This window comes from Zosterops lateralis (assembly GCF_965231275.1).
Source record: "Zosterops lateralis genome assembly, chromosome: 3".
NCBI lineage: Eukaryota > Metazoa > Chordata > Aves > Passeriformes > Zosteropidae > Zosterops > Zosterops lateralis.
This window is the reverse complement of record NC_139764.1, coordinates 90,383,243-90,451,742: the sequence shown is the minus strand read 5'-3', so window position 1 is coordinate 90,451,742 and position 68,500 is coordinate 90,383,243. Positions and strand designations below refer to the sequence as shown.

The following is a 68,500-nucleotide window of genomic DNA, read 5'->3' as shown; positions in this document are numbered from 1 at the left end:
TTCTTGGCAGCACAAACATCTATGAAAGCAGAGGTGTGAACAGGGATGTGTGCCATCACTGAGGATGCTGGGCACTGTGATAAAGCCTGGGCAGCTCATCCATTAGCCCTGCAAAAGCCAGGAATGGGAACTAGGCCAACACAGAGCTGCAGTCATGGTGACACAACCACATGCCTGTTTGCAGAGCGGGTCTCAGCACAAGGGTGGGCACTGGCAGCACCACAGGGGTTACACCACATGCATGGCAGAGGCACCATGTGCATGACAGAGGCAGTGTCTCCAGGGGCCACAATGAGCTCAGCTGAAGTAAACAGAGACTTCATATTCCTTTTTTAATAGTAGAATGAATTTGAAGTTTTATTAATAAAGATCCTCTCCAAATTAAATGACATCCCAGAAAGGAATGAGTCCTCCTGAACCCTACAAGTTTGGAGTAATTTTGGGATCAAATTATGCCATAAAATAATTGAATAAGGGTCTGCCAGGCTGCAGGTTCTCATCCCTCTCTTCTTTCTCAGCTCAGGTCAAATCTTTCCACATGCAGTTATAAGTTTCCCTTATTCCTTAGTTGCCTGTCCTAAATTAAGCCTAGTTTGCAGAAGAATTTAGGACTTGCAGATGTTGGAGAAGGCAACACATAAAGAGAATGCACACATCACTAAGTCTGGTACAATGTACTTCTTGGATTGAATAATCAAGAAATACTTCCAGGCCCTGGTTTTCTGTTTGTAATATGATGGCAGTGCTCTTCCTTGTGTTTTGGAGCTGTTCAACAGTTTATTTTGTGAAGTTTTGGTGCTTTTTTTATAATATTTACGATGACAGTATCAGAAAGAAATGTGTGATTCCATCTTCATAACTAGGTTTATTTACCAAGGAGTCAGTAATGGATGAGAAGACCATCTGAGTCAAGTGTTCTTAAATGAGCTCAGAATAACATGCAGAGGTGCCAAAATGAGATCCTTCGCATCCTTTTCCCACACACCACTTCCCAGTTGCCTCCATGCTTTGCTGTGCTTCAGTCTCCTCTTCATCCCCTGATTTCCACCTCAGTGTTCATACACTTCAGGTTCCCCCAGCTCACTGCCAGGATTCTTTTTGTCTGTTCCAAGTCTACTTTTCCAAATTATCTCCTTCTCTTGCATGTTTCACTTCTTGTGAATGCAGTTCGACTGATGTCCTTCTTGTAGACTGGAAACAAACAGGTTTCTGTACTTTCAAGTGTCTGGATTTAAAGCTGCTTTGGCCTGAAGCACTTAGGAATTGCAAGTTCTAGGGAAGTCTCACTCCAGCCCCTGGAGCATGTCCCATGCTCATGAACTCACCAGAGAACAAAGCCTGCAATCTCTAGCTGGCCTCTGGCAAGCACATGTGAACTGCAGCTGGCTTGATTTTTATCCAAAGCTCTATGAATTGGCCAAATTTTCACTGAGAGTATAAAAAGCCCATCTCAACAGTAAGGTTAAATTTTGTCCAGTTCCAAGTCCCTCTTGCAATAAGAAAAAAAAGCACCACTGCTTTTCAAGGATTTCCAGAGTATTGAGTGCAGAAAGTGGGTTTTTGTCTCCAATCTGACCATGATTAGATCAAGAAAAAAAGGTGCTCTCAGAAACATGAATTGTTTTGGCTGAAACTTTGAAGAAAACCCAGCCTTCAACACACACCTGGCAAGCAAAGTGTGGCTTAAATATTTGCTAACTGGGCAAAAGTAATAATAATAAATAAATACAAATTATAAATAAAGGCAGGATTGAGAAGGCAAGACGCATTGGGCAGTCCAAAACTTAGGTTGCACTATCAGCCATGTATGTAAGCTTGCATCTTTCCCTCCCTCAGCCTCCAACTCTGAGAAAATTTGGACTCAAGGATTGATGTGGGATTGGTTGTGGTTTGGATCAATCTTTGTTTTTAACTGGATGTCTTGAGTGAATCCATTTTATGGCTGCACATATCTCAGATTTGCTTTCCATGTAATGAAGTTTGGCTACTTGAGCCAAACCCAGTAATATGCCTAGGAAGTTTGGCTGTACAAAAGAGGTAATGAAGGTTTAACTAAACCAAAGGACTGGAGCAGAGAGTGGCTAAGTTATGCAGAATATCCAAGTGTATTGTTTCCTTGTGTAAGCAAATACTGTGCTTTGTTCACTGAGTATCAGTTTCTAACACTGTTCCTGAGTGTACCTTCATCGTCCAGCACCAATGTGTCTCAAGTGCTTGGAATCAGTCCTGCCACCCAGGTGGGGTCAGTGTTGCTATAACCAAACTGGCTGGCCGATATTTCTAACTTCTGCCTGAAAGAATTGTGACAATTTGATTATAAAATGCATTAGAAACGTGAGACTTTAAGGCTGAAAGAAAGAATGCAGGCTTTAATTGAAAAGAGAAGCAATTCCTGTCATGAAGAGGACCCTACAGCACACAGCTCTTCAGTCATACACTATGCCAGAACTACATATTAGCAATAGCCACATACCTTGGATGTCCAGGCTCGTGGGATTCACTTTTGGGAGTTTCAGCATCCTCATTAGCCCTGCAGACAAGCTGGCCTGCCAGGGCAGCTGGAGTTTGCATCTTCGTGCTGTGCAAGTTGGTTGTGAGAGGCAGAGCTGTAAGACCCCAGGACTCTGCCAAGGCTCATATCCTTTTCTGTTCTGGATCCAAGAGTTCCTCTTACACCACCTGCCTCCTCAGTGACTCTGTTGAGTTTGCACAGGAACAGAGCCAAAGGAGCAGCTTCGGACAAACAGCAGAGATCTTGGTCAAGAGGCAAGTATGAGCCAAGAGGCTTGTGTTTGTTAAGATGTAATTTGTTCACAACAGCAACAGCTCAGCCAGCATCTTGGATTAAACCCCAGAATTTGGGCCCAGCTGACACATGCAGTGTGGATGCTGTCTTACACATCGTCTGACACGAGCCTCCCCTTGTTCATATCCACTCCCAAGGCACTCTGCTACCACAGTCCTGTGAGGCTCTGTCCTCTGTGGATTTTGCCTTTTTCATTTCTGCTGTCATCACTGACTAAACTTCAGTCCTCAGCGCTGGGGTACCAGCTACTTTTTTCCCTGAAAATGAACTCAAACTCACCTGTCCTCTCAGCAAGCCACAGTCACCAATGGGTGACACTCCATCCCTGCAAGTTCAGTCTCTGTTGGAGGCAGGAGCCTGGGGCTGAATGCCCCGTCTTAGCCTACTTTCCATGCCCAGTAGTCCTGCAGTGACATGGGCTAGCTCAGCATTTTGAAACATTTCACACCTAGTTCCTGTCCTGGGAGAAGTTCTCACATTGAGCTACAGAGGAGGAGCAGAGAGCTGTGACAGTGTGTCAGCCAGGGGCCAGAGCTGTAAGGGGTAGTTATTATCCAGCAGCACCCACGTGCTGATGCCAAGCGCGCTCCGGGACTGGCCGTGCCCCTCCTGGCACCTGCCCGGGCGCTCTGGGCAGCACACGCCTCTCGTGCCCACAGCAAGCGCACCAGCACACAGGGAATGGGTGGGTGTTCGGGCATAAGGACTGGTACCTTTTCTTTCCTTTATCTAGTGTTTTCCCACATCAAGCCATAAATGCAGAGAGGGCACGTGCTGGTTTTCATTGCAGAGAAGTCAATCCCAGATCTTTCTGTGTGGTTTAGAATAAAGCTTCAAACCCGAGCTGCCCGGCACGCACGGCTTTTGTGACAGCGGCTACTCCAAGACAGCCAAGGCATGTTAAGAAGGCACTTTGTGTAGGACATGTTCCCTCAGGAGTCCTGTGCCAGAGCGCTGGGGAGCCCGGGCTGTGACGGACTCTTTCCACCTGCCCTTTGCAGATAATCCCGCTTTGCCCAAACAAGCCCCAGGCGCAGCCAGCGCTGGGAGCCGCCGTCCCTCCTTCCTTCCCTGTGCGGTGTGGGAAACCCGGCTGGAAGCGGCCCCTGGAGCGGGGCCCCGGCTCCCGCGGCAGGGAGACTTGGCAGCGCAGGGAATAGGGGGCAATAGGGAGGGCAAATCCGAAGGTGTAGGTAACTGTAACACCAAAAGGTAAAGAAGGCAGGAAGGGAGACAATTAAGCACTAATGAGAACAGAGTGTGCTGCCGGTATTTGCGGGTGCCCGTGGAGATGGGGGAACGGCTCGGGCACGGCGGGAAGGGAAGGGAAGGGAAGGGAAGGGAAGGGAAGGGAAGGGAAGGGAAGGGAAGGGAAGGGAAGGGAAGGGAAGGGAAGGGAAGGGAAGGGAAGGGAAGGGAAGGGAAGGGAAGGGAAGGGAAGGGAAGGGAAGGGAAGGGAAGGAGCACGGCCAGCCCGGGAGGAAAGGGCAGCTCGAAGGCAGGTCCAGCTCAGCGCTTGCATTTACCACCATCTCGTGGCGAATCAGCAGATCCCAGCGCCGGGCCGTTCTCAGCATCGACAGCAAAGGGAAGGGGCAGAGAGCTGATCCCCGCTGCCCCCGTGAGCCCCGGCGCAGAGGAGAGGCCGGAGCTCCTGAACGGGACAGACCAAGGGGGAAGGAAAGCGGCAGCGGGTTCATTCCCAGGCGAGATGCCCGGGACAGATCATTCCCAGGTGATGTGCAATACATGCCCAGACCAGGACAGGCCGGAAAAGGTCTGTCAGACAGACCTGAGCTCGTCTGCACTCACCAGACCCACGGAACCTGAGTGAGAGACCTGCCCCCCAAGGAGCCCTGAGTCCTGAGGGGCGCTGTCAGAGGACATGATACTTCTCCTCCAACACTAACATAAATACTATTTGAAGGGAGGAAGAAAAGATCGTGCCTGCTCCTTTTCTGTGGGATGGTCAAATAAACAAAACCGGTGACAGTAGCAAAACAGGTTCACAGAAGAAACCGAGAAAATTAGCTTAGAAAACAGAATTTCATGGGAGGGCAGAAAAGGAAGAGGACTGCCAAAATGATGGAAAAGATTTATGATTTCCTACTGAAAATATGTGAAGCAGTTTGGAGCTTCAGTTTAGCTGCTTTTAGAAACCAGTGCCAGTAACAAGCCTTAATGCACCACGCTTTATGTAGGAAACTCACTTAATGCACCATGGACTAATTTCTACATTTGAGATTCTCTCTGGCCTGATAATGAATCAGAAGAGGTCTCAGGAGGGGTGTGGTGTGGGGTCAGCAAGCTGCAATCTAAGCCAGATCGAAGGAGGCTGAGGACTAAGGCAAGGCAAACCCAGCAAAGCCCAGTGAGTCCCCTCAGAAAACAAAGTATCCAAGCAAACACTGGGTGTTTCACATGTGCTTTACCCCTGCGCAGTCTGGTTAGCTGGGCCTCAGGTTCAATGTACTGACTAACCAGAACATTCTGAGTTGGAAAGGAAGCTGGAAAGGATTCACAAAAATCATTCAATCCAGCTCTTAAGAGAATGGCCCACACAGGAACTGAACCCACAACCTTGTCATTATTACCACCATACTCTGATCAAATGAGCCAATCTCACAGAACAAAATACTTCCCCCCCTCCTACTTTTCTGCAAAAACCAGAGAGAGGAGAGATCCCTGTGATTTGACTTCCATCTCCTCCAGAAAAAAAAAGGGTGCTCTTGTCTCATTTTTGAGGAATCCCTACTGTGGACTGTTCTGCCTTTGGATCCCATGCCAAGCCCTCTGCATTCCTTTGCTCAATTCTTGGCTGTCCCAGCTAGAAAAAGGGTGTCTGATTTAAATCTGTGGGTGGTGATAGAAGGTCCCCAAGCTATAGCTGTGCAGACAAGGCATTTGGCATCACACTTGTCTCAAATAACTTGAGACATCCATGATATACTCAACTAGAGCAGATCTGAACTCCCTTATAGCAGACAGAGGAGTCCAGACCCTTTTACTTCTCTATACTATCACTTGGGAAACAAATGCATGTCCAGAGTTTCCTTTACCTGAACAATTTTAGACATTGATTCCAGGACAAGATGAAACAGAGCCTTGCCTGATTCATTATATTGACTTTATGTCTGCAGGCTGTAAGGAGAGCCCAGCCTGGTTCATTATATTGACTATATGTCTGCAGGCTGTAAGGAGAGCCCAGCCTGACCAGCTCAGGCACAGACACACCCGTGCTGGAGGTTGACTGCCTTGAGCCAGGTGGATGCCCCAGTACCTGCAGCCCAGGGGGAAGAGCTGCAGGCAGTGTAGCCACCCCTGGGCAGAGGGATCACCTCCTACCCTCCTCTGCCCCCGGCCTGGGGCACAGAAGTTGACGTGGGGTGCCAGCCTCTCAGGGATTGTTAAAAACTGAGCTGCCAAAGCAATGTGTATAGTTTGGCTTGTGTGTCTTGAGATCCTCTCACAGGGTATCCCATCCCCTTCCTTTTGGGGGTGGGCCTCAGGAGACATCTGCCCTCTTCTCAGGTCTGCTTTCTCTGCCTCCTTGTTTTCTTGATATCCAGCTGAAATGGAGCTACTTGTTTTATCCTGTGGACACCAACAGAAGCAGAGTTATATTTAGCAATGTTCCCATACAAAAGATCAGTCTTGTTAGGCAATGTTGGATGTACTGCATCTAGTGAACTACATGGCTAAGTGCCATACTCTGATCCAGAAATTTCTATTGCTCAAACAAACAGGAAGCCCAGAAAATGCAATTATGTTCCTTAGAAAAATCTAAGCCATGGGTAGATCTATTTCTAACTTACTTCTAAAATACATTTCAAGGTAGTCAGTGTGCACTTAGAGGATGATCAAGAAACAAACCTTGAAGCTTACCACCATTATTCACACTGAAAGTTGGCACAGTGAGATGGCTGGGGCTGTGGGCTCTGCACAGGGTTCAGCTGTGACACATCCCCATTGGGTTCAGAGTAAATTGCTCCTATCTGGTTTTCAACAAACTTGCATTAAAGTCACTGGACTGTTACAAGTTTTATTTCTCCTCTCAGGCAAGATCACTTGCTCTGTGGTGCTAATGATCTCTTAAGCGTTCCTCTTGTTTAACTCTCCATGCGGAGTGATGTATGATGAAAGCAGGGCTGTATTTATTACATTAGTGTTTCTCAAATTCCTGTAATGAAATACTTACAGCAGAGCCAGAATGTCCCAGGCATCCTGGTGTGTATTCAACAATACACCATATGCAGCTGAGAGTTTTTCTGTCTGTGCAGCCCACAGTCAATGAGCACCAAAGAACAAAAAATGGAGGAATTGGTCTAGTCTCACATTAGAGGACTGGGCTCTGCAAGAGCAGAGCTTTGCAGAGCTGCCTGGGGCCTGCCTTTTTGAGTGAACTGTGGAAGGACAGACAAACCAGCATCGCCTCTCTCAAAACAGGCCATCATTCTAACTTTTGTCCTTGCTAACATACCCACTGCAACTTACAACTTCCCTCACCTACACTATGTACCATCAAGCACATGCTTTTACTGCTCACAGAGAACATAACTCATATTGCCAACAGCTTGGTTTATATTTAGTTGTTATTAAAAGCTGGGGGAATCAAATAAAAGACACTATTGGCTCTGAGAAGCTCTGCTCTGCAGGCAGTCAGATGAGATGACCTTGAGAGCTCTCCCATTTCTGGTTGCTGCAGTAATCACTGCTGCTGGGAAAATGAGCCTGAACAGGATGAATTCAGCACACAATTTCATTACATTTTTCTGTGCTTGTGGGTTTTTTTATGGAAAAGCACTCCACATTCTCAGCTTTCAACTTTATTTCTCTGTTCAGTTGTCCTAACTGTTTTTATCATCCTTATTTCATGCTGTCTTCCCTCTTTTTTTCCCTTCCTTGTGCTTGCAGAACACTGCTCTTTTAGCCTGACACATGGTGTATCTTTTTGTGTGTTGTTTTTCTGTATGCTTGCTGCTTCTGTTACTTTATCCTGGCCCTTCCTTCTGTCTTTTACTGCGCTTCACTTTGAGGTACTCTTTTCTCCCACCATTTTTTGCCTTTTGTTGTTGTTGTTGTTTTTATTTTAGTATCCTGGTTTACAGGCTGTTTCTTGGACTGGATTTTTATTTTTGCATGCAAAATGTGTTGCATTTCTTTAATCTCTACTACAATCTCACCAGCACTTATACTACATTGACTCCACTGATTTCAGGCAAACTGGAATGGCTAAGAGGATAATCCAGTTTGGAAGAGATCAAAAAAACAGATAGTACAAAGTAGTAAAATGAGGAAGAGAAAGCTTATAATAATCTTTAAGGTAGATGTTCCTGGCTTGCAAAGGGAAAACTCTGCCTGGATCTGCTAGACCCAGGAGCAGCCATGCTGGCATGACTGCAGTGTGCAGCTGGGCATGTCATAAACTCACTTGAGCTTTCCAGAGACAAGACGGGGTCAGGTCACATGCACCACTTCCCAGCATTCTTATGGAAGAGCAATGTATTTGTACACTAGACACAGTCCCACGTTACAGGTGAATTTTGGCCTACAGCTGTCTGGAGAAACTCACATTATACAACTTGCATTTGATCACCTTTTTCCCTTGTAACTTGATTTCCCTTTTTCTCTGTCAGTGATGGAGAGCTCTTTTCTTCTATATTTGTCTCTGGGCTATGAAACACAAAGAACATCTCTCCCTTTGTTAAAATAATCTGATATAATTTGTTAAGGACAGAGAAGTAATGGGATTAGGAGACTACTTTTATTTATGAAAACAGGGCCATCAGCCCAGTCTCCAGTGTGAGACAGTTTCACAGCTCAGCAGCACTTCCCATTGCCATAGTTTATTCCTTGGCTTGTACTTGACTCAGCAGCACAGTGGCTTAATTGCTAGACTGTGCAAGAAAAAAATGTGAGACCAAAATTAAATTAACAGCAATGAGTCTCTGAGCCAGGCTGTCATGTTATGTCAGTCACCTTCCTGATGACAGAGTTTGCAGAGCTGGTAATGCTGCCAGCAGTGTGAAAGCAAGCTGGGTGATGCTTCTATTCCAGTCTATTGGTATGCATTCTTAAAAGGTTGTGTTTAATTCAGGCTAATACAGCCATGATATTTTACTATCTCAAACATGCTTATCCTATATAAGTCTTGTTAGATGCATTCATAGCCCCCTGAATGACATAGATGTTATTCCAAGCCCCTTCAAAGTCCCCAGAATGTCAGGATAAGCATATCCCCTAACTATTCTGTGGCTCCAGTCAAAGAACGATTTTCTAGTGTTCAAGTACTCTCTCCAACATAATGGTTTAAAAATCAAAATAAAATCAAAAGGACAATATAAATTAGGAGGAAGGCCCTGTAAGACTAACTTTGCAAAGCTGACCTGCTGAATAGCCTGTGGTGGTCCAGCCCAGCCCAGTGGATGCTGGCCATCCCATGGGTTTCCATCAGCCTCTGATCACTGCAAATAAACAGCACGGCCCTCCCCAGTGGTGACAGAAACGATCAGGGATCACACTCTATACTTCACATTGCTGCTAACACAAAATCACAACAGCTGTCAACACCGAAATTGCTGTAAAGCTGAAAAGTGGACAAAGCTGTGGAAGTGGATACAATGTAGAAGTATATTAAATCATGGTTTTTTTAATTGCATGGTATTACAGATGTCTCAAAATAGCTGCACTAAAAGTTGTCTTGACAACATTCTCGGTGAAAATGCAGCACTTTTGTTCCTTTTACCTAGAGCAGATTATCATGGGGGTATGAATAGACCATCCCTTAAACAGAATTGCCAGCTTCTTTACTAAAACAAATTTCTTCTTTTCACTTTACAATAGATATACTTTTCATAGCAGGCATGTTTAAGACTTAATTTTCCTAATGAACACAGACAGCAGCCTGCCTTTCCCATGCTGCTCTCCATGCTGGAGATGCAGTAGTGACTTACCTTTTGCATTCTAAAATTATCAGGATTGTATGTGCTGACAAACCTGGAATTTTGTTTCCAGCTTTTCACCTGTCCCCATGCATGCCCCCATAATTTCCCATTGTTCCATCAGTTTACATAATTCCTCATGCCACAGCCCATAGATCCCTGCATCTTCCTCCTGCTGCTCAGGAGCAAGATGGTCACTGCGGGCTGTCCCTGGCTAAGTGCATCAGGGAAGGTAATGTTTTCTCTTGTCTGCCTTTTCTCAAAGGAAAAATTGACCAAGGTTTGCAGAGAGGCTTCATTTAGGCACCAAATATGCTCAAGTGTTTAAAAACCAGGTTTGGTACTTGGTGACACCTTTCAAAATTCTACCTCCATGACTCTCAACAGGGTGATGCCTTGGGAAGGCTGACCTGGAACAGAGACTGGACAGAGCTAGAAAATAAAGTAGATATTTATTAAAAGGCCTTAAAGGATACACCTTGGTCACTACAAGAGCCTGGCCAGGGCTACACCCGAGATGGATTTAAAATGGTCATAAAATGGATGCCTGGTCACGAGGTCTTACACTTTTATAAGTTTGGGTCCATTTGCATACTGGGATTTAATTGCCCAGTTACAGCTTCAGGTTATGAATTCCCATCCTTCTTGTTTACTTTCTTCAGTCCTCTGTTTATGCTTTTGGGCCTGAAAACTTGTACCTGTTGTCATTGGTCTTCAGCAGGAAAAGAATTTATTTTGTCTACCTACTCTGAGAAGAGAGCTTACTAACACTTAATATGAGACTCAGAACCACATCCCTAGGCAGCACAGAATCTGAAAAACATGAAAGCTAAAACTTAAGGTATCAGGGCAGTTAAGTTTCATAATTCCTCTTGCCTCTCATGGAACTCAGGGCTACATAATCACAGTAAGGTTGAGATGGGACCCAGAAAATTGTCCACTCCTAGTCCAGGATCATCTAACAGGGTCACTTACAGCAGGTTTCCCAGCACCCTGTCCAGTTGGGTTTTTAAAATCTCCAAGGCTGGTTCATGGGGTGCTAGGGTTTATTGTATCACTTTGTGTGCTTGCTGACCCCCTGTATGCAGGCCAGCACTGACAGACCTTTTTTCTCTCTACTCTGCTACTGTGGAAAGAGATAAGGTATGGAATTCCAGCTGCTGAAGCAAGGGAGGCAGGTTGGGGTATGTTAGGAATTCCAGAGTAGCAGGTAGGAGACTATCATCCTGGATGGAGAGGGGGTTTCTAATAAGACAGGGATACGTGGGGTTTATGTACTAATGCAGTGGGATAAGATTATATTAAAGAAAAGGTGAGGTTGGAAGTGTGTCTTCTTTAGTGTTTTTGTGCAGCCTATCCAAGGTATATTTGGAGAAAAGACAATTTCTCTCTTCCCCTTGTCCTTGGACTCTGAAGTCCATGCATGCCAGAATGACAGGGTCCCTGGTTTAGGACTCTTTCTGTGTTGACTCACTTCTCCTTCCTGGAATCTGTTTTCTTCTAAGCTTTGTGTTTTCAGATGTTTCAGCTGGAACAATGTTTATCAGGTTTGTATCACACAGGAAGCCTGATGGTACATCAGCCTTTCAACTGCCGCCTGTTTGATCAGGTGCACAGAGGTAGTAGGGAGAATTCAAATTACTCTCTATCTGTATAATAGCTATCTCCCAGCTCCAGAGCTAGAAAAGAAAGATGTTGTTTCCCATCTTTGCTTCTAAAAGCCATGGTTTTCAAACAGTCTTTTGATCTGACTTTCACTGACTGTCAAGGCAACCAGTTCCTGGCTTGCATGCACTCACTCTCTCTTGCCTACTCGGGTCATTAAACTTGAGGGCCTTGTTCACTATTCTTGTTCATTTCAAGCTGGGAAACTACTGCTGCCAGGTAGGTTTGTAATGCTACTGTGCCATCTTTGTAAAGTTTCATGGCTGCTTTCCAAAGTAGCATGTAAATCCATAGAGAGCTGTGCCACTAACATTCATTTCTTAGTCAATGAATTGCACTAAGAAAACCAATTCTCAGTCATTTCAATGTGACATAAAGTATGCCTCAAGAAAGCCAAAGCATTGAGGGTGAGTGCAAAGGACAGTAAAGAAGAGTGGACAGATAAATAGTGTGGCCTTGATAATTTTAAAACTTCATGAATGTGAGAAGTCTGTATCTGATTAAAGAAATCCATTCCTCACATCTTTTCTCTCCTTTGCTCTGCTTAAGGGAAGGGAGAAAATTCATCCCTGCTGTAAGCCAACCAAAGTCATTCTGATCTCTCTGGTTTTAATGCTTACTGCTGTGCTTTTTGTATTTATATGAAGAAATAGCATAAAGAAAAGAGAGAGAAAAATTAGCTGAAGTTACAATAACAAGTGAGATATCAAGCAAAGATTAAAGCATGAAACAAAATATTAGAACACAGCATGGAGTCAAACACACAGAAATTCAGCATTATATCTTTATATCTCCTCTCCCCTCTCTGTCTGTACATTGTCTTATTAGACCGTTATCAGCTTTCTATCTCACAAACGCCTGGTACATTTTATATCTTAAAAATTGAAAATGCAGAAGGACAAAATTTCACTTTTAAATAAGGATATATTTTATATAGGATACGCAAATTCCAAATCACCTTAATGTGTTTGTGTCAAATATAGAAGGAGTTTCTCAAGGAAACTTCTCTTTGGTGTTTGGTGCTGGCTGCCAACTCCATGCCAAGGAAGGCCATGAGAATCCACACTGGAAGGGAAGAGGACCCTCACTTTCTGTTCTCACTCTTTGAGTCAAATGTGATGCTGCTCAAGTTTGTAAAGTCTGTATATATACCTCTTTATATATATGTCTGTTTCTAGGTACATATATCTGTATATAGGTAATGTCTTGAAATAATTACAGCTTAATCCTGTTGAATCTTCCAAATTTGGAGGCAGAAAAAGAATAATTTTTAGAATTGCATCTTCATGCAGACCCATGTAAATCTTGTCTATGTCTTCTTCTTGTCTGGACCCAAATCTCAATATCTTTGTATACAAGGTATTTATTTTATTTAGTAATAACACTGCCTTGGGGTAAAGCCCAAGATAAAAGTGAATTTTTTCCCTCATTGTCCTGATCCTTTCTGTTTAGGTAAGAATAAAATTACAAGGTTAACTGGCAATGGAAAATCTTACACATTGGACAATGGAAAAATGTAGGGTTTTGGGGCTCATTTTGTTAATGAGTAGCAATAAATAGTATCTTTTGTCTTCTATCTAGTTATTTTGGAGAAGCCAGCATTGTCTTATATTATTTCAATGGCAAAGCAGACTCCCTGCAGAACTATAACCCTGGCCACCAGCAAGGGCATGCTGTATGCACACCTGGGGAAATCTGCTGTATGGGTTGCAGTGTAATAAAGAGGCATCCATGTAGACCTGGGTTTAAATGCAACCAGGTGTGATAACTCCATGTACTGAGGTTACAAAGCTCATGTAAAAAGAAAGACAAATTAGCAATGCTGCACTGATGGCTTGAGTACTGTGGCAGTGGCTCATTGAGGTGTTTGTAATGCAGACCTGCTCTGCACAAGCACAGAGCAGCGGTCAGGGAGATGTGTAAACTGAGATGTCCACAGCTGTTATGGACACACCAAAAACTACTGTCTTCTCCTTGGGATAAAATTCATGTTGTCTGGATACAGCTGTGTTTGTGAGCTCAACTAGGAGTATCTGCCCAGATAAATGCATCAAGGCTGAACAATTGTTTTTGAACATGAGGTAGGTGCCTAGTCATCTAACACATTTACTCTGAGGTATTCTGCCATGCTGAGACAGTTTAAAGAAAATGTTGGTGGATGGCAACTATGATCTCACCCATCTGTACCTCAAGAAGAGACCAATTCCAGTGGAAGACAATCCTCATAAAAGAATAGTTTACATAGAGCACTGCAGTATTGGTCATGTCAAAAAACGTGGCTGACAACTCCCTTTGAACAGAGAGCAGCCCTCCTTTCTCAGAAACATTGCTGAACTTCCTGGCAGGTTCAGTAGTTTATTATGAATAGTCTTACAATTTTAATGATATTTTATACTTACTAATATAGCTGTTTAACAGATTCACAGAGTTTTTGAGGTTCAAAAGGACCTCTGGAGATGATACAGTTCAACCTGCTTGCTCAAGCAGAGTGACCTTGAACTGGCTGCCCAGGAACATGTTCAGTTGGCTGTTGAATATCTCCAAGGATGAAGACTCCCCAGCCTCTCTGGGTAATCTGTGACAGTGTTTAATTACTTTCCCAGAAAAAAAGTGTTTCCTTGTATTCCAATGGCACCTCCTGTGTGTTCATATTTACAGAATCACAGAATCATTTGGTTGGAAGAGACCTTCAAGATCATCGAGTCCAACCCAGCCCTTAACATCTCAAATAAACAATGGCACCGACTGCTACATCCAGTCTTTTTTTAAACACATCCAGGGATGGCCACTTCACCACCTCCCCAGGACGACAATCCCAGTACTTTATCACTCTTTCCAAAAAACTCTTTTTCCTAATATCCAACTTATATTTCCCTTGGCACAGCTTAAGGCTGTGTCCTCTCATTCTGTCAGTTGCTGCCTGGAGAAAGAGACCAACCCCCACCTGACTACAGCCACATTTCAGGGAGTTGTAAAGAGTGATAAAGTCACCTCTGAGTCTCCTTTTCTCCAGGATAAACAACTCCACCTCCCTCAGTCATTCCTCACAGGGCTTGTGGTCCAAGCCCCTCACCAGGGGCCTCCTCTGCATGTGCTCAAGCATCTCAATGTCCTTCCTATTATGAGGGGCCAGAACTGGACACAGCACTCAAAGCATGGCCTCACCAGTGCTGGGTACAGGGAAGAATGACCTCCCTGCTCCTGCTGGCCACACTATTCCTGATCCAGGCCAGAATGCCATTGGCCTTCTTGGCCACCTGGGCACACTGCTGGCTCATGTTCAGCTGCTGTCACCAGCACTCCCAGGTCCCTTTCTGCCTGGGCACTGTCCAGTCACCATCCCCAGCCTGTAATGCTGCAGGGGGTTATTGTGGCCAAAGAGCAGGATGGCCAGGGTCTCAGGCCCAGCCAGAACAGGTTTAGGAGGGGTCAGTCATGTTTGACAACCCGATCTCCTTTTATGACCAGGTGACCCACCTGATGGATGCAGGAAGGGCTGTGGATGTTGTTTATTTGGACTTCAGCAAGGCTTTTGACACTGTCTCCCACAGCACACTCCTGGAAAAGCTGGCAGCCCGGGGCTTGGACAGGAGCACTCTTTGCTGGGTTAGGAATTGGCTGGATGGCCGGGCCCAGAGAGTGGTGGTGAATGGTGCTGCATCCAGCTGAGGACAGTCACCAGTGGTGTCCCTCAGGGGTCTGTGCTGGGACCAGTTTTGTTCAATATTTTTTATTGATGACATGGGTGAAGGTATTGAGCTTGTCATGAGTAAATTTGCAGATGACACTAAGCTGGGAGCTTGTGTTGATCTGTTGGAAGGTAGGAGGGTTCTGCAGAGAGACTTGGAATGGTTGGATGGATGGGTAGAGTCCCATAGGTTGATGTTTAATAAGTCCAAGTGCCGAATCCTGCTTGAAGTCCCTCCAGTTGCACTGGGAGGACTGGGGACAAAGCCTTTCAATTTTGGCTTCCCTTATAGTCAGGGGAGAGATAGAGCAAGAGCCTTAGCACAGTATCACCCATTCTATCCATTCTAATACAGATTTTTAAGAGAGATGGGATAAATCAGTGAGGGCTATCTGTCTCTACCAGGGAAGGAGCTTAAGCAGCTAGTTCAGTATAAAAAAATCTAACTTGCATGCAGCTTGTGTGAGTAAGATAAGCTATACACTTGTCATCTTTTTAATTTCTTTTAATTCTCTGTCTGTAAAATGAGGATGCTTTTTTTTCTCCCATCTATTTGAAGTGTATGTAACTACTATGTTCGGCTGAATGGTGTTTTGCCTGATGTCTAGAAAAATGACAACTGACACCTTTTTGAGCTTTATTGTCTTCAGGCTACCACTATTAATGAGAGGATGGAATACAGAGCTTCTAGAGCAACTAAGTTTTGAGCATCCATACACAACCTAAAAAACTGACATAAAAGAGACATGAAGGGGAAAATAAGGCAGTGAATTTCCACAATTTCTCATTGTCTCAACCTTCTGAACTGCTGCCAACTTCAAATCTAAACTGGCATATTTCTTATTTTGCTGTTTTAACAGGAGATAATTATAGCTCATTGTTCCACAGCTTACTGTATAAAATGCTGAGCAGTACTTCTGTCTATTCTTCTTAGGTCTGACGAACTTTAACTACCTTTGATTCTTGTGTCCCAGATAATCACTATTAAGCAGTTAAAAGTTCATTAAAAATGAGGCCAAACATAGGTGAAAATGCCAACAAAAACATGTCTGAAAAGACAGATGAATAAAATGGTAGTGCCATTAGAAAGATATTTTCTCAGACTATATTTTTAGGCATTTCTAAAGAACATTTTATATGCTTTAATTATATTTGATGAAATTAACTTTCTTTGGCATAATTGTCCTAAGGATGTGGAATTTTAAAATGGAAATGATACTCTGAAGCAGCACCCAAGGAGGACATTTTCTGCAAATATTCATATGTATTTCTTTCATGACCTAGAGTTCAAATTTATCCACTGTTTTCCACACTATGGAAATAAGTTTAAACTATAATGCACAATTTCAATGAAGATGGGAAAAGCGTGTTTGAGTTGCAGACCTGTACTTTTCCACAATTAGTAAGGCAACGGTTCCCTTGGGTTTTCTTTCTTTGGCTGTGAAGGAAAATGGCTGAGTAGCATTTCCAAAACATTTCTGTGCTATTCCACAACACCAATAGCTCAACAAAAGGAGGTTCTTTCTCCCACTCTTTTAATCCAAATTTGAGCTAAAATCCACATAATTAGAAAACATTCATTTACACATTCCTTTTTTTTTTTTTTTTTTTTTTTTTTTTTTTTTTTTTTTTTTTTTTTTAATTTGAAGTTCTCCAAATTGAAATGCTGCTCAGATCATCCCTTCTCTCAGCCTGAACTCTGCTAATGAGAAGGCCCTTGGCATTTTTTCTTCTTTGTGGATGGGAAGGGAACAGCCAGTGCTTTTCTTGCTAGCAGATAAACAGGATGGAAGAGTAGGGCACCACAATCCTAGATTAGGCCAGAGATTCATCACTGACAGATAGTACAAAGGTCAAATAATATCTTACCAGAAGATACCTAAAATATGAAGCACACTTGGAAGCACAAGTCAAAACCATAATTCCTGGCCAGGTCACAGCAATCAAATCAGTTTTCCTACATTTAAAACTAACTCTAAAGCACTAAATAATAAGTTTTGTGTTTTGCAGCACTGGCTGAAGAAGTGTAAGGAGCTGGCAGAGCCAGAGCTGGCAAACAGGCAGCAGGACAGGATGCTGACCTGAACAAGGCAATAAAAGCACGCTGGTGTCAGCCGGCACTGCACCAGACCAGCTGTTTGTGCAAATACACATTTGCTAGAGCCTGAAATAATTGTTCAGAGAGCAAAGTAGGGCAGTTCTAGTAGAGATATAAGCTCAGTGGCGACCTCCTCTGCTGGGCAGTGGGTGGTAGGAAAAGGATACAGATAACCAGCAATATGACTGAGGGGAACAATTATGAGGGGAACAATTTTTTATTTGCCAGAGGCAGCAAATACCAAAACTGTTGTTGGCCCATTCCTAACAGCTGTGTTACTTGCAATGTAGTCCCATGAGAACTTGATGGTCATTCAGAGACACAAAATGAGCCTCTCTGTTAGTTCATCTTATGCTGTGGGCTGATAAACATGAGAAAAATGTAAGGATCTTATTAAAGAATAAAACAATGTTTCTGCATTCTCTCCTTAACTGCTGCAGAACTTGAGGAATAACGATCCAACTCCAAACTGCTGCGCTCGCATGAACCAAAACAGAAAACCAAGAAACCTAGTGAACATGAAATGTCAAAGAGAAGATAAACAAATTCATAAAAGTACATTAGATATTTAAAAAAAAAATAGGCCAGATGTGGTCACCTTGATAACTTCAACAAAGAGCCTTTCCAGATTGGTTTTGAGCCAACTTAGTGCCTTTCTCTTATTAAATAACTTCAATGATTTGTAGTCCTGTTTGTATGCAGTTTCCTCCTATTTTAATCTTCACAGGATCAGTAAAATGTTAGCTCAGGGATACTTTCTCTCTGAAGCACAAGAGGCTTAGTCAACCTGTTCTGCATAAACACGTGAAAATACACAGATCAATTGATTTACAAAAGGCAGTACAGTATTTACCTTGCCCATTCCTTCCTGTCCTGAGATAGCAAAGATTAGAGACATGGGACATATTTGTTGTGTTTTCCCTATGCTTGAACAATCACATGAAAATGCAGTTCTGCTAAGTCTGTAGGACAAAGAACCAAGGATACTTCAACTCCTTGTGTTTTGCCATCACAACACGTCTTTACAGTATGAGAGCAGATCAGGTAAGCAGTAAATTCTCCCCAGGTTTTCTTCCCCATGTTTCTGAAAGATAGTGAGAATGCAACCTATAATGTGACACTGAAATAAAATGGATGGTTCCAAATCTGGCAAAATGAGCCAGTCCTTTTCTTTTGTTAGGCCCTGAAATATTTAGACATACATGAGGTTTCCTTGATGTTTTTGTATGGCACCTTCTATCCAACAGGATCTTGGGGACAGGTGTGTGCTTTCATACACTGCTGAGAGCCTGAAGCTTCCCAGGTGCACTTCTGGGGCCATGATCCAAGACAGCCATAAGAGCTAACACACCCAGCTGAAGGAAGAAGCAGAAGAAACAGACTGCTCTTAACTAGAGCAGTGCTAGCCAAGGACCAAAGATCCACCCTTGATTTAAAACAAGGTCTGTGACATCCCACAGTTTGTTGGGATGATGGCCAAGCTGGCATTTCCAGTGCCACTTGGAAATCTAATGCAATTCATGGCCATTGAAGAACAACCTTTGGGCATCAGTGTCCCAAACTGTGCAGTCCAGACAGTCTCCTAGCTCTGTCTGGTTGGGCAAACTGCACCAGCAATGTACCCAATTTGAACCGACCATTCAAAATGTGCATCTTCATCGTCCTTGTGCCTGGTCTCCCTGGCACCTGATCACCACCAAGACCAACAAATTTGATCACTCACGGGTGAATCCGACTGAGAAAAGGACTGACCTCCATCTGACAGTTTAAAAAGATCTTATTCAAGGAAAAATATATGTCGGGTTGAATTTGAGCTTCTCTGGAGCAGCTGAAAGGAGATCTTCTGTCTTTCCATCTATTCCATATGAGGAAAAAACTGCAGATTTGAATGCAGCTGAAGCAGGCACATCTCTGTCTCTGCCTGAACACTACACTGAACCCCTGTTTTTACCCACTGTTACAGCTAAGATGACTGAATTACAAGGTCATGTATTTTGCTGAAGGCCATATCATGAGTCATTTGATTAAAACTCTGCTCTTCCTGGCTCAGACTTTTTCTCTACTCATTAGTACACACAATGTAATAAAATGTTGGAATGTCCCCAGAACAGAGTCTTGCTTAGACCACTTCCTCTGCAGTTCACTAGCACAGACCTCAATTCCTGGCTTAGGCAACTTTCCAGCTCAACTATACGATGCAAAATAACATTTTAAGTTAAATTTCAAGTGGGATAATGAGCAGCTACAGTACTTCAACATTGTTCTAAATTCAAACAAAATCACAAGAGGAATTTTAGAAAGTATTCAAGAGGGTAAACAGAATAGAGGCCAAGCAAATGCATAGTGGACAGTATTCACCCTTTCTATTATCCATCTTGATAAGGGTTCTTTGATGTCTTTAGTACTTATGACCTTCCCCCCTTCTTTTTTTTCCCCACAATTTTTAGCAAAAAACCTTTACCCAACTCTCTAATCTAAGATAACTGAATACTGAAAAGATGGTAAAATTAACCAGCTGTTCTGACTGATGAGAAATCATTGATAACATTAGATATTTTATTAAAGTTGCATTAACACTCTTCTACAACAGTTTAAGGAAGGGTTCATTTTATAAACCCATAGGGTGTTGGAATGAAAGATGTGATCGTTCCCATGTAACCTCATAAATTCTCTTGCTAGTCAGTCTTGGGTCTATGAGCTTCAATAAAATTCTCATGAGAACACAGTATCCATCCACAAAAACTCCTTAATCCCCCATGGGAATCAGCTGGTTTAGAAGGGTTCAGAGGTTCAAGCCTGTGGTTTATTTATTAAAATTTTCTCAGTAAATATATCATGGTATAATAGATAACAAGCACACTGTTTTGTGCTAGTAATATTTGTCTTCCATAATATACATGCACAGTAAGTTTCAAAAATAAGAGGAACACTAAGTTACATTTAAATGAGGGTGTGCTGAACCTTTTCTCAAGAAGAGTCTGAAATCATAAACAAGATTGAGAATTTGCTTCCTTATTTTTCAAAACCATTGTCATCAAATGCAGCTGAGATGTTTCTCTATGCAAAGGCATAAAAAGGGAATTCAGATCACCAGAGGTTTTAACAGACTGGGCCGAGGTTAGACACTTCTAGTCCCAGAAGATGATGGTGACTTGGAGAGAACAATGGTAAAGCATGAGAAGTTGCAGAAGCACATTCCTTCACGGTAGCATTAGAAGTGTGAATCTGACCAGGAGCACCATGTCCATGATGGAAATACAAGCATTTTGTAGAGTCTGTGGTTGAAGGCTCTGAACCAATTTTACTTCCTCCCTCTATAAAGCCTCCAAACCAATCCTAAAAAAGTGGAAATTCCTTCTTTCCTTGGAGACAGCAAACAGCAGCAGGAATGCAACAGACAGTTGTAGCTTCTGTGAGGCAATATGGCACCCAAGAAGAGCTCAGATGCTGACTCCAGTGATGAATTTGATAGCTAGTTTGTGTCAGACTAATTATTCTAATACAGGATTCACACAGTCATTTCCACCTCAAAAGGCTTCTGAGGGAAAAAAGTATTATTAGAATCCAAATAGACTTTTCTTTTTCCTATTGGAAAACAAAGCCAGTTGGTCTATAGTCTCTGGTGGTCAAGAAGAACACTTCTACCCTAAGAAAGAGTCAATCTTCCAGAGATATTTCTTGGCAACTCATTTCAGGCCTTTAGAGGCAGGCTCTGGAGGTGGCAAGAACAGGGAGGTGACAAAGTCACCTTCCTCCAGCTCTACAAGCAGCTGCCAGCTTCCAACTCTGAAAATAAACAGGCAGACGGTCACAGCTCTCCAGGTCCAAATTATACTGCTTCATGCAGGTGTGCAGAGCACTGCAGCCTCAGCAAGCTGTGGAGGTCAGGACTGCCAACATCACTACTACTCTAAGGTGTCAGGGATGAGCATGCCATAGGCAGTCTCTGCATTTCCTACTCTCCAACTCCTATATCCTACACTCTTCCCCTCCCACCGTAGTATTAAGATCAAATGGGAGAGGAGGATGCTATGGGAAAGGATGGAATATCCTTGCAGATTCCCTGACTGGCCTCTCTGGGACACAAATACACACCTTTCATACTCAGCTGCTCCATGCTCTATATTGCATCACATACTCAGCACCCCACTGCTTAACACTGATGGAGTGTTTGCCTAGAAAGAGCACAAAGCTGTGCAGAAAATGAGGCTTTTAGTCTCCCCTCTCTGTAGTCTGTGTGCATGTAGATCCTGCTCAGAAAAATGGGCTCCATTCTGATTTCTGCCACCCATCTGCTGAAACGTAAATGTGTTTTACTTTTTCTTCTATAGAACTCCAAGTGACTTCACAGACTTCCTCCACTTACCATAACAGTACCTTGAATATATTCAGAAAATTTGTTTAGCTTTGATAATAAAGTTCTGGCTTTGTATTTCAAAGTAGTGTACTTCAAATCCTGCTGGAAGTACATTTTTATTAAAAATTCTCTGTATCTTTCCTTTCTCTTCAAGTGAGCTCAGCATATGTACAGTATTTGAATGCCTGAATTAGAAGGATAACTAACAAAAACCCTCCAACAACTTTTTTTTTTTTTCTGGAAGAAAGAAAACTTAGTCTTTGTGTGTGTGTGTATCTGACAGAGCTGGTTTTCTTCACACTGACACATCAAAGAAATGCTTAAATAAAATTAAATTATTCAACATGTGAAATAAGCATTACAAATCTTTATTAATTTCTCAATGTAACCAAGAGTTTGATCCCACAAGCAGTGTACATTATTATTTACTGTTAACAGCTATAGCTGTGCACATACAGGGAGTCTGCAGGCTCCTTTATACATTTATACATCTTTTGTTTGGAAAAGAGCTGGCCTTTTCACTTGCTAAATCATTTACACCATATGGAAAATAGGAAAGCAATGTAAAGCACTGACTGACTTCTGCAAAGTAGAAACCAGATCTGAATTCCATTTTAGCCTAGTCAAATTTTAAGGGACCCTTCTTTAAGGGTTCAACAGTAACAGTGACCTGTAATTTACATGGCACATCTTCTGAAAAATTCTCAAACTGACAAAGATTTACAGGGATCACTTCTATCAAGAGTGAACTGTAGAGAGGGGTGAAAAATATGTTTGTGACATAAAGAGATAGGTGACAGAAATTAAAGACAACAGACCAAGATAATGTATTTCCTTGAAACATGTAGAGGATAATAGGTAGACACACAATAAATTATAACACTGAATTATCATCTAGCTCGCAAAAAATGTCAGGAGACTTTAAATACCTACAGATGGTCAGTGCCTCCATTTTCAATTGCCTCTACAGCTGGCCCTTCCCTATGGCCCAGTGCTGATATGCCAAGAACAGAGATTAGACATTGACTCAGAGGCAAGAGCGATGCCATAGTTTACAGCTGTATTTATAGTCAGACCCAGAGTGTTCTTTGCCTCTGTATCTGCAATTCAAAAACACTGCATGAAAACATATTGAAACAATAGCAGTCACTTGGTTCCATGCCCTGTCCTGATTTACCACCATAAATCATACTGTAGTGAGACAAGGCTATTCATCAGTTACATGAAGACCCCAAAACGTATCAGTATCCATTCTAGCAGTTAACAGCTCTGTGTGTAGCTAATGTATTTCACTATCTGTATTTCACTGCAACTCTCTTTCATTCCCAAAAGTTGAAAATTCTGTTATAGATCAAATCATCAGTTAAATTATTGGCCAGTAATCACAAAACCCAAGCCAACTGCTGACAAGGTAAATCCACAAGTGGCATTTATACTAAATTAATCATGGAGCATGTGGGTATTTGTTAGCACTTTACCACATTGTACGCAATCTGGTTATTTCCTGATTCCAGTTCCACTTTCAATCATGGTTCTTCAGTTTATATAAAACATCCAAAAATTAAAATTATCCAAATGTCTTTATCACCTTGAAAAATGTAAACTGTGGGAGTGTGAAATGTAAATTCTTCACCGTCCATTAAAGCTCCAGGCCCAGATGGTCTCTCTGCAGTTTTTCCAATGATCCAATTTGCTGTTTCCATCCCATTTGTGATGCCTTTATTGAGAATCATAATAGGTGTTCAAAACACATTTAGTAAAGCAACTGTTATTTTTATTTTTGGATGTTGGGGCATGAAGGGAGTCTGGAAATAGGTTTGCTTGCCCACTTACCATTACCTTCAACTGCATGGCATGCATCCAGAACACAAGTCACTCTGGTTTGAACAGTGTCAGCCACATGGCTGCAGGCAGCTGCTCGGCCATGCCCCTTGCTCTCCCTGCTCCTGTGGCCCACACAGCTCTCAGGAGTGGGAGTGAGTTGCCCAGCTCTCCCTCACTGTGGACCTGGCAGGGATGCACAGCACGGCCTTGACAAATGGCATTGGTAATGTCATCCCTGAAGATAAAGATGTGTGAGAATTGAATATCTGTGTGTGCCTGCAGATGAAATACGCCCAACTGCCCGGTTAGCATTTGCCCAAACTGATCATGTTACAGAAGATGATCATCTGCCAGATTAAACAGTTACTGGGGAATTACAAAGAGACTTGACACAAAGCAGGAGCCAGACTGGAAAAAAAATATTAAAAAAGTGTGAAAACTCATAACAGGACAGACCTTGGAAGGGAAACAACTGTCTCGGCGGTGTGAGGTACAGCCCATGACTTGTAGGGAACTGCAAGGATCTGTAAAATTATAGAGGATCCACACTTCCCCCAGGAGACATGTAAACAGGGAAATCTGCAATCTTTGAGAAGGGGGGTGTTTCTGTAACCCATACTGCCCATGAGTTGAAGGGGTAAGTACAACTCTGCATATGTGTGCCTGTGTTTCTGGGATTAGTTACAGAAATCTCTAGCATGATTTGCCTATTTGTACTACTGATCTCGTTTCCATAGTTCACTGATTGCTGGATAATTACACTCTGCCAATAAAGCAATAAACTGCTTTGATGTGTATTTATTTTAAGCTATGTGAACTCAGCAGGTTTTTACCTGCAACACGTAACAAGTTGCTGAAGCAACCAGAGATCTCAGTAGCACAAGGATTTCATGTTTTCTCCCAGAGCATTGATTGACACTGAATAAATTTGTGTTTAGTGAACTGTATCTAACTACAGGTGAGATCCCTTAAGTGCATGTAATATTTGCCTCAAAATAATTATTTTTAAGTAAGGCATTACACGTAGGATTATTTCAGATGTCCTGTTTCATATAGGAGTTCATACATAGGTGTTACATGGTTAGGATTTGTAACTAAACATACTTCAATCTGAGGATCAGCATTCAGTGTTGACACTGTATCTTCCCCTTGAGTTATCTGTGAAAAAAAAAACTGGGCTGGGCTGATTTAGAGCTCTATTACCACAGAGATATCTATATCTCACAGAGAAGACCCTTAGTAAGCCAAACAAAGAATCAAAACCAGAACTGTACAAGTGGTTTTTGCATGTTGCAGGGCTTCACTAATCCTACAGGTTTTAGGAGGTTTTTTTGAAACATCAATTCAAAATTTCCTTTTTCTTTAAGCCAGACAAATCTTTACAATTTTACCCATTTAACTGGCCTGGCCAATTCTTCTTCCTTCCATAGCTGTAATAATATACTCTAGTATTCCCTAAAGTACATTCTGCTGTGCATGTCTGGGTATGCTAGTCAGTGCTAATCTGCTATAATCCTGCTGCCCTGACTTTCCCAAACCACATTGCTACAAATGTAGGCAGTTTGGTCCAAAGTGTGGACTATCTGACAGCCTGGCAGCCCTAAATATTACAAAGCATTGATGAATGCAGTGACAGCAAACCCTCCTCACATCCTCACAGTACAGATAAGGCACAAGCAGCCAAGCAATCAGAAAAGCTCAAACACTTACCAAACAATGAACTTTGAACAACTAGGTAAAGGAAACAAACATGCACACAAAAAAAGGTCAGTTTCTGGGATGAGAATGTAGCTGAATATCCCAGCCAAAGATAATTGCATTTCACAAAACTGCAAACCTCACAGGAGAGTTTGTAGTGGAAAAACACTGACCAGCCATTGTCTGCGGCACTGCATTCACAAAGCTGCAATTACAGTTTTACCATAATGAGTGTAACTCTGTAACCAGAAAGACTGCAAGAATATTATATTTTCCATGGAATACTTCTTCCTTCATGGATGTTTGGCTTGAAATCTGGATTTTATGTTGCAGCGTTGCTGACATTATCTCACACTTTCATGTTTGAGGGTGATCTACATAAGTACTTTAACTTGGCTTCTTTTTTAGGTGTACAAATAAAAGTTACTTCATCTTTTCCAAGCTTGAGTAATTGCACCCAACAGTAGGCATGTAAACATTTTCTATCATTTGATGTTTATAATCTTCCCTTTGCACTCACATTGATACTCCTTTGGGTATCATCAGCCACAAGGAAAATGGAGACAGCTTTTTTCTCTTTTTTCAAATTAGGTTATTGCTGGTTTTAGGCAAGATCCCTAAGGTCTCACTGAGCTGTACTTCTCCAGGCAGGCTTGGCAAGACATATCCTAACCCATGCTGCCTGATGACAGCCACCATGAGATACCAGTATCACCACCCACTGGGGGCTCCTCTAGTACATGTTTGTGGAAGGTTCCTGGCTCATCTGCACTGGAGAAGCAGCAAAAAAACCCTCAGAGGAGACAAAAGATCTGGCTTCATAGTGAACCAAGCATTAAATACAGTACTTTTTGTATCTCTAAGTGTGGGAAGAGCTTAGGAAAGGGAAGGAAAACAATATCTGATTTGTTAAAAATGTTACTTCTGATAGATGTAAAAGATGGGTTGGTAATTGTTACCGGAGGTTGCTGAGTAGTGGGTGGTCCTCCTCAGTGGATGTACCAACTCTAAGGAGCTCTGATGAGGAAAGGTCAGAATCTTGATAGGGAAGTGCTGGAACAAGAACATTTCTTTGAGGGCCCAAGCCTGTTCACCATTTTTTTATCAGTAGTACTTGTGTAAGCAGTAGTCCTTATGTTAATGTGATTACCTAAAGGCAGAAGGAATACTCATACAAATAAGGGCTGGGATTCATGCCTAGTAATCTGTCTAATCTGGCACTCTCTCTTCTTCAGCTGCACTAGATGTTTTCCAGCAGATGACTCTCAAATAATATTTCTAAAATACACTGATATCCTGGGGGAAATTCTATCACAGCTTACAAAATCTTTCCTGAAACATGAGCATTCATCAAGTTCTATGCAGACAAAGCAGAAGGATCTCAAAGGAAAGTGCAACATCAGGAGGGCTATAGCTCAGTCTAAGAGTCCCTATCTAAGCACTGATATTATGTGGACTGTCCTAAAAATGTATGTTTCCTTAATAGGGTATAAAGCAGTGTTAGTGACCTATGGTTCAGATCTCACAGAAGTAAGAGAATCCATAGGTATCATCCTCAAAAATTAAAATGCAAACTCCTGCCAACATTGCATTTATCCTCACATACCTGTGAACACAAAATCAGAGCCCTGAAAAGAACATAAAGGATGCCCTGGTAGGTTAGACCAACATCCAACTATCCCCAGTATCCTTTCTTTAATAACAAAAGATACCATTTAAAGAGAACAAGCTAGGCATATACATTTCCTTTATTCTTCTCCAGCACCCAAAACCACTGTTTTAGGGATGCTAGGGAGCATGTCCCTACTAAACTCTTTGTGCATCTCTCTATGAATATGCCGTCCATTTAACTGTTTAGTCTCCTTTCCAGCGTGCTGACCCATTTGCTTCCAAAACCTCTGCCAGCAGTAAATTTCACAAGTTCACTATATCTGCTACATAAAAAAAGTACAATCCCTTTTATCTTTTCTAAACCAATTTCCTACTGGTTTCAATGACTGCCCTTACTTCTAGTTCTGCAGGATTTCGAAAACATCAATCTTTATTTTATAAAGATTAAAGATTATTATATCTTGATTTTATAAATCCTGATTACATCTGTTGACTCCAAATTGAGGCTCATGCTGTGGGTAGCTTCACTTCCTTGTATTTGATCCCTGAGATTATGGGATATGGGTTTCAATGGGACTGTCACTCCACCTCTCACTCCCTTCTTCAATACATAGGCAAGGATCAGTTCTAAGACTGCAGCTTCAGAACAAAAATGTCAGCAGTGAGCTAAATTTTCTGATGATTTATCATCATGGCTCAGCACAGAGTTCACTGAATGCCAGGTGTGGTTCGAGGAAGTGACTGAGAATGGGGAATTTAGCAACTGAAATAACTTATTGCAAAATCACAGCCTGAGTCACTCTCTGTGCACCCATAAAAGCTAGGATCTTAGAGACACTCTCCTGGGAGGCATGTTGTATCTTACTTTCCCTTCTTTTTAGTGTGAGAGTGATCTGAAGGATGCCTATGATGTGAATACTCCTGTCCACAAGCTTGCCCATACTGGACCTGAACAAGGTCCAGCCAGCTCATGCTCCTGTCTTGGTCTATGGCCCTGGGCAAGAGAGAAAGAGTTAGAACAGTGGGCATGAACTGATGCCTAGGAAAGAATAAGGACAGGGCATGTATATATGAACTTCCATCCTAAAGCTTCCCTAGCTTCAAACTGTTTTTCAGACCAGGAAGCTTTGAGGCACATACAAGTTTTAGGTAATCCTCGGTGTATCTAGTAAATTTGGAGAGGGCAAGGGATCCTATGCCTCTGTCCTTCAGTGAGCTGTTGTCTGAAAAACTTGTCTCAGTATGTGCAGGTGAAAACAGACCCCTCTGTACACGCAAGAGTGGTGAGAGGTATCAGAGATCTGCTGTCTATCATAGGATGACAAATATTAGGGAAAGGATCTGAAAATATATACAGACAAAAAATCCCTCCTTTGACCCAAGAAATTTTCATTCTCATGAGTTACTTTCAATCAGTTGAAAACACCAAAATATGACTAATAAGCCACTTCAAATAACTTTGAAATCCCTTAGAGTTTCACTCTGACTTTGTGAGCTACTTTAAAATCCACATGCTCTTTATAAAGATGGAAAATTTGAGATATATCAGAAGCAGAGCACAGATAGTGGTACTAATGTGGATTTTAGACCAAGGATTCCTGAGATACTGAAGAGAAAAGCCTCCATTTCTTCAGGTGAAATTTATCAGCTTTTGAGAACTCAGCTGGGAAAACCAAACCACTACACTGAGCAGAACCCAAGGCAGTTTAATCACTCACTCTTAACACCACCTACAGCCCTTTGATTATGCCTGGTGAGCAGAAAAAAATCTAACATATGCTCTCTCAAATCACTGTATATCACAACCCCATTCTTGCACTTTGTTTCTATTGACCTCTCCACCTTTTCATGTAGCTAAAACCTAATTTCTCACACTAATATTGTGGATATTGTCAGCTCACAAGGCCCAGTGGAAGGTTTCTGTGGGCATGTACTTATTTCAGTGTTTGCTGGACTCAACCCCTGGGAAGATTCCTGAGATACCACTGACCAACCATAATTACAAGCTGCATTTCCCAAAATTTACCAAGAACTTCAGTTGGTGTCATACCTAATGGTTTCATGCAGGCAAAGTTTCCTGACAAGTCAAAGAAAATGCACAGCTTCAGGTTATCTCATTTTTTGCTGATGCCTATAGAGACTTCCCCCAGCCTCCCACCCAGTCATGTAATACCATATCTTCCTTTATGTTCTGATGCTTTGTGAACACTCCTGACTTAACTAATTTAAACAAATGACTGATTGAATGAATTCAGCAAAAAGCGTTCCATATTTCTGCCTGGTTATGTCTCTGCTGGGCTACTGAGTTAACTCAGTCATTGAGGACTGGGAGAGACAGAGCAAAACTCACCAATTACTTCACAGTAATTATAACAAAATATAACAGACTGTAAAAATAACAGACTGGAACACAAAACTGGAAATTAAGAGACCCTTTTGGCAGCAGTGACCTGTTAAACTTGAGCACCATCTCCTGTGAAATCACTACCCAAGAACCTATCTCTTTCTCCTTTGCAGGCTTTAGTCCATGTCCATATATGTTTAGTTTATAGAAAATGCCTTAAATTTGTGTGACTGCCTGTCAGATTACTTCATAGTTATCATTAAAAGCGGTATCTCTGCCTTTTATTGCTTGATGATTCCAGATCTAAGCTTTCATACTAAATTTTAAAAGAAGTGACACCTCAGAAGTACAGTGTAATAACCCACAAAGTCAGCTCAGAGGGCTGTACTTCAGTCTGTACATCAACCTCCTCAGGTTTTTAAAACAACCTTCTATTACTGTGACACCACTGTCCTTCTCACTGTTTATCTACATATGTATGTGTATATAGAAGCTTACAGAATTTATCTGTAACAATCACTTTTTTGTACTGGAACATACCAACTGACTTCTTCCATTCTTAAATGCAGATTATTAAACCTGAAGCCTCTGAACCTGCATTTCAGAAACAGTATTTTGTCTTCTCTTCCTTTTCCATAATTCCACCCAATGAGGAGAACAAGCTTTGCACAAAAATATTCCAAAACTACACCTTTCTCAGGGTGCTTAGCTGCTCTCTTTTCCCCATCTCAGCACCTTTTCTTCTGTCTATGGGATTTCAGAGGCACTCATATTCCACAGCTCTGTTCTGGTATCACATTATGTTCTGAGATTGCAATTAACATTAAATCTTACTTGAAGCTTATGACTGTGAGTAGCCCTTAGTGTTAATAAAGGACGATCAACAAAAAGCACAAGCAGCTTATCACAGAGAGGGGTCTTTATGAGCTTAGCATCCTGCCAACACCTTTCTCTAATAACAGGTAGCCTTAGCAAAAATGTTCCTGGGGAGGGAGATGGGCTGTGTTACACAAGCCCCTTAGCGGCTTCTTGTTTCAGACACGACATAAGCAAAGCAAGGCACAAGCCCAGACACTCTCAGGGAAGAATGCCTACATTCAGGTGAGAATGTAGGGGGTCACACATAATCAATACAGGCAAAACTTTTTAGGGAAGGGCTGTACAATTTTAGGAAGCCTCCACTCAACCCTTTTAACTCTTTTTCTCTTCAGGTCACATTTTCCTGAAGATGGAAAAATATATCCCTGAAACTAAGGCAATTTGCTTGCCAGATTTAAAAGTTTGTTTTTCCAAGCAATGAGATGCTAGGGGCTGTTCAGTGAAATGGTTATGTTTATAATGGACAAAACCATGTATTTTTGCCTAAAATCATCCTTGTAGTTGGCTCGATTGTTGTAAATGTAACTTTACAAAACCAAGCAAACAAATCATAATACAAAATAACCAAAACAAACTAAAACAAAACAGCTGGAAGCAGACACCCAACAGGGGAAATTTCAACTCAGACTGGCAGTAACAAGCAAGGGAAAAAACTATACTAGAAAGCACACAGCAACAGTAACACAGGCTATGCTGCTAGCTCTGTTAAGCTCACTGTAAGGACTGAGGTGTTTGATTTGTCATGCTACCAAAAACCTAATTCAATTAATTCTCTTCCCATCTGTGCTGTAAAGTACAGCAACCATTTCACATCAGACAATAGTTAAGTACAACCTTAGGGAAAACAGTACCAAATACTTTTTGTAATTGAAAATTGAAGGCAACATAACAAGCAGCATATAAGTACATGAATTCAAATTTTACCCAGACTTCAGGGTTACCCAGTCTGCTTAAGTGATGAGTATCATTGAATCAGCAAGCACAACTGGTCATTATCCTAGAGGTGCCAAAAGATACTGTATTTGTTACACTTTGGAATCCCCTCAAATAGACTTCCCTGGTTCTGCTCCATTTAATTCCCTGATTATATTACTGTGCTCTTCAAGAGCTGCCAGTCTTATAATGTTTCATCAAGAAATCCAAGATTTCTGGATTTCAGCTTATGAATCCACTTTTTATTTGCATTTTGGAGCCATCCTGCCCTCAAGTGTCTTATGCTTGTTTTCCAAAGCTGCTGTACCTTCAGTCTTCCTTCCCACAGACACTGTGGTGAGATAAGGACAGCAGTTCTGTTTTCCACTGAGCAGACAGACTTGGACAACTCACATGAAGTGGGTTTGTATTGCAGCAGAAAAAAAAACAAATGGAATGTTAGGAGTGGAAATTAGATACGTTAACCCTAATGAGAATGCTGATTTGCTTTCCAGTTTGCTCTTTAGAGCGGAAAACTCCCACACCTTTAAGCAAAGAAATCTAAAGGAAACACAGGATTTTGGCAGAGATTTTCAAATTACCCCTGAAGAAGGCAGGTATCCAAGTCCTATCACATGGCATTGTGAGTCTCTCCCTGTTGTGGCCATGTTTATGCTCAGCCTGTTTGTGAGAACAAGGGAAGTGTGAGGAATGTCGCACACAGGCACCCCTGTATCACCCCTGAAGGACACGTCCTGTGCTGGTCAAGAATCATTCACTTGAGAAAAAGCTAAAGAAACAGTGTGGAGGGGGACAAAATACAGACAAAAATAGCTTGTGGTGGAATAGGTCCAGCAAACAGGGCTAGCAGACAAGAAGTCAGGGTGTTAAAATAACCACATCAAGCAGTTTCATAAATTAGCTACGTGTTTAGTATCAGAGTGTTGGGGCTTGTGCCTGATGTTTTCCCTGACAAACACATCCGAGCATTCAGCCTACGTGCCTGCTCACCTGACTTCTTGCAGCAGCCCTCAGATACTCAAAAAACACATGCAAGGAGAGAGAGGAACCTGCTTATGAGAGGGGCAGGGGGAGAAGGGAGCCTGGCACAGCAATGAGTGCCCATTGCTGGGTCACAGGGGGACTGTGGGGGCTGCAGGCAGCAGATCCTCACCCTGCCCAGGTCTCCATGGGATGGCTGTGCTTTGGGGACAAGTGGATCTGCAGATGGGACTCCTTCATTCAAGAGTTCTTCCATCCCAAACACGGCAAGGAAAGGGGGTTGGCCTTAAAAGAGTAAAATATCCATGGACCCTTCCAGAGCCTGGAGGGCTGGATAAGGAGTCTCAAGCAGGAGATGCCCACCCTGGAGTGGGGCACAGTCACAGAGGAGCCCCAACAAACAGAGTGCTGCCCTGCACCAGAACAGCCACCACTCACAGAATCACAGAACTGATGGGAGTGGAAGGGACCCATGCAGATCATCTTATTCATTATTAGCACCATTCTCTGTCCAAATGAGCTGAAACTTCGTGTGGTTTAGTTCATGGCCATTGCTCCTTGTCCTGTTGCTGTGCACCACCAGAAGGTCTGGCACCACCCTCCCAACACCAGCTTTGATTTATGTGCATGAACCCTCTCTCACTCCTCTCCTGACACAACACACCCGATCCTGCAGTCTCTCCTTATAAAAGAGACCCTTCAGACTCCTGGTCATCTTTGTGGCCTCCGCTGACTCTCTCCAGCAGTTCCACCTCTCTCTTTCACTGCGGAGCCCAGAACCGGACACGGCGCTGCAGGTGCGGCCTCACGGGGGCCAGGAGGAGGGAGAGGCAGGGTCACCTCCCGCCGGCCACGCTCTTCCCGATGCCCCCAGGACACCACGGCCCTCCCGGCCGGAGGGCACCGCGGGCTCTCTGTCCCCCCCTGTCCCCCGGGGCCCGGCCCCGCCAGGCGCCGCCATCCGCCGCTCCGCCGGGGGCGCTGTGGGCCAGGCCGGGCCGGGCCGGGCCGTGACGGGCGCGCTCCTTCCGCCCGGGGCTGGGGCTGGGCCGGGGCTCGGCCGGGCCGCCGCCCCACGGAGCCCCGCGGGAGGCGGGGCCGGGGCCGGGGCCGGGGCAGGGCGGAGGCGGCGCGGCGGGACGAGGTACGGCGGGGCCGGGCCGTGGCGGGGCCGGGCTGTGGCGGGGGGCGCCGGGCGGGGCCGCCCCCGCAGGATTCCGCCTTCGGCCGGGGAAGGGACGTGCGGGCTGCGGGCCCGCGGGAGGCGACACCAAGGCCAGGCACATCGGAGGGCTGGGGATCCCCGGCCCCGCATCCCCGGACCCGCATCCCCGGCCCCGCATCCCCGGCCCCGCCCCTGCAAACCTCGTTGTCCGGGGTGCCGTGTCCCCTAAAGCCCAGCTTTTGTCCTCAGGTGTGACAACTTGGAGAGGAGCGGGCTCGCTGCGAGTTGCTTTATTGTTAATACTGAAGACTTGACATGAAATGCTGAGTGAGCACTCCTTGCTACCGCCCTTTAACACTGTGGTCAAGAAAACACAGGCTGAGGTATAAAGAAGGATGTGCTTAATCAAGTGTACGCTTAGTTTGGGGAGGGGAGAATCCTGTCCCACGGCTGATGGAGAGGCGGTGGCGCTGCCGGGGCTCCCGTGCTGCCGGGCACTGCCATTCCTGCAGAGCACTGCCATTCCTGCCGGGCACTGCCATTCCTGCCGGGCACTGCCATTCCTGCCGGGCACTGCCATTCCTGCAGAGCACTGCCATTCCTGCCGGGCACTGCCATTCCTGCAGAGCACTGCCATTCCTGCCGGGCACTGCCATTCCTGCAGAGCACTGCCATTCCTGCAGAGCACTGCCATTCCTGCCGGGCACTGCCATTCCTGCCGGGCACTGCCATTCCTGCCGGGCACTGCCATTCCTGCAGAGCACTGCCATTCCTGCCGGGCACTGCCATTCCTGCCTGGCACTGCCATTCCTGCCGGGCACTGCCATTCCTGCAGAGCACTGCCATTCCTGCCGGGCACTGCCATTCCTGCCGGGCACTGCCATTCCTGCAGAGCACTGCCATTCCTGCAGAGCACTGCCATTCCTGCCGAGCACTGCCATTCCTGCCGGGCACTGCCATTCCTGCCGGGCACTGCCATTCCTGCAGAGCACTGCCATTCCTGCCGGGCACTGCCATTCCTGCCGGGCACTGCCATTCCTGCAGAGCACTGCCATTCCTGCCGGGCACTGCCATTCCTGCCGGGCACTGCCATTCCTGCAGAGCACTGCCATTCCTGCCGGGCACTGCCATTCCTGCCGGGCACTGCCATTCCTGCCTTTCCACTGCCCTGCCGGGGACGCCAGGACCAGCGTCACAGCAGAGCCTTAGATGCTGTCTGTTCTGTGGATCAGAAGTCACTTCCAACAATGCATAAATATGTAAAGGTGAAATAAAAGGGGCATATATACAGGAGAAAGTACCTGTATGTATAGCTTCCCAAAACAGCCTAAGTTTCTCTCTGGAAGCTTTGAATAGACTATGAAAAGTCATATTTTTGCCTGGTATACAGGGCCTGGTACATGCCACTCGAAATGCTCCAGGTACAGTGTGGTTGAAAGGAGATTAAAGCACTGACTGAGCACCCAGAAGACCTGTGTGTGTCCATAGTGTGCACTCAGCTCAGCCATATCGCACAAGTGCAACAAAACATGCTTTGGATGGTGTCAAGCTTTTTGCCTACATACATACATTTGTGACTGGGAAAAATGTATGCCACATATATCCAAAAAATCCCCTAATGGAAATACGGTATACCCAGATACTGGGGTGTAATGAAGGGCAGCAGTTAGTGAAAGGATGGTGCAATAGCCAACAGGCACACCTCCACCGGCTGAATAGTTTGACACAGTAGTCAAACACAACTTAGGAGAGCATAGTATTATTTAGAACCCTGTAAGTAATGATTTTTTTTTTTTTTTTTTTTTTTTTTTTTTTTTTTTTTTTTTACCAGGAGGAAGGAATTTGTTTGCCTTCGGTTGCAATATGTCTGTTTTCTTTCCAGAGTTGGGACCATGGCTGTTGACTGGATTGGTTTTGCATATGCTTCACTGCTGGTGGTTGGAGGTGTTGTAGGATACACTCGTAAAGGTTAGTACTGGGATAGAAGGGTTTGGAAATAAAGCATTTGATTTCTTCTATGCAGTGTGAGACATGAAAACTTTGCTGTAATCAACACAGCTGCATTTTATATGCATTATGTGCTGCTGTAAATGCACTGAGTCTCATAAGATGTTCTTGGACCAGCTTAAGCATTTAAGTGAGTTTATTTTCAGGGCAAAAAGTGGGGGTTGTCGTGTTATTTTTGACCTTAAATGCATTTTGGGTTTCTCATCTCCTTTTAATCATTCCTATATTGAGCACAGTATATCCTTGATTAAAGCTTATTTTCTGCAGAGAAATCCAGGCTTGATTCTGACATTTCCAGATGCACGGTGGGAAAAAGCCATTTATTTGTGCGCTCTGAGTTGGTGGTTAATTCTCTGCTACTGTTAAAATTGCACCTTTTCACAGTAGGATAAGGAGTCAGGTTTGAGGCGGTGGTGCTGGGTGCTCCCGGGGTTTTTGCAGTCCCGCGGGTGGCAGCGCCGTGCCGGGCCCGGCACCCGGCAGGGGTCGCAGCGGTACCGAGCCCGGGCCGGCGGGAGCTCAGGCGGGTCCCGCCCGCTCCCCGCAGAGCCCGCAGCGCATCGCCCGGTCCCATTGCCCCGCACGGCTCTGCTGCTCTGGGGTCACCGTCTCTTTGCTCTCCGAGACACGGCTTCACATCTGAATTTCTGAAAACGCAGTCGGTTTGTGTTTGCAGCCAGCTGCACTGACTATCCCATTCACCTGTTCTCTTCACTCCTTTTAATACTTGGTCAATCCTCGTGGCAAAACTAGATTATTTTTTATTGGTTATGATTTACGTTTTCTTGCAAAGTCTTGATTAAAAACACTCAAAATGAAAGGGTTAGGAGCTAAATGACAGCAGGGGTCTGGATTCTTTATTTATAGACATCTGGGGATCAGCTTAATTCAAATAATGTCTGCTGTGCAGATTTTACACTTTTATCATATGGTACCAAGACAAATGTCTGTTCAGAAATCTAAATATATTAGGGATATATCTGGGATTTATGAACCAGGTTTTCAATAGCACTGCAAGAAGATGCCAAGTTACTTTTAGAAGCCTTGTTTCATCCTCATTGCCATTTATTTGTTTTTTCATTCTTTATTCATTAAATGTTATGTTAGTGATAACATTTCTTTGTCCAGGACTGATGTCAGACTGAAAGGCCTGACATTATGACCACACATGTTTTCCAATTTACTCTTTATATATATTGACACATGTCTACCATTTTTGGAGACTCACAATGCTGTAAGATACAATTAAAATGAACAGACAGTTCAGAGAAATTACAAAAATCCTTGTGAAGTATGATTGAGGAAATAGCCAAATTTAGGGTTGTATTTTTCCCAAGTTGCAAGTATTACTGGATCCTGATCATCTCCCTCTAACTTAGTTGACTTTGCTTGTAATGCCACACACTAGAATGACCCAGTTACAGAAATAATACCCCTCTATTCACAGTGGGTGAAGCTGGAATGTGGCAAAATCAGTTCTATTTTTAATATATTTGGGTAATACTGTGTAGAGAGACAACTGCCACATAAAGATTGAGCTTAAAGACATTGTATTGAGAAATAACATTTGAATGATTTCTTGCAGGTAGTAAAATCTCTTTAGCTGCTGGACTCACCTTTGGCTCTGTGGCTGGCTATGGAGCTTACTGTGTAACGTGTGATCCAAGAAATGTGAAGATATCATTGTGTAAGTGTTTCACTACAGTAAACAAACGAACAAACAAACAAGCAGCATCCTGAACTGCATGTAAAATTCTCTTTTTAGTAAATTTTGGGTATTGCTTTGGTTTAAATGTTGGATTTTAAATAGAGTTCAACACTTCAGCTTAGCTTGCAAAATTCAGGAGCCATTTGCAAGGTAATGCAGATCATTGACACAAAGCCAGCACGTGTGTGTTACCACCTGGCAGCACCTGCTTTTATGAGATGATTGCCTAACATTGCACATATTGTGAAATCCAGTTGGGAGGCAGGAGGTAGTACTGCAATAAAATCATCAGCATTACAGATTAGAATTTCACAATTTGAGCAGCAAGTGCGGGATCCAGTGTTGCACAATGTAACATATCCTCAGCTCCCAGTGAATGGAACTTGGACTTAGTGTTGGACAATCCCTAAGGGGAACATAAACCTCACACAAGTGATTTGCAGTAAGAGCTTTTGGGAGCTTGTCTCACTCATGCTTTTAGCAAAGGTGGTTTAGACTGTGGTTTCGCATGCAGAAATGCATTTAAAATACATTTAATCCAGATTGTGTGAGTACACAATTGTTTTTTCTCAGCTTAGAATTTGTGGTATATTGTTCATTCTGGCTTTGTGCTTTGCACCAATCACAGTTATAAAAATTTCCACTTTAAAAAAATGTTGAGTAGCATTGACAGCAAAGTGTTCCCAGCAAGTTCTTTAGTAAAGGTGGTAATTGTGGACCTGATCTGCGCTTAGATGGCCTTAAATTGGATTTCCAGTTTTGCCACCATGACCTTGCTCGGATTAAGTTATCCCACTGTTTAAAAAAAACCCAATGCTTTTTTTGGAATGAAGACATAGCCATAAATATATGTAGATTTATAATCATTAGTGTGAGATCCTTTTAAGTAGCATATGGTATTATACTTCTATGGGTCAACTAAGTCAATAAGTTAGATACAGAATTTATGGAAAAGAAGACTCATTAAAACTTAATATATGCTGCCTGTTTCCCAATTCCCAGGTTTTGTAGGGACTAATACAAAATTTTCCATTCATGTGCTTTTGAATCTCTGATGTCTAAAATAATCAATGTTTTGCATTTCCTGTAGTTGTAGGTATGTGAGGACTTTCTCCTCACATACATGTGAGAAATGTATATTACTTATTTAGAAGTTAGAGCAATGAGATGAGATGAGATGAGATGAGATAGAGTTCACTGCACCTGCCTTAGAAAGTTCTTCTTACATAAAGCAAAAGGAACAAAGACTTTTTAAAGCATTCTTAGTTTAGGATGTTTACAAAGAAATGTTTTAATTGCTTTTTATTATAAATGTGTATTGCTTTTGTGGAAAACTAGAATGTTTTCACTTGTGCCTAACATGCCAAAATGTGAAAAGCAGCTAGAGCACAAATGAAAGATGGAAATTAAGTGCATGGAAATAAGTGACCACTCTGAACTTAGAAACCACTGCAGTAAATTACAGTGTAAAATAAAGCAAGCACCCAAACCTTTAAAAGGTTAGAAAATCTAAAAACAACCCATCGATCCAAACCATAATTATTGACAGTATTTTTCACCTATGCAAGACTCTCCTACAGTAATTTAGGTAATATTTTAGTACAAGACCTTGATAGTAAGGTTGTTGTAACTTGTCCTACATACAAAGAGTATGTAGCCTTTGGGCACCCCAGGCAAATTCTCTTAGTTGTTTTATAAATTATTATTTCAGGTATTTTCCTATTTCACCTGAAATAAGCTCTATGGTTTCTTGGATACTTTAATGCATCTTTATGTGTTTGAAGTAGATGTAGAAATTCAAATCTCAGTATGCAAGAGTTAGTAGCATTCACAATGCAGGTTGATTCTGATCTGAATATGATTCACTGGATTGAATTTTTCTTGAGTTATTGAATTTCTTTGACTGATTTAAGGTGAAACAGTGAATGTATAGCACTTTCTAAAATCTGGTCTAAAAGTTGAATGTTAAAAAGTCTCTGGAATGTGTTAAAAAGTCTCTGGAACCTGTGAAAAAGCCAGATACTAGCAAATGGGAAAAAAAAAAAGAACATTACAGAGTGAATATGCTTTGTAGCTTGTAATAAACTGTAAATGTACTCAGGACTCTGGCAAGACACATGCTGTGGAATAGTTCACTCTTGAGACATTCCTGAGAGGATCAAGGCTACGTGACTAGAAAATAAGAGCAAGGGATAATGGAGCATAATATTTTTTTTTGCAAGGTACCTTTAATGAGTGCAGATAGTTGGTAGAGTTCTCTAAGATACTTGTAACTGTAAGGGCTTGTTTTATAATGCTGAAGTGAGTTTAAAACTAATTTTTGACACCTATGAACACAGGACTGGCCCCAGAACTAGACAATGGAATTGAGAATTAGCCAGGTGGTTTAACTGCTTTGTAAACAAGGGAGAGATCTGTGTAACTGCCATTACTTTCGGCTGTGAGAGTGACAAAGCCCAGCTGCTTATGAGAAGTCCTCCCTCTCTGCCCACTTCTAGGAAGCATTTTAAGTGACAGTTCTTTAATGAAGGTAGCTGCCTTTGCAGTTTCATGTGTTCCCCTCAATCTTCTTATTTTTGTGGCCATAGTTCAAGGTGAAATCCGTATGCCTGATGAGTTCATTGCTGCCTCCATTTTTAGGTAAGACTACTCCAGGAAGAAGATGCAGTTTCTTTCATGATTTTTGTTCTCTGCTGCTTGTGCTGCATTTATTGCCCTCTTGGGCTGCCCATCTCTTGTCACAGGCAAGGATGGTTCCCTCATAGCAAAAGGCTCCAAAGGAATTGCAGTCATGAAGAAGATGCTGATAGCCATATTCTGTAGCAAAAATAGGTGGCAAACCTTCCAATATCGTTTTTAAGGCTCAGCAAATAAAGAGCTAATGTTCTAAAAATAAAAGAGAAAAGAAGTTGAATGCTCTAGCACCTTGAATCATTAGAAAACTGCTGCAAATGATCTAGGGTGGTGGGATTTATGAGGCACTATTCCTGTAATTCAGTATACATGTTACTGCTGTGGCCAAGATTATTTCTACTTTGTTGGTATCCCCATGAATTTAGATATGAGTGAGTAGAATTGACTGACTGAAAACTTACCTAGTCTTCATGGAATAGGTTTTAGCATTTTGCTGCACATGGAAACTTTATTTGTAGTTAAAAGAAATCATAATGATGTATTTTGGAAAAACAAAAATGTTTTTACAGACTCTATTTCTGATCTGTTTCACTAAATTGCAGTTCATAGGAAAACAGCATTGATAACTCTGTGTGTTACCGAGTGGTCCACTGAGAAAAGTGAGAACATAAATATATTTGATTGTCTTTCACAGTTTCATCTTTTCTTTTGACCATTATAATGGGAATGAGATTCAAGAGGTCCAAGAAATTAATGCCAGCTGGACTACTGGCGTGCCTGAGGTAAATACATATCGAGGATCTTAATGTAAAGATTTTACTGGTTTTCAAATAGTTACCATTTCACACCCGATTCAAGGCCGTATTGGTGGAAGTCACTGTCATTTAGCAGCTATACAGCTTAAGTGAAATTAGTTTGGAGATCACAGACCTGTTCCCAGTGAACAGTTTTTTCATGTTACTAGGTAGATGCAGCTGATAAGAAGTGACTTTCTCAGCACAGAAAGGAGAGGTCAAAAGTTAAATATTAATGCATATTGATAAGACTTTTGGAAGAACATAGGTAAGCTTTAGTGTTTTCAAACACATAAAATTAGTCTAATTTCATATAACACAGTTATCTTAAAAAAAAAAAGGCCAACACTTTGGTTTAGAAGTGCTGCATTCAAAACTACTGGAAGCACAGTACTGTTGAAAACCAAGACATTTTTGACCTAAGAACTTTGGTCACTATTAATGCAAATTAAAAAAAAAAAAATCTGGCTGTTCCAACTGCATTATTGCTGCTGTTCGGCATTCTGGAAAATACAGTTTTCTGAACTTTTAATTTGGAATTAAATTATGGAGTAAGTTCAAAACTTTTTTCCCCAATGAGTCTGTAATACAAAACATTTTTCAAGTGTAAATCAGAATCCCCATCTTCTGAAGGAATAGTAACTGTTGCTTTGTTGTTACCAGATTTAATATAACACCATTCTGTTTTACTTCAGTTACATACAGGGAGGAAAAAATCAGAAGCAAATTATCAAGATGCAAAATTTAAGAATCAGAACTTACACTGGGAAATGTTATTATCCATTGTGGATTTTTTTTTCCAGCCTAGGTAGGCTTTGTTTCTCAAGACACTGAGACCTTAGATTTAGACACCTGAAAAGATGGCTTAATAGAGACTCTAATGACAGTTATTTATGAATGCACTGTTATTTAATGATGACTTTCACTGATTTTATTAATGACACCCATATTTATGTTTTCTTGTTTTGGTTTTTTTTTTCCAGCCTTTTGATGATTTTGAGGCTTGTTTTTATGCTGCTGTAGGAGAATTTAGAATCGAATATGACTGCCATGCCCACCAAACAGAAATACCCTCCATACTTGAAAGACAAGTTTGAACACAAGTCTTATACTGCATTTATATTTTCTGTAAAAGATCTGTTGCTGTTATTTGATTATTGACATGTGCTGATACTTTAAAAGCTTTTAAAAAAAACCCTAAAGCTAGTGTTTTGTTGGTATATTTTGATCTACTTTCATTTAGGCAATCTACTAACTCATGGGATCTCTCTTTGTAAGTTTGATCTCTTTTAGGGGTGCAGAGCACCCCAGGGAATTGAATTACTCTTGCACTGTGTCTCTGAAAGAATATCTATAAATACATGTTTATGCTAAAAAGGTATCTTATATTGAAGTATAATTTTGTAGTTTCTGAGATTAAATAATCAGTTCCAAATCAAAAAAGTCTTGGGCCTGTGTTGCAGTAGAAAACCACCTTCCTTTCCAACACACTTTTACTAAAGTGTGTTCTTTTTCACACCCTGGTTCTAAATATAAAAAATCAGTGTTGAGATAAAATGTAAAATGTTCAAAACTTACCAGTTTTTTAAGCAGACGAGTGAGCCATTTTGTCAATGAAAGAGTCTGGTGCTCTGCTTTCTACTTAGTGGTTTAAAACATGTACCATGCTGTGAATTGCCAGAGACATGAATCATGGCTGAGGTTTGTCATGATGCACAGAGAGGTTGCAAGCTCTCAGTACTCTGGAACAGGTTTGCCATTCTAGCCTCACACAGATTTATCTTGCTGAAGTCCCCCTCGTAAACAGACGATACTGTTCAGTCATAAACTATTCAGGGATTTAAGTTGCTTTGATTTGTGCACAAAATAAATATTCCTGGGGCCTCAAAGCTTGTCTAAGACTGTCTTCTGGTGTACAGGGAATATAAGCAAAAGCATTAGGAAGCAGTATGGGTGGGTGCACTCTTCAAGACAAATGGAAATTTTGCTGCTTTTCATCTTTTTCATACAAAGTTTGCTTATGTAGGCTATCTTGTATCATGATATGACCTTTGTGGAATGCCTCTATCCTCTTGGGGGAATTCCCAGGGTCCTGCCTTGGAAGGATGGACCATAGAGTCTTCCCTGCCTAGGCTGAAAGAAAGCCCTCCCCCATAGTACTTTGCACACTGTGTGATCTGATCTGGTCTCTCCTCTCCCCCTGCCCCTGCTTCTCGTGGTTTCTCCTTTCCTCACTTCCCCATTGGTTGTGGCATCCCGGATGGCCAGCCCTGTTTTCCCTATGGGTCACTGACCTTTGCCCTGCCCCTTGTACTGCCCCTGTGCCCTCAGGTCATTGGTCCCTGACCCCTGTTTAGGCCTGTGCACAGCACATGGACAGGTCTTTGTCTCTGATCTCCCTTTGGTGCCAGGAATAAACCTTGTTGGAAGAACTAATTCATACAAAGGCCCTTCTTGCCTCTCTGCTGAGCCTAGCTGTGGCATGTGTGATGTGTGAGCTTGACTGCTCTGCCTGAATCCTCCCCAAGTGGCTTTTCCACAGGAGATGCTTCTTGGGGTAGAGGTAGCAGCTCCATCATGCAAAAAGCACACTGCTACACACCTTTGTGATAGTTCCTAAGTCATAGCACTTGCTTGGAAGAGAGGAATAGCCCAGTGAAATGAGTACTCTGGCTGGACATGGCAAAGCACTTCTTCCAGCTTTTGAGGTAATTTTAATGTAAACCTGTTTGGAATTCAGCAGTGCCCAGGTGACTGGGGCACTTGTAGTTTGTACCTCTGAGATGCACTTGGCTCTTCTTAGGTACAAATCAGGAAAGGAGTTAACTTTGCTGGACAGCAGTTCTTCATGTACACTGGCTGACTGTTTGCCTAATCAGTTGGAGTCCTACTGAGGAAAAACAACTAAGTGCAAAGAAGGATGGTTTATGACAATGTTCTTAAAGGGAACAGTGATGGTTCCCATTAAATTAGGGTAAAGAATCTGACATAGTAGTGCATGCTTTAAGCACTGTTGAGGTAAAACACACACTTACTGAAAAGGTAAGCAGCCAGTGCACTTGGCTTTATAACTGTGGGAAATGACTGCAAAGGTAAAACCTTACAAAAAAAACAATTCAAGGGGCATTTGCCTCACTGACCAGCCAGCTGAGCAGCAAAAAGAAGAGCAGAGGAATAGATGCTTTCAGCCGATGAAAACGACAGCAGGCCAATTAAGCACAAGGACTTTGATCTTTCAGTGAAAAAAATCACTCCTAAGAGATTCATGTAGGGATTAGAAAAGTTTCTTACTTCTGCCCATAAACTTAAAAGGATCATGGATTTTAATTTTACTTTTAAAGGTTTATTTACCTAATTTTTAGGCTGTGAAATACAACAGGGAGACAGTGAACTTTCTAGGAGACCACCTAGAAAAATCAACCCAAAAGATTTTAGGCCTGAATTTAAATGACTTCTCAATTTTCACAGTGTGGCTCCTCTCTCCTGGTTGGGGATCATGTGGTTTTTCTACAGTACTCTGGAAGCTACAGTTGAACATTTTACCCTACCAGGCATGCACGGTAATTGAACACGCACAAAGTGTCAGCATTATTTTATTTCATATAACTGCTTCATTAAATTCTTTCTGGACTCAACAGGTCCAAATAAGCTTTTTACTCTAGTTTAAAAGTGTATTCACAGTGTATTATTTCAACACTGGCCATATGATGCAAGTTACAGAGTACAGCTATGCAGGTTACACTTACAAGAGAAGCTCTGGTAATATACTACAGTTGGGTTATCTTCATCAGATTAGACATTGAATATTGTCCTCACAAAAGCAACAAACTTCTCATCTGTTGGTGGCTTCCTCTGGCTGCCAGGCTGTAAGAATTTTTTGATTGTTGGAATGTTGCTGATTCTTCCTTTAAAAGCCTGTAAGAAGCAACAGTAAAGCCAGTGAGATTAAGGAAATTACAATTCCATCCTTTATAGCTTAAAGATCAGGTGACTTGGATTTTTACTTGTCAGACATACTTATTAAACAGAAAAAGGTACTAGCTTTTTCTGATCTGTAATGCTGGTGCTATACCTTAGTTTACCAGATGGGAATGGGAGAAATTAATATTAAAGAGTTAAGATTCATCTGATAAAAAGTGGAAGAAAAAAACACACATCCTGAATCCTAATCCTGCAGATATATTTGAGGGGAAAAAAAAAAAAAAGGCAAGGAGAGGAATACCCCAGTGCAAAGGACTACAGAAGTCAAGACATATGAAACTTAACTGCTCTTTGTGTATTATTTCTTAAAAAATTAATATTGCTGGCAAAAAGAAAAGGACAGGAACTGCAGACACACCAGGCCACAAACTTTCCTTCTGGATGTTGCTGTTTTTGAAGACATGGAAGTAGCAGTTAAAGGACCAAACTGAGTGAATTCCTGCCAGCTGAGAACAGCTGGGAAAAGCAGTACTGGAGAAAGTTGAGTTCCTAGCAGGTCTGGGGCAAGGCAGTGCCCTGAGTGCAGGTTTTTGTAGTCAAACAGACCAGAGAAGTGTCAGTACAATGGTTCCAAAGATGTAAACATCTATTAACTTTTAACAGCGGTCAGTGAAATTTGTTTGTTACCTTCCATATTGACACCAGATGATTACTAACCTGTAGCTGAGGGAATGCAGACAGTACATCAGCCTTACATTCTTCTGCCATTAAAATGGCTTCCAGCAGATGAACATCTGCCCAGCTTAATTTGTTGCCAACAAGATAATCCTGGCCATGATCTTTTAAGGCCTATAAAGTATGAACAAATTTAAAAAAAAAATCACACAGGATGTAACAGTTTTATCTAGGTATTTCATTGCAGACAGATTTCTAAAAAACCATAGCAGAGCAAAGCCATGCAAGAACCTATGAAGTTAGAAAGTGATAAATATTCTTTAAAGAAAAAAATTACATCAGAATTCATGTTTCAGTGTGTGTGAGATCCCATCTCTCGCTCTAACCTACTGCACCAGGTAGCTGTATACCAAGTCCACAAGAAAGACTTAATCACACAAAAGAAACAGGACTAAAGTAATTGGAAGAAGTAGTCAGGCCAGTTTACATGTAAGCACCCCTCGAATTCTTAAGAAAAAAGTTAAGTGAATTTCCAGATGTTTCAGCAAAATTTGAGACTGCTGATTACAGTTTGAAATATGTCCAGAATGAAGGAATACAACCTTTCCACCCTTTATCCCATAAGGAAGGACTCCTTTCTGGCAAATTGCTGATCCAAGAATCACAGCCTGCCAAAGCTACTAAGAACTGTAGTAGGCAAGCTGAGATGAATGTTGCAGCACAGCTTCACAGCAGTTACCAGCTCTCCAGCCTTCCTTTGTCCTGAAGACTATCAACCTCCTTATCAGGAGCAAGAGAAGGGTGTGTCTGTGCCTAAGTCACACCAAGGCTACTCTTAAGTAACAAGTGTGCAGTAAGACATCAGCCTGTGACCCTGGAAGCCAACTGCTTCTCCAGGCCCATGTACCAGTTCTACCACAGAGGCAGCAATCACAGGCAGTCAGAGCTGATACCTTCATGCAGTTACTTCCTACACCGCTCTAACAAGATCCACTACAGCTTATTTATCAGACTGGATGGAAACTCCCAACCATAGCATCCGAGTCTGATTGCCTGCAGGGCTTTATATTGCCTTTTGCTGCTCCATATGGCTGCTGAGTGTTTAAAGTGAACACTCACAGCTAGGTATGTTTCCTGTCAACTTGCTGAATGAATAACACACAGATTGCGAACCCTGATAAGCTGAATCAACAGACATCTTAAACAGCTGCTACAGAAAGAAAATTATTAACCATTTTAACAAAATTAGCTAGGTGAAAATAATGGAAAATTTCAGCTGTGTCTTTACCATAAGCAAACAAGGATTACTTTAAAGACTCTCTTATATGGAGCATACATGCTAAAACATATCACAACAGTAGTTTATGCCACCTAGGCACAGGCTTAGAGAATTTTGGTGCATTTTTTAACTGTTTAATAACTTAAAATTCGTATCAGACTTCTAATCTTTGAAAGATTAGTGCATGTAATCAATATCTCTCAGCACAGCCTTCCATTGGTATGGCAGTGGATGTATATGAACTCTGACTACAGAGGTGCTGGATTATGTCACTTACATCATTATTTTACAGTGCAGCCTCTGTGGGTTTTGTTTGTGCAATTTAAGGCTCTAATAAAGTGGGACATGAAATTGCATCAAGTCCTGTATTTTTTTTAACAGACTTCAGCTGCCTAGTAAACAAGGCTTCAAGCTGGAAGCCCAGTTCAGCTCTGAGACAACACAGCTTTGTACCCTTGGCAGATTTCTGAGCAGACCACTATGCCCTGAAAAACCATGTGAGAAAGTCTGTACAGCACTACCACATGTGGCACAAGAGGAAAAGTTACAAACAGAAACAAACTTGTGAGATGAGGATCACAGGTGGCTCAAACAGGAAAATTTAACACCAAAAAAAAAATATTAAAATACCCTTGCAGGAGAAATAAAACAACAGAACAAACAGCAAGTTGGTAGAAAATGGCAGTTCTGTAACATCCAGGCAATGTTCCAGGGAGAAGAAAGAACAATCCACCCCCTCCTGACCAACTCCTCCCTAGCCAAGAAACCCTCTTCATGTGCTCTAAGGGGACGGCAAGCATACCAATGCCTTCCCTCACAGCTCAGGCTGTCTTAGATGCATGCAAGCCAGTAAATAATTGCCTTACGCTTTCTATGCCACATGTGTCTTGCTTGCAGAACCTCTCTGTGCACACGTAAGGATGCCCAAGCAACAATTCAGAGAATGAAAATCATAGTCTCTATGTATAATACATTTAAGCAATGGATTTAAGGAAGAAAATGGAATTGGATCCTTAGCTGTAAAGCATAAATATATTCAATTTTGAGTATAGAAGAATAAAGGAGGCTGAGAGGGAGACCTTATTGCTCTCTACAACACCCTGACAGGAGGTTGTAGGGTGGGGGTCAGCCTCTTCTCCCAGGTAACCAGTGACAGTACAGGAGAAAACAGACTCAAGTTGCACCAGGGGAGGTTTAGATTAGATCTTAGGAAATTTTTATTCAAGTAAAAGGTTGTAAAGCACTGGAAGAGACGGTCAAAGGAACTGGTGGACTTGCCATCTCTGAAAGGGTTCAGGAAACATGGATATGTCACAGGAGGACACAGTTTAATGGTGAATACGGTGGTGGTGGTGCTGGGCTGACAGTTGGAATTAATGATCTTTAGAAGGTCTTTTCCAGTCTTAACAATTCTGTAACACATCACACTTTCAGACAGTAAGTACTGAAGGCTGGCAAGTATTGAAATGGTGCATTTAGGCAAAATGCTGGGAGCCCTCAGCCACTAAGCTAGGTTGGAAAAGAAAGACAGAGACCCAGTAACAAAACCAGCCAAAAATTATTTTGTGGCCCTCTTTTCACGTTCTGGATACTGGCTCCATCCTACATTTATAGAGTTGTACTCTCACTTGCCTTCTGCAAAGTACATGTGTGGGGACAGGGGAGTGGGGTAGGAAGAGGAGCCTGGAACTCACTGTCTTTGTGACCTACTGGTGATTTATCACTTACCTTTTCATAAACAGGAAAGTACCTGGTTGTGGCTCGTTCAATGATTAAGGCAAGATTCTTTTCTTTTGTATCAGCTGGTTGAAAAGGCAGATACATGATCATTCCCATTAGGTCTGTAGTTCCCTCCACATACATATCAATCCTGAAACAAATATTTTTGTTCAACATGTATCATTCAAACTTTCCATTTTGGTTATTTTCCTGAAATACAACACTGAAGTAATCACTGAGTAAAATGTTTATTAATGAATGTAAAGTAAGACACTGGTTTATTTTCTTGGTTCTTTCACTTTGAGAAAACTTCCAGTTTTTTCAAAGCACAAATTGTAAAACAGTGCATGCAATAAGCAAGATAAAAGGCTGCAATTAATTTATTTAAAGTGGAATTCATGCTGTTTTCCACTGATTATGTATTCATTTATTCTGTGGGAGAAAAGACTACATATGCAAACCACTTTAGGAAAAAAAATTAGTTTTGAGGTCTAATCATGAGAGGACACTGGCTACCAATTGCCAGTCCATAATAATCTCCACAATCTCTGGAGTTGCTCTTCCATTTTCACAAAATAAACCCTCTACAGTCAGTGACAGTCTGTTAGTTATACACACTTTTACATGCAGATACTTCTCTGCAACATTCTTTCTGTAAATATCAAGAATCATGAATGAGTGGTAGTAAGTGGTACACTGTTACCATACCAGGCTCTCTCCTTCAGGTCCTTCCCATAGAGGTTGTACTTTGCTGCAATGTAGCTGAGGATGGCTCTGGTCTGCACCATCCTCATCCCATCGATTTCCACCATGGGCACCTGCTGGAACAGCAGGACTCCATCTAGGGAAGAAAAAGGAGCAAGCTACTCAGACTGCTGAACTACTACACTGAAAATAAGGAAGAGACCTGGTAAGAGACATTTCTAATTCTCAGGGATTAAAGCATCCACAAGGAAGCAGCTCTTCTTTACAGGTCACATCATACTGCAGCTCTTAAAAAAATACCTCCTGTTGTTTTTTTGTTATACTTGTGTGAATTTACGTTCAGGGTACAGTTTACGGACTCACCATTGCGCAATTTTTCTAAGTCTTCTTTCTTTTCTATGAATTGTTCCTCAAACTGAAAAGCAACAATAGAAAACAACACTGTCACTCCAAAGGCAGTGGAGAAGTGGAAGGAGGTCTGGCAGTTAGAGTCCACCTCTTCACACTGTTCTCCATACTTTTCTCATTGTGTTGACCCTGTTGAGGAATCCATTCATTGCCAGTAGCTGGGTGAGCAGCTGCAGTTCCAGCTGCTCATGGAGCCCTGGGAGCCCAAGGCAAGAGCTGGGAACTGCCTCCATTTGCACAACAAAGGGCACGAGGGCCTGTGGTACTGGCCAGGTGAGACACAGCAGGAGCCCATGACCCAAACCTTCACTTAGATTGTGAGGGTATAAAAGACCCAGGGTTTCCTTTGTTCCAGGTGTCTCCCTGGAGGAACAAGCTTGACCTGTTACTCTGTTGTTGTACCACAATTGAATTATTTTAAGGACTGATGGAGAGGCTCCTGATGGTCAGACAGGAAAGTTTCCTTAACAGACCCCCTACTTCATCTCTGCTCCAGCAAATAACCTAAGACTTTGGTGTCTCCAACCCCCTGTACAGGACTGTACAGAGCATTATGCTCCAGAACTTCCTCATTTTAAAGACCAGACTCACCTGCATGAACCATAAATGGATACCAAATCATTCACTTAAAAAGCAGTTGATGCCACATGAAATACTGAGAAACTTCTTGTAAATTATGCCTCTCTTACACAGCATTTATCTCTCTCTTTAGTCCACTGGGGGTTTTTTAGGTTGGTTTTGTTGGTTTTTTTGGGTTGTTGGGGGGTTTTTTTGTTGCTGTTGTTTGTTTTGGTTTGGTTTGGTTTGGGGTTTTTTTTGCTTTGTTTTGTTTTGGTTTTTTGGGGTTTTTTTTGAATGAGGACAAGATCCCAGTTTTCTCAGCACTCATGCTCTGCAAATTCTCTGTCAGCAACATTCTCAAGTAAGCACCATTTAAAAAAGCCTTTTATTTCCAAAAGAGTACAAATAGTTAAAAAAAAAAGTATTCAAACAAAAACTTATTGTAGAAATTAAGATGTCTTAGGATGGCCTTCATCTGATGTGAATCCAGACAGATCTCCTAACACTGCCTTTGGGGCAGATCTGCTGATTTATCCTATTCAGGTCCTGACTCAAAGAACAAAAGGCACTGTATGGAGAGAATGTTCAAAATTTTTCATGTGGTACACATGGTCTTTCCGTGGAGGAGGCTCATGACATACATGGAAGTTCTTGAGAAAAAGCATTGAGAAAAAGTCACAGTCTTGTCTGTAGCAACAAGTTACAATCTCAGCTTAAAGTATGTTTCAAAAATGACACCCATCAGTTCTCTTTGTATGTTAAAATCTCTCTACTGTGCAACTATTGCTCAAGGAATGCATGAAATACAACACAAGAGTGTATCACTCAATCTACACATTCTGCATCACAATATGTGATGATGTGCATATTCCTAGGCACAGATGCAATTGGGAAACCCTTCCAGAGCATACCTATTTTAATCACAAATTGCTTTATAAAAAAAGGGTACAAACCTCGACCCCAGCTGCTGCTAACAGCCATCGGATTGACTCCATCTTCCCCCTTCCCTTGGTGTAGTGCAGCTTGGGTTTCCCTGCCATGATTTCAGAGTTCTTGTTTCCTGATAAAATGAAGATGATGATCTTAGAGGAAGTATGCTTTAAATTAGCATTTTGAATGTCCCACTCCAAACTACTGAATACAGTTGTGTGAACATGAAAGTAGAAGAACAATCAAGTCCTACACGCTTGTGCTTGATGCAACCAAGTTTCCTGTGGAATAATGGAATAAAAGAAAAAGTGCACACTACCAGAACATGCAACCATTCAACCGCATCATGTCAATAAGCATCTCCTAAATAATATATTATTGTAGTTTTAACAGATTACTGGAGTTTTACAACCAGAGCAGAACTGAAGGGTATTGTAGGGTATTCCTGCATTAACACATTTTTAACCTTGCAATGATGCAACCTCTTCAGTAGGTGTTGGGTTTTGTCACGTTACACCATACTTGAAAAATGTACTCTATCAAGAGAATGGCTTCCAAAGAACACCAAACTAGTGTCACCAGCACCATTTTCACCTCTGTCATATGACAATTCAGAGCTCTGTGCTCCTAAGCCTTTACAAGTATGCTTTTAAAAGCAACATATTTCACCAGGCCTACTGCATTCCCTATTTAGACAGTTCTGCTACAGTCAAACTGTATATTCTATCTGCCTCGAAAACTTAACTTTAAAATCAAAACCCAAATGGATGGGACTGACCTCTGTTGGGCAGATAAGGCCTAGGCAATGCCCCCAGCAGCAGGGGGCTCACGTCAGCCCATCAGATGATGGCACTGGGATGAAACACTTTGTCCTTTCAAATTTCCCTACCATGTGCAGTCACATGCCATTGGTATGACACTGGCAGCTGATGAGAGCTTGCCTCATGCTGGAAACAAAGCTAAGACTGTACTCTTATCACTAATGGGTCACAGAAGAATGAAACAAATTTCATAGGAAGATAGAGGCACAGACTAACAGAATGCTTCATTGTTAAGCCAAGGGTTTATCTGTTCACAGGCAGAGGCTTATTTATGCTTGCATAGATTTCACAATACATAGCTGAGCCACAAAGTAAAAATTCTGGCCATAATCCCAAGGCATCAATAAAGAGGCACAAACAGCACAACAGTGACAGGGGAGACTGCATCCTTGGCCCTCTCCACTGAAGTCCTTTGTGTTGGATGCTATCTTCCACAGGCTCTACAGCACACAGTCATCGCTCTGTTAGGAACTGGACTCACAAAAGAAAGAGGTGCCCCCATCCAAAATGCAGGTGTAGAGGACAGTTTCCCCGGGGAAGAACAGAACTCTGGAAAAATGCCTTGGAAACCCTGTTCTCAGTGTCATAAGTAAAAGGCTGATTGACATGCTCTCTATGCTAATTGTTACTAGAAAGTTCGTAGTTCTCTGTGTTATCATAGGTTGATTTTTGGTGCAAGAATTTTAATATTCTTAATTGCTGTTCTCATTGGACCCTTCCCTCAGACCACACCTTAACTGTCCTCCCACATTGGGGTGCAAAAGTTCCCTGTCTGACCCAAGACCATGCCTTTGGCCTCGTGCCTTTTGCCCCTTGTACTGCCTTGACCTGGTTCAGTCCAATACACTGGACGCCTTACTGTTTGTTATTTTTTGTATTATTAAATTTACTTTTCAGACAACAGATCAAAGCTGTCTCTCTCCATTTAAGCTGCCATCAGGCCAGAGTCCTGAGGAAACTCAAAGGGAGTCTGATAGTCTGGGCTCAGACTCCAGGGAGTTTCATGCAGGTCTTCAAAAGCACTGCTCAGCTTCCACCTAGCCCTGGCAGTGTCTGTGTCCCCAGACACCTCAGTCTCTTGTAGCAAAGTTGTCCTGATACAAAAACGTGCTTCTCAATAGATTATGTCTTGAGTGGAGCTGGCATCTAATCTAGCACTGCTGGATGCCTACCTAGATTCCTGATGCCTGAACAGCAACAAGGCACTCAGAGAGGTGACTTGGCACAGCTCCCTTACCAGGCTCTATACACATAAGACCATGATATACATTTCATTTCTATTTCATGTGTATGACTTACACTGTAATAGGTAAGAGAGCTCTTGACCTTCTGTTCTTCAAAAATACTTGATTTCCTGATGCTCAGAAAGTAGGTGGTGGTCTCAACTTCATCAGAGAGGAGAACTGCACTTAAACCCCCACAGACTGGACAAACACACTAACCTCCAGCACATGGGATCGAGGCTGAGAAACATACTATAAGGACAGGCTAGCATAAGCAGAAAGGACAAACATCCTTGACCTCTCCACAAATTTTATCAGCTCTCCTCTCAGAGCCGGAGCTCATAAAATTCAGCCCACCCAGAGGCCTGACTGCCAGTCTCAATTCAGTGTTCCACTCAAAAGAACCGTGAATATCTTCCTGCAAATGCACTGCTAAAGGTCTGAATTTGGGGGTTAGGCTGAACACTTATATAGGGCTGCAAACTATTTTGGTGACCCTGTTATGGCTCTGTAATAATTATCCCTTTGCAAAATAGTGAGTAATGATAAAAGAGTTGTAAAACTGGTATAATGTCTTTCTTGAACAGAAATAATGGACCTGAAAATTAATCACAAACTTTCTTGGTGTTTTAGAGCATCAGACCTTCCTTGCACCAGAGCCACCCAGGTGCCAGAGAGGCAGCTACTGCTGTGATGGCTGTATTAAACCTCCCCCCACGTTGTTTCATCCAAAACAATTCAGGCAGCTGCCTTTCAGTGAGAAACAAGTAAATGAATTTAGCAGCAAGCTCATAACCCGATCCAAGATCTTCAACGTTCTTCCTAATTGGATATGGGCCCCAGAGCAGTTCTCAGCAACGCTTTGCTGCTCGAACCCGTCCCGCCCGGAGCTGTTCCACAGGACGACCTCACAGCACAGCCCTGCATCGACCTCCGGAGCTTCTCAAGAGCGCAACTGCTCCCAGCGGGAGGTTTCCACTGGGGCTCGGGCCAACTCCGGGTTCCAAAAGCCTCCTTCCACCCCCGAGCTAGGAGGAGTGTCTGGACGAGGGGAAAGGCAAAATACTCCCAGAGATTGCAAAACTTGCACTCCAAAGAGCAGTTCCTCTTCAGTTCCGCGCTGATCCCACCCAGAGCTAAACACAAACTCCCTCTGTGCCCACCATCGGCCCATCTTGGCCCCTGCTGCAGGAGAGAGGCTGGGGAATAAATAACTCCCGCACAAACTCCCTGGAGCAGCACGGCAGGACGTTCCTCGAAGGTCAGACGGTCTGTGAGGCGCCTCGGCTCTTGCCCTCCGGGCAGGAGCCCCGATCCCGCAAACCCCACACGCTCCAGCGGGCCGGCACCGCCCGCCCCGCCGCGACCCCCGCCCGCCGCCGCGGTACCGTCTGCCCGGGCCGCTCCGGGAGCCGACACAGCACCGACAGAGCCGACAGGAGCCGACACAGCACCGACAGGAGCCGACACAGCACCGACAGGAGCCGACAGGAGCCGACACCGCACCGACAGGAGCCGACACAGCGCCCGGCCCCCGGCGCAGCCCCCCCCGCTCCTCCCCTCGCCTTCCGCCAAACCCCATCCCCAAACCCTCCCACCGCAGCCCAGGGAAACCTCGGCCTTGTCCCTGCAATCTTGCGGAGTTTCTGTTGCAGAATGTGAAATATGTGAACATTTTCTTGAGAAAGGATGTGCTTTGATGTTTGATCTTTGTATACTTTCAAGCATAATAAACGAGAAAGAAGAACCCATGAAACAGAGCAGCTACCAAACAAGGTCTAAGTGACATCCATCTGTGGGAAAGAAAAAAAAATTACTTGTCAGGAGAATTGCCTTGTTAAGGGTTGAACGTGTTTTAATGATCACAAACCTAGGGGGAGTTTAACAAGGCTTGGAAAGAAGGATATACCTCTGATAACGGATACATAAAATACGAAATTCATGGGCCACAAGGGCATTTGGCAGAACTCCCAAGATAAGGAAGAAACTAATAAAGCCTACTCAGCAACTGTGCTAAGCACAGCTGTGACCGGGAAAAAGGTAATTCCGGCAGGGAGAGACTCCGGCACCACTGACTCACAGCCCACCAGAGCACGCAGACTAATTACATGAGAAGAGGGAGAATCATTAACCAGTAGAAGATAGAATACTAATTATTAGAAGAACTAGGCGACTTGTAGTCAAATAACATTAATGCCTTTGCTTGCTAAAATGAATAAATACTTAAAAGTTGGCCTTAATTTTTGGAATATCACCGAGCAACCAGGCTTGCACAACTCTGAAAATAATAGTCAGCGTCTCTCTTAAGTGTGTAAATATTGGTTTGTTGCGCGCTGGGTAACAAACCCACGTTTTCCGAACAACATTTCCACTGGGCTGGCTCCGAGGCAGCTGCACCAAAGGGACATGGCCGGGGTACAGTGAGCAGGGGACAGGCTGGGAGGCCCCCAAGGGCAGCAGTGCTGCAGTGACTGGGGGAGGCTGGGGCTGCAGCCCCCGTGCAAGGCGAGCGGAGCACTCCTTGTGCCAAGGGCTCGGGCTCTGTGTGGCTGAAAGCCAGGATGTGTTTGGGAGATCCTGAAACCACATGGCCATGCTCGGAGTTCATCCTGGCAGGAAGTCAATATCCATAGCCCAAGTTTCTGGCTTGAGTTTCTGACAGCACACGGCAGCTGCAAGTGCTGTCTGAACGCTGCAGTGGGGTGGAAGGGAAGCAGCTTGTGCAACAACGCTCTTTAATACATGCTTTGGTGCTGAAACAGATCCGCTTCATTTACATTTTTGATGATGAAAACTGGTTCCAGCTGCATGACATTTCTTATGAATGTTATAAATGATTAAGAACCAATTCAAAATAAAAGAAATTATTTAACAATTTACTAAGATTGAATTGTAAAGACACAGTAAAACAACATTGATCGAATGTCGGGTGGACAGGCTGACAGCAACAACGGTGCTTTCCGACCGTGCCCACAAATGCTGGGGTTTTGGTGTACAGTTTTATACGGTTTTTTTTTGTCCGGAGGCTACGATTATTGAGAAAGTCCAAATAGGCATGTATTTCTTGTATTCCAGGGCTTGGTTTGAAAGGATTTCCTGTAAGTCCCAAAAGTCTTCCGGGACCCCTTCTTCGGGGTGCAGATGAAAATCAGAATTATTCATGTGATCCTGAGATTTGGTTTCCTGTGAGTCCAGAGGATCTTCCTGAATTCTTTCCCAGGGTGCAGGTGCAGTTTGTCCTTCATGATTGATATCAGGCTCTTTAGTGGCTGTAAAGTAGACATTTCTCCTAGATGTATGGGCCATGTCCAGCCAGGCCTTGCTGTTTCTGTTGCAAATGAGGTAATCCACAGCTGCAAAACAGGTCCAGGAACCTCGGAGATGTTCCTGGTAGTTTTTTTAATAGTCCATACTTCTAATACAACAATTTTATATGCGAGTTTATATTCTATATCTATTATATGAAGAAGCTGTTGGCCTTAGCAAGAGCTACAGTGCCCCGAGTTTTCCCAGCTGAAAGCTGGCAGTGCTCTAGTTGTAGCTGGATTTACAGCATGGGCTCCTTTTTTAACAAACTTGGTTTATTTGGTGTTTAAATAATATCACAGGATCATAGAATGGTTTGGGTTAAAAGAAACCTTAAGGATCATTTAGGTCCAACCCTCCTGTCCTGGGCAGGAACACCTTTCGCTACATAAATGTGCATATTTATCCAAGTTCAACAGTCTTGCTGACCTCAGTAGTGGAGCTTGATTTAAGTGATGAGAATGAACAACTCCAGTACAACTTGTATTAAACCTGATTTAATATTCAGTGATGTAAGTAAATATGGATTGCTACATTCCAAGGTCTCACTAACACCTGACACCATCCTGACTCTTCCTTTCTCAGTAAAACTGGTGACAAGCATTATTTTTCTCAGAGTCTGCAAAGTGCATTTAGCTGCTCCAATAGACCTTCTGACAAAGGAAACATTGGTGAAGCTGCAGTACAAGAGTTTGATATAAATGTGTATTATAAAGTTGTTTTTCGCAGATATTAAGATGAATGCTATATGTATAATACTTTGCGGCAAGGATATAGTTTTTATTTCTGCTATTGGCAAAACTTAGACATAGTAGTGAGATAGCGGATATATAGTTATGCTTGTAATTGAGTGGCCTGTTTGGTTGGAATAACATCCAGTGAATATATGATGGGGACCCTGCTGCTGACATGCCAACTACCAACACCAACAGTCTGTGGAAAGTAGGGATCAAGGTCCAAGATCAAGGTGATAATCAAGACACAGCCAAGAAACATACATGCTCTAAAAAGACAGACCCTAAGAGAGGCCATGCTAAACAGTTCATAGAATATAGGACCTAGTTTGCAAAAACGTATTTAAAAAATGTCTTTGAAATGGCAGGCTGTGCTCTTGGCTAAATGCCAAGTCATTTGGCTGTTAATCCCTTGCTTAATTTTCTGTCTCCTGATTGTCTTATTTTTTATTAAACTGATTTCTTAAAATTTACAAAGAAAGTGAACTTTGTTTTTCACAAGTTTAGTGAAAATCTAGTGACAAAACAAAGGTGCTGCAGGACCTCTGGTCCAAGCATATTCCATGTTAAGTTCAGAGGGAAGATAAATCCAAACCTTTCATCCTCGGCTAACCAGAAAATGCAGGCTTTTCCAGGAATTTCCCAGGAAAAAAGTACATAACCTACTGTTTGGGATAATCTCTCCTAATTATCCCAACAAATCCTGGGAATGCCAGTAAAACACAGACAAACCTTAGGCATAGAAGTAGCAGCAAGAAATCAATGAACATCCAGGTTTTGAGTATCAGTAGGAAGATTTTATTTCAGGTATTCTCTTTACTTATTTAAGGCATCCTGTGCTATCCAATACACTTCCTAATCTGTGAACTATTCCCTTTGCTGTAAGGCTCCAGTAGCTTTACCTTGAAGTGTCAGCAGTAGGCTAAAACTAGTCCTGTAGATAAGCAAAAAGAGATCAGAAACCTTTTTTTCATTTTTCCATTAATTTCACTTCGTAACCATCAGAAAACAATGAAATACAGATTGTATGGCTTTAGACTGCTGCTCAGGAGTGGAATATTTTCATTGCTTTGGCTACATCTTCCTCTGTTGTTTGTGGCTTCCTCTGGCTGCCAGGCTGCAGGAATTTCTTTATTGTGGGAATATTGCTTATTCTTGCTTTGAAGCTCTACAAAACAAAACCAAAACAGCACAGTGCTTAAGAATCAATGCAACTGTCAGACACTTAAATTTTATCTATGATTGCAAAATCGCATTATGGCTTGATGCTGCAGAAGAAATTATATGCTTCCCCCTCTTATGCTTTTGGGGTTGTAGTGACAGAAGACAGCATAAGAAAAACAGTAGCTGAGCCCAGCTAAAGTACATAGGATATTTGATTATTTGCCATGTCACTTCTAAGGCTCACACTCTCCCATATAACCCACCCAGTTAAAATCAGTACTCCTTTTCACTTCATTATCCATTCAAACTGCCCATTCATTTACCTGCAAGAGAGGAAATTTGGCAAGTATATCAGGTTTGTACTCTTCTGCCATTAAAATGATTTCGAGTAATTGAACATCTGCCCTGCTCAGCTGGTTCCCAACCAGAAAGTCTTTTCCATGGTCTTTCAAAACCTAAAAACACAAAACCAGAAGGAGATGAGGTCTTTTCTCTGTGGTGCTTAATAAGATACGTCCAAAGCAGGGTCACACATGGCATGGAGTTGTCTGTGAAAGAAGGAACTGTAGTTCAAACACCTGTAGTACAAACAATGATCTGATGGCACTGCCATCCTAGGCATAGTCTATCACCTCCTTCTCTTCTGCATTCTGTCTGGCAGCTCAGTTGTGCTCATCTTGCCTTGGCTCTGTAGCTGCATTGAAGGCTAAGCTGTGTGAGATAGAGAAGGAACTGTAACACTGTTACACAGAATGTATGATAGAGGGGCATCTGCACTTCAGGAGGAAACCTGATGTCAAAGCTGATGCTGTAGTGTCTCTGGTCTGAAACAACACACAGATTGAAAGATGGATGTTTGGGGAGTTCAGTGTGTGCTGGGGTTTGCAGCTTTACATGTCTCTCAGATTTGAAGTGTCTTCTGTGCCCTCTGTAGTGTCCTGTCTGCACCTCCCTCCCAGCACCTCCAAATCCAGAGCGTTTATATTCCAGTGGTGGTTTTGGTTCTGTTTTCCACCATAAAACTTGTGTGCATGTAGGATGGAGGTTCAAGATAACAGTATCAATGGAGCAACATCCTCTGACACATACCTTCTCAAAGACTGGGAAGTATCTGTTTTCGGCCTTGTCAATCATATTTGCAAAATATTGCTCCTTCTTGTCTGCTGGTTGGATAATATACATCATGAGTAACTCATTCAGATCGAACATTCCTTCCACGTACATATCGATTCTGAAAGGATCAGATCCACTTGGTCAGGTCAAACACAGTAGGTCTGAACAGCACAATAACTCCTGTAATACCCACACTGAGATGCTGGGAAACCCCTGCCTCTTCTCTCCCACACACCCCTGACCTGCCAAAGCTCCCCTGGGAATGCAGTTGCACTGGGGACAGGCAGGGGGGGAGCTTGGGTGAAAGACAAATGCAAAATTCCTGGGCAAAACCTAAAGACTGCACTCATTTCACTTCTTACTGGGACTGACACTTCTCTGGACTATGGGTTTTTGAACCAGACTACAAAGTTGTCATGTGTGCCATTCAAACTTCTCTTTAAAAATTCCATCAGATAGGGTAAGTTTAACAGCAGGTCCATACCTTTTCTAGTAAATATCTTGACATGTGTTTACCAGTGCTTATAAATGTGAAGCATTCAAAAATACCTCGGGTCAAAACATGTGCCCTAGCAGTCCTGTCCTTCAACAACCTGTTAGTAATTACAATTCTACACTAACTCCTGGTTATTAGAGAGGGTAGGGTTTGTGTTACTTTAAAGGACATTGCCCTGAATGTGATGAGGAGAAAATGATGCTGCTGACTACTGCAGGGGAAAATGAAAAGCAGCATCAGTAAGACAATCTGGCCCCCTGACTGCTTTCTTCTGAGGACTGCATTGACCTCTGATGGATGATTCATGGGCTCACTGGCCCCATCTAACCCAGCTGGCTGTCACTGCTGTAGACATCACCTGCAGTCAGTCATCTCATGCTGCACACAAAGCACTGCTCTCTCCCACTGAATCTAGCTGTGAGCTGGCAGAACCTGGTGTTACACTGAGCTACAGGGTGAGCTGGGGTCTAACAAGCAAAGGTGGTACTGTTGCAGTACAGGGCTCTCTCCTTCAGGTCCTTCCCGTAGAGGTTGTACTTCGTTGAGATGTAGTTGGCAATGGCTCTGGTCTGCACCAGCTTCATCCCATCCATCTCTACCATTGGCACTTGCTGAAAGAGCAGGGATCCATCTAGGGGAAAGGGAATAACACAAGGAGACTTTCAGTCCTTGCATGAGAACCACGAGTGTGTGTTAGGCAAAGTAACCACATGTATTACTTTTTATTTACAATCTGAATCATTTAGGCTGGATAAAAAAAATACCAAGCTCGTCAAATCCAGCTGTAAACCCAACAATTCCTTAATTTCACCACTAAACCATGTCCCCAAATGGACACCTACACACAGTGACTGAACCACTTCTTTTGCCAACCTGTTCCAATGATTGACAACCCTTTTTAGTGGCAACCTTCCTCATTCTTACTAGAAGACGAGGAAAATGCTCACTATGGGACAACCTGTTACCAGTGACACCTTAATGACTTCATACAATATCAATGAACTTGTGGAAATTTCAGATTTGAGGAAACAGCCAAATGCAGAACTTTTAGCTATCAGACACTGAGAGTACATGCATGGCATGGCCTTAACACAGGCAATTTTCATGGAATTTAAAACAGATGGGAAGGACTGAAGGATCTGGTCCAGCCAGTTTCTGTCATGTTTTGTTAAATATATCTGAACTTTCTAAGAAGCAACAAACACGCAATGTGAATAATACTTAAAATAAATAATAGTGGCTAAAAAAAAGCATAAAATGTCCCTGTGACTACTTTATTGTCAAATACCATCACATCTGTACAGATATGAAGTGGAAACAATGAGTGAGTTCCACAAGATTCCTGCAAGAACCAAATATCACTTGGAGTGAGTCTGGAGCCATGCAACTCTTTTGCAAGCATGCAGAAGCCTTGTCCTGGCATGAAAGAAGTGAAACTACCTCCAGAAAGAGAGGTATCAGATCAGAGAAGTGAGGAAGTGTTTTTGCTTCTAGGGAATCGTATTTCTTGACTCAGATAACAGATCAGCTCTGTCCCTCTTTGGAAGGGAGCATTTACCTTTATGCTTGTGTGCCAAAACACTTTTTGAAAGGCAGCCTGTAGCAAGGGGACCAAGACATTATTCCTAAAGAACAGCAAGACTGGAAATGTTACTCCTAGCTCAGATTTCTTTTGACAGGCCATATGAAGAGCACAGACATGTCATTTGGTTTGGAGGAAACATGATTATCATGTTCAGGAAGATGGAAGCTGAAGCTGGCATGGTGAGTAGTTGCCTTGGGAGGCAGGAATACAGCAGAGGTATTCGGTAAACTCTGGAAGTCTGTTTTCATATGGATTATATGACAACAACTTGGTAGGCAAGCTGAAATGCTAATGAATTTCAAGGTGATGTGATGACAAAAGCCTCTGTTGCCATAGGATGGAGGGCAGTGGACACAAGCTGAAGCAAAGCAGAGTCAATTATCTGACCTTAAAGAAAGGCTCTCGGACTGTGTGGGTTGTCCAGAGAAGCTGTAAATTCTCCATCCTTGCAGATACTCAAAACCCAGCTGGACATGGTCCTGGGTGACTGGCTGGAGGTGGCCTTGCTTGAAGAGGGGATGTAGAGTAGACAACTATGGAAAGTCCCTTCTGATCGCAGCTTTTCTGTGATTCAGTGAAGTTTGAAACCACTGGGTGGATGATACCACCTAACCCAGTGTAGTGTGCAACTCTGAGACATCATGTACTATCCAGGTAAAACATTTTCTTTTTAAGACACTAAGACCTAGGAATTCATCGATGTTCTCAGACAAGTAATGCCAATTCTATTTCTAATTCTAATTCTGGTTGTTGTTATTATTACTATTGTTGCTGTTATTATTTCAAAGGGAAGGAAACTTACCCTTCTGTAACTTTGTCAGATCCTCCTTTTTTTCCACAAAAGATTCTTCAAACTGCAGGAAAAAGAGAAGTTCTGTTGTCATTCTGTGATTGAGCTTCTTCATCATTTAGGTAAAGAAGGCCAAAAGTGATGTGTTTTGGGCAATTCTATTTTTTAAGACATCAATCATATTTGAACGCTGTCAGGCACATTGGCCATCACTGTGCCAGAAACCTATGGTTCTTGAAACACACTCGATACTCCATAGTCTGGTTTAGTATAAGAATCTGTCAGAGGTTAAAAAAAAATTACTCTGGGGTTTACAATATAGAGTACCTTCAAGGGTAAACTACATTGTGGCAGCAATAATAATCTCTTGCTCTTTTGCACACTGGAATTTAACTGAAGGTACTCAGAATTGCAGGTGCTTGACCTCTGTGATCAGAAGATAAGAAGCCAGGTTCTGCTGCTCTGGTTCTAAATTTCTTCTTTCCCTAGCTACAGGGGAGAAGCCTTTGTGGTGCTACCAGTGGGCTTTGCACACGATGCGTGGAAGTGAGAAGGACCTTGGCCCCGGCTTAGGAAAAGTTTGTAGTCACTGTTGGCTGCTCAGCAATGCACTAAAAACAGAGTATGAAACTACTGCTCAGTCACCCTTTTCCTAAGGAACAGTAAAGGCACATAATTGTCACAGGATTTTAGTATAAAAGACCAGAGGCAAACCTCAACTCCAGCTGCTGCCAGTAGCCACCGGATTGGTTCCATTCGGCCTCGTCCATTGAAGTAGTGCAGCCTGGGTTTTCCAGACATGTTTCCACTTGCCTGATTTCCTAGTCTCTGCAATGAAGAAATCAGTTTTGCAGAATATTCACAATCCTGGATTTGTCTCTCTAAGCGTCTCTCAAAGTTGTCTTGTTGGAAACCATCATTTATGCTTCAAGGCGTAAATTAATTAACAGAGGAGGGAAAAGGTTATATTGAGACACTGCCTTGTATGATTCTGCCTTTGAATGTTTCCTACACATGCCGGATAGTTAAGCAGAATTCCCTACTTAGAGGAATCCGGCCTGCCAGAGAACCAGTGAATGAAAACCATTTGCATCCAAAGTGTTCTGTTCTGACCAAAAAGCAGATGGTGCTGTGTACTTTGGCATTAACTCAGAATACAGTTTATTGTTTAATCAGAATGCATGCTACAAACTCGTAACTGCTGTGCTTTCTCCTGCAGCAATTATGCTCATTTCTAACAGGACAGGAAGGATTTCTTGCCCTTAGTCAACCTCTTTTAAAACATTCCCTGCTTCTGTAACTTATCTTTAGACAAGCCTCCAAAGCCTCAGAAATTAATTTTGGGTCTGGTAACATCAGATTTGCCTTTACCACAGGCACAGCCAGGGGGCTATGCTTGCCTCGTCCAGTTCCAACTCAGATGGAATTTCAAGCAACAACAGTTTGAAGGCAGGAACTTAAAGCAACAAGAGTTTCTGGGCAGACTGTCATCCACCCCACTCAGAACCACGCGTGCACAGCAGCGACAAACACACACAAACAGTGCCCAGCCTGTACCAGCCTCACAGCTAGTGACACCCTGCCAGCAACAAAGCTGAAGCATTAACAGCAGCAAAAGGAGAACACCCAAATCCCCACCATATTCCCCTTGTAAAAAAAATGTCACCTTCCCTACAAGTAAGGAGGAGGAGGTGAGGGGAAACACTCCCCACTTCTGACATCTGTACTTCTTTTTCTTTTTCTTAATTCCATACACCTCTAAATGAGCTGATTTAGAATTTAACATTTGGTACACATAACCATGTTAGTAAAGAAAGTACATATACACATCTAATCTATGAAACCTTTTCAGTGACTGAGTTTCCCATACAGCAACTCCCTGCATGTCCAAAATAATATCCCCACTTACCTTGTGCACAGTGTAACTCACGCTGAGCCCTCAGCAGTTCCGCCTTGAGATTTTATATCTCTGTAGCTCCTCCCATAAGGAATTGCAAACACTCCTCTGCAAACAGGAAACTTTTGTCTCTTGAGCAAACAAAACCAATTAGCTCTGTTTAGTTACTTCTCACCTACAGAAAATAAATTCCTGACTAATGCTGACTAGGTACAAAAGTAGGATAGGTGAGAGTTCAAGATCATTGGGAACCTCTGTGCCATCACCAAATGGTAATATGCCTCCTATTATCATTGCTTGGTGCCATGATAGTTAAAAAAAAAAAGATGGCTGAAAAGCTCACACAGTTTAAAAGAATTCTGCTATGCCAATCACACTTTTATTTGAATATTTTATGGTGTCTTTTTTTAAACTTTGAACACATTGCTGCTTTACATAAGCCCCTTCAACTAATTCAGCTCAAATCTTACACAAGCTTCTATGCCTTGCTTAGGGTATATTCCTGCTGGACACTTCTGCTGAATCATCTCTGGACATCGGGGTGGGTTTTGGATTTTATTTCCATCAAAAACGTTTTGCCTGGAAATGACTCAGTGAAAATACACATCAAAGACAACTGTAAGACATAGTGAATGAAGTGTGGCATCAGAAGGCAAACTGCACTCTGCACTCCTGACTGCTTTATTTTGATAATTGTATTGATCTGAAAAAGTCAGTATAGAAAAAACCCCATGCACCACCCTGTCTATCTAATCTATGTGGTTAATATTGATGTAGCCATTAACTGCAATCAAGGTCCATATAGACATGCAAAATTTTGCTGAATTAATTCCCTTAACATAATTGCAAGATGGGATATTCTGCTTATGTTACACAGGGAGGGTGTACAAATTGCAGTGGGGCACACTACCAGAAAAAATTGGTTGTTACAGTAGGAGGGGCTTTCTCCTTCAGGTCCTTCCTGTACACTACCTGCAAGTGTTGTCTGAACGCTTCAGTGAGGCGGAAGTGAAACAGCTCCTGCAATAACTCTCTTTAATACACGCTTTGCTGCTGAAACAGATGGGTTCATTTCTGGTTTTGATGATTGTCTTGGTTTGAATAGACAGGTATCTTCTAAGGAAGATTGGAGCCTCCCTTGGAATGCAAATCCCCCCTCCGCCTCTTTCCAAATTATTATAAATTTGCAATTAAAAGGCTGTCAGGCAAGGATTTTGGGAATAGGTATAGCAGTTCTTTACTAGAGATATTAAAAATACAAATGTTATAGTACAAAATGGTAAGCAAACAAACAATCAAGGAATCCCAGTGTGATAAATGTGACATTGGGTAAAAATTCGTGATAAAAGAATATAGCATGATATGTTAGATTGGTGTTAATATAAAAAGGTATGGTCCGTAGAAACGATTCCCCCGCCAGGTTTCCACGGTCCTCAGTCCTGAGGCGAGAACAGGACAAGGACCATTACGAGAAACAAAGACACGAGCCAACCCAGATAAGAATCGGCATCGCACCCAGACAGAGAAATTCCTCTCCTAATGAAAAAGAGAATTCTCCACCGAGGAATACACATTGAAATAAACATGGGCCGGGCGAGCCCCATCCACATGTGAAAAGGATCTTCCCGGAATACGGTCTGCAGAGTCCGGCAAATCCGGGAAGCCCATTCGAAAATTATTTGGACTATTTGCTGACTATTCTGGGCACCTGTTCCGCCTCGGGACATGAAAACCCCTATAAAACCCCAAGCTGCGACCTGCTCCGTGTGGATTTGGGAAAACCGTGCCTGAGAGTGAGGTCTTCTCTTCCACCCGGCGCTGCGCTGTGAATCCTTTTGTGGTTTTCTCTTTTTATCAGTGATTGGGATCGTTTTATTAATAAATTGTTCCTTTGTTAATCCGATTTTTGCCGTTGCGTTTGTAACACCAGAACAAAAAAACCAAACAAAACCTCTGACAGAGTCAGAAAAATACAACCTGACGCCCTGTTAGTCAGGGCGTTGGAAACAGTTTAAAGTCAGCCCTCCCTGAGTGGCAGATGTGGTCCTGTTGGAAGCAGAGATGATGGTCCTGTGGAGCCAGGGGTACCAAAATGGATCCGGTCTTCCTTGATACCTGTGGCTCCTTTTTATCTAGGTGGAAATGGTTGTTCTTTTGCTTTCTACTAGAGCATCTCCCAATAGGGTGATGAAATGTGTCACGCCATTGGTGGTCTTTGATGGTGTGTTAACAAAAGATATTTCCATGGGGATAGTAAAAGACTGAGCAGAGATAAGAGATAATACCCCATCTGGTTTTTAACAGCTGGCTTGTTATCAGGGAAGGCAGTAACTCCCTCCCTTCTGGAGTTACAACAGCTGAGAAAAACAAAACCTTCGGCTAGCTCTTTGTTTTGGTCAAGTACCCTTAAATATCCAGTATTCAGTCTCCTTGGTAACTCATGGGGAAAAAATACTTTAAAGTAAAAAAGGAGCAAACCTAATCCCCAACAATGATGAAAACTGGTTCCAGCTGCATGATATTTCTTATGAGGTAACTGTTGGCCTTAGCAAGAGCTACAGTGCCCTGAGTTTTCCCAGCTGAAAGCTGCCAGTGCTCTAGTTGTCGCTGGATTTAGGGTGTAGCAGCATGGAGATGGATGATGGTTTCTGCTGTCTCTCCCCGATGTGATAAAAATAGGGTAAAAATTCGTGTATAAAATAATAATTCGATGTATAATGAAACAAAGCTAAAGTAAAATTGTAAAATCCAATAGAAGGGTAACCGTTCTCTCTCAGCCTGCTAATCTCAGTTGCAAGGACAGGACGAAGGTCATCAACTTAGACAAAAGACACTGGCCAACCCTGATAAGAATCACTTCCTCGCCAAGGCAAGGAGAAATTCCTTCCTGACGACGATGCCAATTTCACCAACCTTCTGGTGCCACAAGCGGAATGAAATCAACATAAGACGGACTTTTGGAATTGACATAAGAAAGGAGCCTTCCCGGAATGAGACAACTAGACTTAATGAGGTCCGGGAGGGCCATCGAAAAGAAATCCGGACTATTCAACCCACCTTGGACACCTGGACTGCCTAAGGGCAGAAAATTCCTATAAAACGGTGGACTGAGAGCTGCACTGGCGTGGACTAGGGCGTCTGGTACATCGGTGCGGACCTCTATCCACCCAGCGCGCGCTGACAATTTCCTATTATTGTGGTTTTTCTCTTTTTCAGGTGCTCGATATTCTGTTATTAATAAATTGTCATTTATTAACCTGAAATTTGCCTTTGCATTTATAACACCGATAAACATCTTGTCTGGAGAAGTAGCTTGGGTGAGCACACGGGCAGGGCACTAAAGTTCACCCCTACACATTCCATGCCTAACACAGTGAACAAACATGGGAAGAGTCTCCTGTATATGTTCCAGTGAGGTTTATTTTGCAGACGTACACTGAAGCTTTCAGGGACAGACAGATCTAGATCAGAGGAATGTCCAGGTTTAGGTATAGGGGTCAGGAGCCAGTGGTCTGAACTGTTATAAATGCAACGGCAAAAATCAGATTAATAAAGAAACAATTTATTAAAAAAAACCAATCCCAATCACCAACAAAGAGAGAAACCACAAATAGGACGGGCAGCGCAGCGCTGGGTGGACAAGGGGTCCGTACTCTAAGGTACAGATTTCTCAAATCCACACGGAGCGGATCACAGCCCGGGGTTTTATAGGGTTTTTCGTGTCCCGAGGCGAAACAGGTGCATGGAATAGTCCGGCAAATACTCAAAATAATTTTCGGATGGGTTTCCCGGATTTGTCGAACTTTGTAAATTGTTTTCCGGGAAGGGTTCTTTCACATGCGGATGGGGCTCGCCGGTCCATGGTTATTTCAATGTGTATTCCTCGGCGGAGAATTCTCTTTTCATTCGGGGAGGAATTTCTCTGTCCGGGTATGATGCCGATTCTTATCTGGGTTGGCTAGTGTCTTTGTTCATCCTGATGGCCCCTGTCCTGTTCTTTGTCCCGGGGCTGGGAGACCGCAGCAGCCTGGCTTGGAGAGAACTTTCTACAGACTATACCTTTTCACATTTTTATATTAACACCAATCTAACATATATTTCTATATTCTTTTATCACTAATTTTTACCCCAATGTCACATTTATCACAGAACATATTGGTGGTATAAGGGAAGGGCAAAGGGCAATGACATAGAAGGATACAGGGGCAGACCATCAGGGATACCACAACCAATGGGCAAACAGGGAACGGAGAAACTTTCTTGGTATATGAACAATAGAGGTGGGCAAGGCCCTCGGGCCAATGGGAAAAGCAAAACTGAGATAGATTAAGATAGTGCTGCCGAGCACCCTGGGGGGCAAGCCTTTTTGCTCACCCTAAGCTATGAGGCTTCCCGGAGCCTATGGCAGATTGTTCCAAGGCATCAGCCTGGAAGTTTCCCTGACAGGCTCAGGGGCCTGCACATTAGGGCACTGGCTCATTCTTTCACAAACTTGGTTTATTTGGTGTTTAAATAATATCACTGGAACATAGAATGGTTTGGGTTAGAAGAGACCTTAAGGATCATTTAGTTCCAACCCTCCTGCCCTGGGCAGGAACACCTTTCACTACATAAATGTGCATATTTATCCAAGTTCAACAGTCTTGCTGACCTCAGTAGTGGAGCTTGATTTAAGTGATGAGAATGAACAGCTCCAGTACAACTTGTATTAAACCTGGTTTAATATAAAGTGATGTAAGTCAATACGAAGTCAATACATTCCAAGGTCTCACTAACACCTGACACCATCCGGACTCTTCCTTTCTCAGTAAAACTGGTGACAAGCATTTGTTTCTCAGAGTCTGCAAAGTGCATTTAGCTGCTCCAATAGACCTTCGACAAAAGAAACAATGGTGAAGCTGCAGTATCTGAGTTTGATATAAATGCATATTATAAAGTTGGTTTTTGCAGATATTAAGATGAATGCTATATGTATAATACTTTGCGGCAAGGATATAGTTTTTATTTCTTCTAATAGCAAAACTTAGACATAGTAGTGAG

The 68,500-nt window shown here is 42.6% G+C and overlaps 3 protein-coding genes across 6 annotated transcripts; 1 reads left to right on the top strand and 2 right to left on the bottom strand.

Moving 5' to 3' along the window:
- Positions 1-32,898: 32,898 nt before the first annotated feature.
- On the top strand, positions 32,899-42,022 carry TMEM14A (transmembrane protein 14A). Its single transcript, XM_083857753.1, has 6 exons — positions 32,899-32,969; positions 33,240-33,373; positions 34,873-34,958; positions 36,583-36,684; positions 40,034-40,121; positions 41,117-42,022. The coding sequence occupies exons 3-6, from the start codon at positions 34,883-34,885 to the stop codon at positions 41,154-41,156; spliced, it is 306 nt and encodes a 101-aa protein (XP_083713879.1). The 5' UTR covers positions 32,899-32,969; positions 33,240-33,373; positions 34,873-34,882; the 3' UTR covers positions 41,157-42,022.
- Positions 42,023-43,710: 1,688 nt separating this feature from the next.
- LOC310907494 (glutathione S-transferase) lies at positions 43,711-53,948 on the bottom strand. Of its 4 annotated transcripts, none has more exons than XM_083857749.1 (8): positions 53,851-53,948; positions 53,764-53,778; positions 50,355-50,461; positions 48,796-48,847; positions 48,436-48,568; positions 47,737-47,878; positions 44,772-44,903; positions 43,711-44,048 (listed from the first exon to the last, which is right to left on the bottom strand). In XM_083857749.1, exons 3-8 carry the CDS (start codon positions 50,439-50,441, stop codon positions 43,926-43,928), a joined length of 669 nt encoding a protein of 222 aa, XP_083713875.1. In that variant the 5' UTR covers positions 50,442-50,461; positions 53,764-53,778; positions 53,851-53,948; the 3' UTR covers positions 43,711-43,925. The 4 variants fall into 4 exon arrangements, with proteins under 4 accessions (XP_083713875.1, XP_083713877.1, XP_083713876.1 ...); XM_083857751.1 differs by having other exon boundaries at positions 53,764-53,793; positions 53,856-53,919; XM_083857750.1 differs by having other exon boundaries at positions 53,764-53,813; positions 53,845-53,859.
- A 3,242-nt stretch (positions 53,949-57,190) lies between these two features.
- LOC310906995 (glutathione S-transferase-like) lies at positions 57,191-63,582 on the bottom strand. The gene is made up of 7 exons (XM_083856773.1): positions 63,473-63,582; positions 62,278-62,391; positions 61,576-61,627; positions 59,687-59,819; positions 58,669-58,810; positions 57,903-58,034; positions 57,191-57,583 (listed from the first exon to the last, which is right to left on the bottom strand). The coding sequence occupies exons 2-7, from the start codon at positions 62,362-62,364 to the stop codon at positions 57,461-57,463; spliced, it is 669 nt and encodes a 222-aa protein (XP_083712899.1). The 5' UTR covers positions 62,365-62,391; positions 63,473-63,582; the 3' UTR covers positions 57,191-57,460.
- Between the last annotated feature and the right edge of the window lie 4,918 nt (positions 63,583-68,500).

Bases quoted from the DNA above. Each gene is read 5' to 3' on its own strand.
- TMEM14A (XM_083857753.1), top strand. From the start codon at position 34,883: ATGGCTGTTGACTGGATTGGTTTTGCATATGCTTCACTGCTGGTGGTT. The intron at 36,685-40,033 runs GTAAGTGTTTCA...TGTCTTTCACAG, and splicing joins AAATGTGAAGATATCATTGT to TTTCATCTTTTCTTTTGACC. The intron at 40,122-41,116 runs GTAAATACATAT...TTTTTTTTCCAG, and splicing joins GGACTACTGGCGTGCCTGAG to CCTTTTGATGATTTTGAGGC.
- LOC310907494 (XM_083857749.1), bottom strand. From the start codon at position 50,441: ATGGCAGGGAAACCCAAGCTGCACTACACCAAGGGAAGGGGGAAGATG. The intron at 48,569-48,795 runs GTGAGTCCGTAA...TTTCTTCCCTAG, and splicing joins CTTAGAAAAATTGCGCAATG to ATGGAGTCCTGCTGTTCCAG. The intron at 44,049-44,771 runs GTTAGTAATCAT...TGCTTCTTACAG, and splicing joins CTGCATTCCCTCAGCTACAG to GCTTTTAAAGGAAGAATCAG.
- LOC310906995 (XM_083856773.1), bottom strand. From the start codon at position 62,364: ATGTCTGGAAAACCCAGGCTGCACTACTTCAATGGACGAGGCCGAATG. The intron at 61,628-62,277 runs GTTTGCCTCTGG...TTTTTCCTGCAG, and splicing joins TGGCAGCAGCTGGAGTTGAG to TTTGAAGAATCTTTTGTGGA. The intron at 59,820-61,575 runs GTAAGTTTCCTT...CCTTTCCCCTAG, and splicing joins TCTGACAAAGTTACAGAAGG to ATGGATCCCTGCTCTTTCAG.